The 72,089-nt window shown below is 42.1% G+C and overlaps 1 protein-coding gene across 2 annotated transcripts; it reads left to right on the top strand.

Annotated features, from left to right (window-relative positions):
* The first annotated feature begins 20,603 nt into the window (after window positions 1-20,603).
* LOC116944842 (von Willebrand factor C domain-containing protein 2-like) lies at window positions 20,604-55,120 on the top strand. 2 transcript variants are annotated; one of them, XM_032958657.2, is made up of 3 exons: window positions 20,604-21,973; window positions 24,954-25,088; window positions 52,029-55,120. In XM_032958657.2, the coding sequence occupies exons 1-3, from the start codon at window positions 21,572-21,574 to the stop codon at window positions 52,077-52,079; spliced, it is 588 nt and encodes a 195-aa protein (XP_032814548.1). In that variant the 5' UTR covers window positions 20,604-21,571; the 3' UTR covers window positions 52,080-55,120. The 2 variants fall into 2 exon arrangements, with proteins under 2 accessions (XP_032814548.1, XP_032814541.1); XM_032958650.2 differs by having other exon boundaries at window positions 20,625-21,973; window positions 24,954-25,083.
* The last annotated feature ends 16,969 nt before the right edge of the window (window positions 55,121-72,089 follow it).

The raw sequence follows: 72,089 nt of genomic DNA, 5'->3' as shown, positions 1-72,089 counted from the left end.
AAATAAAAATCAAATACCTTGAGTCACAGACAGAATCATAACTGCAAGTGGTACGATACCAAACCGTGATGGAATAAATGTCAACTTTAAAAGCCTTAACGCCCTGTGTGCGTAGAGAAAAGGTTACACCGGGAGGGCCGACCAGACGGGGAGGGTCGCCGCCTCCCCCCCCCCAGGATTGTATAACGCAGATGGCTTGAGGGGATGACATACACACACGGACGCACACAGACACACACAGGCCACGCCCCCCCCACTGCGAGGAACTCAGATTTTTTTTCGAATGTAACGGCTCAACCAGCATCTCGACAGACCAGTTCAACAAGGAACAGCGAGTTCAACAAGTTGTCAGCCCAGGGAGCTTCAGAAGAGTGCGGCGCGCGGCAGGCCCGGGGTGGCCCCGCGATCAACTGACAATGGCGAGGCTCGCCGAGTGGCAATGTATCAACTAGTGTGAGTTCAGAGCTGAAAGGCAAAGTATCGCTTAAAGACCTTTATTTTTACATCGAGTGCCGGCTCCCAGCTGCAGCGCGACCGACGCACCAAGAAGGAGCGCCTGCTGCCAGCGGCCAAGCGTGTGCCGACTTGGCTCACCCAGCAGCGGAAAGAGCCTGACCAGCCGCCCGTGAGCGAGAGTGTCAGCGCCAGCGAGAGCGCCGTGGGCTCGACCCACACTCACACCGACCAGCACCAGCTGGAAACCAAGACAAGGGGGAGGAACAGCGACCAGCGGATGGGCTGCGGGCGCTATCTGACGACGGATCATCGCGCACCGACGGCGAGCGTCGTGCCGGCTCTTCCAGCCAGCTGTGGATAGAAACTGGCCGCGCTGTGTGAAAGAGGGAGTGCCACGCTGTCCGTATGATACACACACCCTCACACCCCAACAAACACATTTATTTTTTATACAAGGGATGCCCAACCTCGGCGTTTGCTTAACGCCAGAAGATCAACAACACTCACACATTGACACATACAAGAAGACTCATGATACGTGCGTCAACTCTTAGCTGATAAGGAAGAACATTGCGGCCCATTGAGTTACGTGGATACGGTCACTTAGAAGTATTTGAGTCGTTCGTTTTTTAATAGCATAATCTTGCAGATGTATCCATGAATGAACATGACGAATCTATTGACGGATACTTGTGCTTTTGGGAAATAATAAAGTTGGTGTTAGTTAGACTTTGAACCCTTGTTATAGTAAGACTTGTTTACCACTTATTTAAGATTTTAGATTCCTATATGTTGAATGTATGCACCATCCTGCCAAAGTAAATTCCGTGTCTGTGTGAACTTTCATGGCAAATAAAACCCTTTCTGATTTGATTGCCTTGTCATATGAATATCGTCGCATAATAATTAATCGGCCTGCTGCCCTGTTAGCAACGTGACAAGAATTGCATTAAGGGTTGCATATGATCAATAATGAGTGCAGTACTGCGTGGGCAATTCAAGTATAATCATTCATAATAGGGTATTAAGGTTTTTGTTAGAATAGCATGCCTGTGTGTTTTAACGACTCTCTCTCTCACCAACTGAGCTCGCGTTACGCGGTGGAATGGGTCACATGTGCCGTTGTCAAAGTGAAACCACGCAGTCGTTGATGATACTGTGTTGATACTGTGTTGGAATTCCAAGCTGAGAGTTGCATCTTCTAGAGTTAAAGTTTAGTTAGAAAATAAAATTGATTAACGCAGAAGTGGTTGTGTAAATACACATACACTCAGTAAATGTTGAAGCAAGAATAATTGAATTATACCGATCGATGATACAAAGTTAAACAACGAAGCCGAGTTTAATCTGACATGCTCACAGCACCTGCATAACTGCATACAATTAATTGTCTCATCCCGAATGGATACGACACTCATCAGCGAGGCGGGGCCTAATTATCATAACGCTTTGAATTAGCATAATCACACACACTCGCATAAATTAATACGATTATCTCACATATTAATTTATGCACATAATTACATAAATTTACATAATTTAGGATAATTACGCTATTTTTTAGATTTCATTAAAATTAAATTATTTTCATCAAAATTTCATAACCTACATATACAATAATATCCGTATATATACAAGTTTAAAGAGGGTAGTTATAATCTGTAATTCTTTCCTGCTAAGGGAAACTGTGTACTAATATTAATGTCTACTGCTGCATCATATTATTTTACGAGGGCATAGCATGTCTGTTAAGTCAACTAAATACAACTAAAATAATGAAAGTTAGAGCTATGTGTAATGGAACTTCATTTTGTTCTACAATCTAAATTCAATATTGGCTATGAAGTGTGTCCACTCTTGAATTTTAGGAACAATTGAGTTAAAAAAGAACCATTTACAAGGTCAAACATAAGCCCACTTTTTCATTTATCCTTTTCCCAGAAAAGGTCTTCTATTGTGAAAATGATAAAATGGTATAAGATGGCCACTCTCAGATTGTAACCCCTCATACCATTTAAACTTTCCTTGAAAAAAACTGTCACTGTTTCACGAACTTTTTTTTTCCACAAAACCAGAACCATACTATACATCATTTATTCACATGACAGCGAGCTGTTCATAAAACCATAGCAGACACTATCACGTCTTATGCCTGCTTTATAAATTGAAGATAGCATTTTTTCCATCACACACTTTGTCTGAAACAAAGACAATACATGTCTTTTTTATTCACTGTCAATGGAACTTTAAGAATGTCAGATGGTTCAACAAGGTTTGCACGTGGCATTCAATCCACATTTAAACAAAACCTGTGACCTTAACAGTAAGAGCTTGTCCCTCGCTTGACTTTTATAACTGCCATGCAAAGTCAGTGCAAATGACTCACACGTAGCGTGTATACACTGTTTAATATGTCCTGTTCATACTTGAACAAATACAGATTTGTATAAATGCATGTGAAGCATGTATTTCGTCAACCCACATGTGTAATGTTACCTTGTTAAATATACAATATTTTATGTCTCGTTCCATATGGAGTCATAAAGACATTACCATAAATGCACCATTGGCCCATATTTTTTTTTACATCATAAACAGCTCTATTATCGCTTGTATGCAAATTATTTTTTAATGCCCGTGGGCTTATGTTAAACGCGTAGCTAGATGTGTAAAAATTAGTATGTAAGGACAGTTACATATGCACTCTTCACAAAGTGAGTGCTTAAACACCCAGTGCATATTCTAGGCGAATCGAGAGCACGCTGAGTTTATCATCCATTGAAATTCCCACTCACATTTGGCTCGATAACTACATCTCCTAAAAGGGATGGGTATTGACCAGCGAATTCTCTAGGAGCAATGGTAGCAACATAATACATGGAATATAGCTGCCCATCAGCAGTATATGGGGAGGCAGAGCTATATTACCCTAGAAAGTGTCTTTCCATTTCTCCAATATGATAAGTGAAGCATTAGTAATAGCCTCATATGAGATGCTGTAATGTTATCAGCAGGTGATTATTGATAATTTTCTGCATCAAGTAAAGGTCTCAGTTAAACAAGCACCGTACCTTAGCGTGCTTCTGGTTTTCCGTCGATGCATGCGGGAGGTGTATGGCCTTGCAAACGTGATTGTGCACACTCATTGTGTACGCGCCGCACGTTAATGGCTTGGGGAGCACCATACCTCGATCGCTTTGAGTTATTGTGTTGGCTATGTTACGTGGCACATATGCAGCATCTGCTCGGTTACTAATCTTTTGTTGGAGAAATGCTGTCAGTGCGGTCAAATAAACACAGATTTCCAAGCCATCTCTCGGTCTAACCCAATATATGAATTCAGATTTAGAAAATTGTATACTGAATCAATATTTCTACTTGTGTGGTGTTTAAACATAATTCTCATGGATAAATGTGCATGTAAACCAGCCTCTGCCACAAAATGTCACGTTGATGGAGCACATGCTTACAGACCATGTTTGCCTGTCCTTGTGAGACATTATATCTCAAACTTATCATTATGTTTTCAGAAAGGATGAAGAAGGATGAGGCTGACAGCCATAGTCACCACTTTCATTATGATTATGGTCTGCAGAAGGTGATAGCATGAATACATGTAAAACACATTCACTCATCTGCTGTATATGACAGTGCACAGACCATGCAATACGTTATCATATTGCCCTCTCTTCTTCTGTTGCATCCTTCTGCATATGTTACATCTGCAAATGTGAGCCATTCTGATTGTCTGTGATGTCTGTGACATCTCTTTCAATGTGTCAGAGAAAATCCCCTTTGCAAAATGTACAGCTGTAACGAAACACCAACTTGGAGCTGTTAGTGTGATTCTAGACTGTAAAGGCATACTATGAATTTGAACATCCGGCATGGCGGAAACTGCAGGGAAATAGGCATAGATATGACGAGGTGTATTTTAAATTATTTGTGTTGTGTATGTATGTATGGTGAACTCCTTTCGTGCCGTACGTAGCCAACCATGCTAATCAGAGGTGCGTTATAGGTTGGCAGGTAGTCCTGTATATTTTGAAAATATTTCTTTGCTAGTGGGTGAGACTCATTGCTCCTAAAGTCCCTGTGGAAAGAGGTCTTTAATGTACACCACAACAGCGCCGGTGGCGACATCAACACAATTCCTGGACATCTGAAGTGTGATTCTCACGTGCAAAGCAGTGCCACGCAGCCCCATAGAAAGGCTCATGGTCCAATTGTACAATGTTGAGCACTGGTGCAAGATACTCAACAAGGTAGGGGTCACTTTGACACAGTTGCAGCTAACATTTTTCTTCGATGAGTTGTGCAAGAACATCAAATGCTAGGGAGGAAATGGAGGTCCACGTGTTACTAAAATGGCATGTGATGATGCGTAGAATCGTCAATTAGTCAGTCCCGACACTCAAGAAACACTAATTTGATTCTATGTAAAGAACAAATTACATAAAATTAATACAAATAAAATGCTCATTATATACTAATGTTACATTTAGGATAACGGAGTCGACAAAGCTGAGACAAAAATTGTGAAATCTTACAAACGAGATGGTAAAATTATACAGATATGTTTTGATTTGTTTATCATATCGAAACTATAAATCATAACAATTCTCCAAATCACTGTGGGCATTGAATGGTTATAAGCGTATTATCAAATTACCCATGGTATATCACCATCAATGCTGGCTGTTTGCACTCTTTTGGCGTGTCTGTGTGTTTGTGTATAAGTAGCACTGTATTGAGTTCAACGAACCTGGTTTGATTCCATTCAAAGAACGCCATCGGCATTTGGTATCTTGGAGTTTAGATTGTGCTTCGCTAAAATTACGTTATCTTAAAATAAGGATATGGTATTGTCTGTGTACCTTTCTCTCTCCAGAAATGGTATGAAGTATCGCAGTGCGGTGCATCATTCCAAGTGAGAGAAAAGCCCAGAGAAGCTGCTATCATGGACTCTACATACTTCTGAGATTCCTTCAAGTGACCTCTTATTCACACTATGTGGTGGGACTTCTCCTCTGCTATTTGAAATGCACATCACATAACAGTGAGATATTTTGTTCATCAAGGAAGCTAAAACTTTAGCCAAATGAAGCCCAAAACCAAAGTTAATACGATGGCAAGTTTGTTATGCAGTTCTAGATTTGAAGCTTTCGTGACTGCAAGGATTCATACTCTTTGGTTTTTTTCGGTAAAGTCACGTAGGTAAAATAAAATTTTAAATAAAAAAACAACTACATTAAATCACGACGTTTCGGAGGCAACACAAGCTTCCGTCTTCAGGTGGAACAGTCACAGCAAGATAGCTGCACTTGATTTAATTTAGTTGTTTTCTTTTATTTTAAATTTTAATGTTATGCAGTCATTGGTAGCAGGGTGAACACAATCAACTCACTACACTTGAGAACCCACCTTAATCACGGGGATATCTGTGATTTTACGTGTGTGGGTGGTGTCAAGCACGGCAGGAGTTAGGACACCTCCTGATCCTGATATTGACTGAGCCACAGACAAAGTCAGTGCAGGCCTACCTGCAAGAATTTCGATCAAATAAGTACGTGGCTTTGCTAAAATATTGCTTTGAAAATAAAAATTGCGGCACATCTTTAAAGGAGATTTATATTTTTTGGAGAAAATGTATTGCCTTTTGGTGAGTTTAATTGTAATATTTAAAAAAAAAACGTTTCCAGTAATCTATTTTTGAATAGAAAGGCGCTTGCAGCATCGGACATAATGAGCATGCCTAGACCACTAAGTATTAAAATCAGATATTCAAACTCATAATAAAATGTCCATATTCTAACAGCAATTGTACTTGTTAAATTAAATATTTCTTTAATTTACAACCATCTGAATATGCAGTAATTAAATTGCATTGAGATTACTGTGCCACCTGAATTTATTTTATGTTTGTTTCCCTTTCCTGACCTCACTCAACCATGCTTGGATTGTAAAAAGTAAGATGTCTCAGATAAAATTGAGAGACTTTTGCTTGCCCTGTTAGATATAATACTTAGCCTGTGATGATTCATAACCTTATTACCTGTCGTGTCACATAAGGTATATGGCTCTTTGACAGGCCACATGCTTCATGCTTCAGTTGTGTTACCATTTTCTTTGCATATACAGTATAGGAGTGTAGAATATGAGCTAAAGGCTTAAAAAAACAATACCCCTTAAATATTGGGAGACTATTACGTATAGGCGCTTATTCACCTTAATGGTTGTGTGTATATTACCTTTTAAAATAACTCATTTATGATGGTGTATGCTTAGTATCCTCTGGGGTTAATGAGAATGGGAAGGTTGGGGGCAGGGAACAATAGTGTGAATGGTAGGAACGAAGAGGTATGAAATCACAGAACCAGGTTCACTTCGAGTGTGACAATCGAGAATATTCAAAAAGCCACATCCCATTTACTGAGATATGTTGTGAGTGTAACAGCCAAGCGCAATGTTTACTAGGAACATAGCAAATTGGTCATGTTATCTTCCACACACACTACGAATATTCAGATATAAAAGCCTGTTTTTTTATAAGATGTTGGTAAAATAGCCAAGTAATTTACAAATTGTAAACAAAATATCACACATTTCTCTGCTGCAGCAAGGTTTTTACATGGTGTAGCGTTTTGATTGGGGAATTCTTCCGGGATGGATGGTGGTGGGAATCAGGTTTTAGGTAGGCGTCTGTTCCTGTGCCTGATACCGTTGCAATAATTGAAGATTTGGTCCAACAAGGACTGAATGCTGATGTACCAGCCCTGGTGAGACACTGCCTCACCAATACATACTTCACTTGGAATGGAACATTCTACAAACAAACTGATGGCACCCCAATGGGTTCTCCCTTATCTCTGGTTATGGCCAACATTTTAATGGAAATTTTTTAGACGGACACCATCCAGGCATCCACTCTACGTCCGTCCATGTGGAAGAGATTCATGGATGACACGTTTGTCATCTGGCCACATGGCCGACCGGCTCTGAAACAATTCCTCAGCCACTTTAATTCCATATACCCAGCAATCAAATTCACCATGGAGGTAGAAAAAGAAAGGCATGCTACCTTTCTTGGATGTCCTAATCAAAAAGAGACCAGATGGCTCAATGAGCCACTCTGTCTACACGAAGGTAATACATAATGACGCCTACCTAAAATCTGATTCCCACCACCATCCATCGCAGAAGAATTCCCTCATCAAAACGCTATACCATAGAGCTCAATGTATCTCCGACCATGAACACCTGACCAGTGAACTCAAACACGTACACCAGGCTCTCGAAGCGAATGGATATTTTGACTACACAATCCGAAAAGCCTTCACCCCAACCGTGAGGAAAGAACCATCTGAGGATCCAATCAAAACCTTGCCATACATAACAGGGCTCACCAAAACGATTTCCAAAATCGTGAACAAACACAAGATCCAGGTTTGATTTAACACAGCACATAAAATTCGTGATCTGATCCCATCTGTGAAGGATGTGATCCCTGACATGCAATACCCCGGCATCTACAAAACTCATCTGTGTCTGTGGCAGTAGTCACATTGGGGAAACTAAGCGACATGTCTCGGACCGTGTTCGTGAACATAAGGCAGATCTGAAACACGGTATGTCCAATTCCTCGGCCGTGGTTGATCATTGTTTTAATGCTGTGGGCTCACACGAAATTATTTCTCTAAGACGAAGGTACTTTACAAACGCACTGGCTATCAACAAAGATTCGTTCATGAAGCCATACATATATAGACACAGACACAATTTCAACCGAGAAGATGGGTACAATCTGAGCAACCATTGGAAGGACGTTATTAACTAGTTTAAGTCATAACTGGCTGTGATGTTCCCATCCTACCACCTTGCGATGCTAGTTGTTATGTTTGGCTCTCTGATTTTTTACATTAACAGATTAAATTTCTCACTCACACGGCTACCTCGTGCGCCATCCTCGAGGCTGCTGCTTCACGATCTCCCATTAACAAGCTAATCTCTTACATTAACATAGCCACCTTGACACGCTTGCCGTGGAGGATGCTCGGCAATCTGTCATTAACATGCTTCAGATCTGCCTTGTGTTCGCGAACACGGTCCAAATACCTCTGCCGTGGCTGACCATTGTTATAATGCTGTGGGTTCGCATTATATTGTTTTTTTCCGAGACCAGGGTACTCTGCAAACCTTCGGACTACTATCAAAGGTTTGTTCATGAAGCCATCCAGATATATAAACATAAATACAGCTTCAACCGAGAAGATGGATACAAATTGAGCAATCATTGGAAGGGTGTTGTTAACCAGGTAAAACCTTAACTGTTTATGGTTGTTCCATCAAATCTGCCAGGTACTAGTCTATTTTTCCGAGTTAATTTCCCCCCGCATCCCCAGCGTTCCCCAGCGTTCCCAGTCTCCCACTTCCAGTCCCGCCCACTTCCTCCCCCCCCCCAGCTTCACGTCCTCTCTCCCCCCAGCGCTCACACAGCACCTCCCCCCCATCCCCCTACCCCACACCCCCCTCTCTCTCTCTCCCCCCTTGCTCCTCCCCCCCTTTCTTACCTATATAACCTCTTGAAACGGCAGCTCTCTCGCCCTCTGCATTGGCATTGTTGCTGCATTGGCATTGATGCTGCATTGGCATTGCTGCTACATTGGCATTGTTGCTGCATTTCATTATTGCTACATTGGCATTGCTGCTACATTGGCATTGCTGCTACATTGGCATTGTTGTTGCATTGTTATTGTTGCTACATTGGCATTGTTGCTGCATTGGCATTGTTGCTGCATTGGCATTGTTGCTACATTGGCATTGCTGCTACATTGGCATTGTTGCTGCATTGGCACTCGTGCACCGCCCATGCTCCTGGTGCTGTTGATACACTTGGGCTACGCCCATCCCCAAACCTTTATAAAACGGTTTGCCTTTAGAGGCTGACTCCTTTGCCTGAAGACGACCGCTTGTGTTGCGATCGAAACGTCGTGATTTGTTTTATTTTATTTATAACTACGTGACTTTACCGAAAGAACCAAAGAGTATGGATTCCTGCAGTCACGAAAGCTTCAAATCAAGATTTTTTATGTTTGCTTTCTATCTACGTTACTTTACTGAAAGAACCAAGAATATAAAAATGTTATGATGCTTCAGTGTTCATTCATTGTATTGATATTGCAAGTATTAACAGATACTGTATTTTGTGCTGTGTTTTTCCATCAGTTTTACCTCGTTCTATTCATTAAATACATTTGAGTCGGATGTTCACCCTGGCCCTGAAGGTTTATTGAATGCGAGGTTAACTACTCAGATAGTGGTCCATAGCGAGGCCGAGACAACAAATATTCATTTTGCTGTCGTATATATAACTTATTTCCTTCCATTTTAGTTAAATGTGTACATTCATTTCCATAGTCATTCCATTAACTCCACTCCATCCATGTTTCCATTTTTTACATTAAGCATTTTTCCATTAGGAATATAGCCTTCTTCCCTTCCTCCACTATCTTGGTCTCTCAGCACATCCTGTGAGTTAGGTTACCATGCTACATGGGGTGCATACTAATTTACTGTCATTTGATTAGTTTGTCATTAGTTTTTTAAAGTTTATTTTAATAGTTATTTACTGCCATTATTAAGTGGTTTCAATCTTCAGCTGCCACTTATCTAATGAGCACTAATGGGAACTATTCACTGTGGCCCCAGAAGACAAGTGATGGATGCAATGTGAGACGTGACATCATCGATTTATGCTCCGTTCAACTTTCCATTGTGTTTCAAAAACATGACGTTTCCAAACGTTAATAAATAGTTGATTGGTCCTTTTGATTTCTGTATGTTTTAAATGAGCTGGCACTGCTGAAAGGCTGGATATAAAATTCGGTTTCAGCCACCCATAGTTAACTGGGTTTTCAAGTGTTGTGAGTTTATGGTCTCAGTCTGGTCACAATGGAAATATAGATACATATATATTTTTTTAATCCACGACATGAAATTAGTGTCTATATATTTTTTGTGGCCCTTTTGACTTTAAAATGTTATGTTTTAAAAGAAAAAGCTGTACTAGGCACAAGTACTTTAATTTATTTATTTACAGTGTGCCATGCCCCAATGAGATTATTTTCGAATTTCATTGTACATAGTAATTGATATGCAGACTAGTTATATTATGAGGAGACAGTGCATATTCATGAATTAAAGAAAGTTTATACATTCAAAGTGCCATTCAATGATGACTGAAATATTTTATGCAATAACTTTTTTTAAAAGAAACAGGTTGGACTGCTTTCATGGTGTATCTGTAGCGTCTGAAATACATAGCACACAACGCCCTGGGTATACTTACCTGTAGTTGCGGGTACGAGCCTATAGGGGGTGCCCCCCTGAGCTAGAGAGAGACAGAGGGAGCCGGACCGTTGAGAGGCCGAGTTCCCCCCCCCCCGTCCCCAGGTGAGGGGTTGGGGGGTTCTTCCAGAGCCCCCTGGAAGGTTCCAGAAAGGGGGCGGCTACCGGGGGCAGAGAGTCCCCGGGAGGTGTATAAAAGACGGACCTCAGGACGGCTCGTGGCAGTGCTCTCAAGACGAAGACAGAAGGCCAGCTAGGCTAGGACCCTGGGACCCCGGACCCGACGTCCTTTTAAGGGCCGAGGCCGAGCACGGACCAGTGGTCGAGACCCGCACCTTGGCTAGGTCGGGTCAGTTAGCCTCCACTCGGGCACCCTTAGCCGGAGGATCCAAAGCCTGTAGCTCCAGTGATAGAGCACGTCAGCCCGGAGGCTATACCTCCCCAGCTAGTGGGAGTAAAGGGGGGCTATCTGTTAAGAGTTACAATAAACCGTGTTGTCTCTAAAGACAACGTCTCCAGTCTCTGTGGAACCCACTACATATCTATAATGAATGATACCATTGTGCCTCAAAAATATGGTTGTATTTACGTGCCTGTACTACCTGCTATGACACATGGTTCCAAAATGAAGACAAATATTATTCTCAAAGCACTCTCCATTTTATTACAAGTACAAGAACAAACTTAATTGTAAATATTGGCTATTCATAATAACGGTTTTTGGGTTAGATCGCGTTTATTTATAAATGTGTCGTAACCCTCCACCACCCGACACGGCCAATCAGCAAAAAAGTGTCACGTTGACAAAAGACAAATAATTCACTACTTTAGCCCACCGGTGTGTTGAAGAGTGAATCCACATTTACAGTTTGAGTACGACGTTTCGCTGGTAAGTACTTCCAGCATCATCGGGCAAGTACTTACCAGCGAAACGTCGTACTCAAACTGTAAATGTGGATTCACTCTTCAACACACCGGTGGGCTAAAGTAGTGAATTATTTGTCTTTTGTCAACGTGACACTTTTTTGCTGATTGGCCGTGTCGGGTGGTGGAGGGTTACGACACATTTATAAATAAACGCGATCTAACCCAAAAACCGTTATTATGAATAATATTGGTCGCGAAAGCCTACGTGTTAAACTAAATATTGGCTGTCATCTATTTATGTGTGGTATGTTGAATTCATTAATGTGCCCTTTATTGTTGTGGGTATAATACTACCACATGGCCTAATATAAAGTTAGACTTTATATGTTATAATGTTCCAAGTACAATAAACTCTTTAATTGAACATGTCTTTTGCACACTTCAGTGCTCAATTCATACTGCTGATAATTAACGTGAGAGATGATAAAAGTCACCTGAAAGTACGAAGTATACTTCATATTACATTTAATGTTTTCTTGAGACAGGGAAATGTGACCACCCGAGAGGCTGCCCCACACTGGAAGTTATTGGAATGTCACATGCTGTTATGCCACAGTACAATCCATGTCCTAAAATTAAACTCTATTTATTCCTTCTAACCCCATTAATGGGTGTTACTGGACATGAATTCCAGAGGGGTGACTGCGGCTGTCATGGCACTTCCATTCATATACCACAGCTTTTTTTTTAACTCATGCCTCAACTACACCACACTCCACCATAAAAAAATCCGGATTATACAATACTATGGGATTTATAAATTGTGAATAGTTCGTAATGTAACAGGATTACTAAATAAACAGGGGATATGGATGCAGATAGGGCGTTGGGTTTTGCAAGGCATGAAGAAGTTATGCTAGGGTGCAGACCTGTCCTTTAAATTCATCGATTGTTCCATGAAATCCATAAAACGCTCAGGCAAATTTAGGAAATTGAAGATAACCCACTTTTTTAAATCAGAGTTATGCATAAATAAAATTGTAAATTTTAGAGCTAGTTAATTTTATTTTACATACCCATTTTTGATACATTATTCTTCATTTGTATTCTCTGCCAAAATGTATGCATATTTACATATATATTTGTATGTGTGTCAATGCTGATTTACAGAAAACAATCATGTAACTTACTACCATGTCAATATGCTTATTTTTTGTATTTTGATATTCTCATAAATAACATGCGTATCATATAGAATTTTGTATTTACATAATGTGACCTTTGAGCTAGAACACTCAGCAAGGATGTGGAAAACAACAAAATAAATATGTTGGCAGCAGTAATAAGAACCCATCAACTGTTGAGTGATATAATTGAAAGCATTTGCAGAGAGAGCTCTGTGACGTGCGGACCTTTGATCACTCATACAATGGGCTCTTAATGTTGCTGGCCCTCTGGAGATGCCTGAAGAGCCACATCGCCATTAATCAAATCTGACCAAACAATCTCCCTCCCTTGGACCACAGTGCATATAGATCGTCACTCCAGCTTGTCTCATTTGTGCAACCGTGACCCTCGGTCTCTTCAAAAAGAATCGACCTGTGTGTTTTTTGGTTGAAGTGCAGGTGCCTGTATTTCACATCTTAATTGAGGTGGTGTACAAATAACATTTTGGAAAAACTCGTCATAAAGTATAATTCATCTTGTTAGACGTGTGACATTACATATTTCAATATTTGCCATAGGATAATAAATAAAACAAACACATTCAGCATAAAATGCCCCAGGAAATTGCTGCTGGCAATTCACGTTTTGCCGTACATGCTGGAGTTTCTATAATAATTTACATTTGTCACTTTATTGTACAATTATTCATAAACTGTCATTCATGTCAACTACTTAGATGCCACCGTGGCGAGATATTAACTACCTCACTTGCTATACTGGAGGTCGTGGATTTTATCTCAATCCTGACGTCTGTATATTTTGAATTTGCACGTTCTCCCCATAGTGGCGTGGATTTTTCCCCAGGTCCTCCGGTTTTCCCTCTACATTTAGAAACATGCGTTTAGAATATTTAGCTGCTATAAATGTCCACATGATAAGCCACTTCGTTGAGCTATCATTTGTAGCCTGGTCGCTTCTGAAAAAGAGCTACATAGCGTAGTGGGCCTTACCTTGTCAGAAAACATAAGTTAATTTTTGCTTATGGTTATTGTGTTATTCTTCACACGATAACTAAGCAGCATTAGATGTAGAATTTTGATTTAAAGCTTTCGTGACTGCAGGGTTTCATATTCTTGGTTCTTTCAGTAAAGTCACGTAGAAGGGAAACAATAAAATATTAAAAATATAAAACAATAAAATTCTCACGACGTTTCGACTGCAACACAAGCAATCATCATCAGGTGTGAAAACCACAACAAGAAAAATTTGAAAAAAGTGGCGGTTGTTTTTAACGTTAGCACCACGGAGAGCGATTTGACAGTTTGTTCAGATGGACGAGTCCATCTATGTTCGGAAAAGAGGAAGGGGGAGACGAAAAAATAATGGATGCGGTCTGAAAGACACCTTAAGCGTGATCAATCAATTAAGACCCGAAATGGTTTATCAAATCCTTCCAATGGTTGCGAAGCCAGAATCCATCTTCTCGGTTGAAATTGTCTCTGTGTTTGTATATGTGGATAGCCTCATGAACGAATCTCTCATTAGATGTGTGCAAGTGTGTGTGAGACTCGGCCTCAACTGAGAAGAATGTGCACTTTGTCACCATCACCACTTGGGAGACAAAGGCAGCCGAGCATGATGCTGGCCACCCAACCCATCATGTGCCGTGCTGGGCCTTCATTGGTGCTCGCTAACAAAACTTTCTCCAACAGACTGTTCAGGCTATGCGGGGGATTTTTCTGTTTTTCTTTATGAGTGTGAACTTGCGTTTGATATTCACATGCTGTCCTTGTATTTTGCGCTAAATACATGTATGTATTACATACAGTACGCATGCATACAGACTATATTTTATATATCATTTCTATATACATGTGCAACCCTTTGTCAGTCCACTCCTCGATTGTGGGGGTTATTTAACCATCCTTCACAACGATGAACAGTGTGGGTTGGTGAGCGTGGGGAGGAAAGACGTGGGAACCAAAGGGTGAAGTGTAGCGATTTGTGTCGCTGCACTGCCCAATGCTGCACACTATGTAGCCCTTCAGGCTATGACAACCTTTTTGTGAATGTTGGTCACTCTTCCATTACCGTGCAGGTTCAACCATTTTTAACTAATAATAACAACAACAATATTTTAAAGTCCTTCGTAAATACACTGCTGGATGAAGGTCCTGGCCATGTCATGTCGGCTGTGGGAGATGTTTGACCATACTTCACCACCCTAGTCTGTGCTGGCTCCTGTCCAGGTCCGGTTCAGATATTACTTGCCATTTATCTTAAAATAATTCATATAGCGCCTTATCCATGTGCTGTACACAGAATTAACAATAGCACATATGAATGTAATGATGGAGATGAGGTGAATTAATTATATGAGAGGAAGCAATGGGCAAATCTGTGACGATGCGTGAATTCGGTGAAAGCGAAATTGATGACAGTAAATGATTATGATTAATGGATTGAATGAGTGGAGAATGAGTGAAAGCCATATAATGAGAATATGAAGAGGGAAAAGTAACGATGGCGGTTATGAGGGGGAGATTAAGGGGTCTTGGGGTGAGCTAGAGAAAATAAGTGAGCTTTGAGTGCCGAGTGGAAACTGGTGGAGGGAAGGTTTGTTCCAGTGAAGTGGGCAAGAAGAAATAAGAGCAAACGCATGGATTGAGCACAAGGAGGATGAGGGACAGAGAGAGAGACAGCAAATATTGAGAACGTAGAAATTGAGAAGGCACGTCGAAAGATACGAGCGTGGCAAGATGTGGTGGGGCAAGCCCGTGAAGGGATATGTAGACCAGGGTGAGGAATTTGAACAGGCAACCGTAATATACAGGTAGCCAGTGCAGTTGCACAAGGAGGGTCGAGTTATGGGAACTGTAGGTAAGGTTGAATATGATCTGAGCAGAGATGTTTTGGGTTTATTGAAGGGGGGCAAAAGAGTAAATGGGCAGACCGAGCGTAAGAGAGTGGCAGTAGTCCAGACGAGTATAAATAAGGGAATTGATGGGGGGTTTGCAGCAGAGGTGGAAATAAGTGGTCGGATTTTGCGAATGTTGAACAAATGAAACCGGCAAGCACATGGTAATGGCAGAAATGTGATCGGTGAGGGAGAGGGAAGAGTCAAAGATAACACCAAGGTTGCAGGCTGAGGAAATAGGGTAGATTGAAAAAGGAGGGAAATAAATGGTGGGACAGGGAGGAGGGGAACGGGTGGCAGGGGAAAATATTATTTGAGTTTTGGAAGGTTTGGTGGACAGAAAGTGACGTGACATCCAAGATTGGATAGAAAGCAGGCAGGGTGAGATGCAGGAGGCGAGGTCAGGGAAAATTAATGAAAGGAGAATAAACTTTGGCTGTCATCTACGAAGAAATTATGGGAAAAGTTCAACGAAGAAAGGAAGAGATGCAAGCAGTGCGATATATAAATACACAAATAGGGGACAAAGAATAGACCCTTGGGGAACACCAACAATGAAGGGTGCTCGGGGGGAAGGTAGCATGATTGAATGAGACCGCAGAGGTATGCAGAGAGAGGTAGGACTTCAGCCAGGAAAGTGGTGTGCCAGACATAGCGAGAGAATAGAGAGGAGAGAAAAGAGTAGGATGGTCAACCGTGTCAAAAGCTGGGGACAGGTAGAGGAGTATAAAAATATATATATAAGAGAGCCCAGCATGAGCAGAGTTAGCCAGGTGATTCTGAACAGAAATAAGTGTTGTTTGGTTGAATGAGAGGGACAAAAACCGGATTGAATTTGGGGGTAGAGAGAGTGGGAAGATACGTAGTGGTTGAGGCGAGAATATATGAAGTGTTCTAAGAGTTTGGAGAAATAGAGGAGAAGGGAAATGGAATGGTAGTTGGCAGGAGAAGAGGTATCAAGAGAAGATGTTTTAAGTAGCAGTTCAATAATCGCCGACTTATACTGTAGATTGTGGTCAAGATACCAAAGGAGAGGGAGGAATTGAATAGGAACACTAGGTAGGGGAGAATTAAAGGAAAGATTCAGGGTAAAATGGAAGCAGGGATGGGATCGAGGGGAGAGGAAGTGGGATGGGCCTTCGAGATCATAAAAGAGAGTTCAGTCATAGAAGTTGCAGGGAAAATGGTGAAAGCACGGTCATTATGGATTTGACTTAGGGGGAGAGGCTGCAGAGATGAGCTAGGGGAAGAGGAGGATGGAAGGGTCGAACGAACAGAGTCAATTTTGGTGGGGAAGTAATAGGCGTCGTCGAGAGCTGAAGGCGTAGGGGACAGGCAACAATGGGTTGGGGCAGGAGGCTAGAGGAGGGTGTTGAGAGTAAAGAAGAGATAATATATGCATTGTCCTTGAAACTGATTGGTACACACCAAGGGACGGCTTTATTTTGATTCTCGACCATAATTGGTGCTCAACCAGATGACGCCAGAAGGCGTACATCTCAAATACAATGCACTATCAAAGTAATGAGGGCTCCGAGTGAGCATCTACATCATTAGACCTCCTTTGCCAGTACTAAAATGTAATAATAGGGTTTTTCCCCTTTTTTCTGGCTACAAAACTGAAACCTTTTTACGAGGATTCATGTCTGCATTAACCACAATACCTGCAGTCAAAATGCAAACAAACATACTATGATAATATATGCATTGTCCTTGAAACTGATTGGTCCACACCAAGAGACGACTTTCTTTTGAGCCTCGACCCAATTGGTGCTCGATCAGATGACGCCAGAGGGCGTCACGCAGCTCAAAGACAATGCACTATCAAAGTAATGAGGGCTCCGGGTTGAGCATCTACATCATTAGACCTCCTTTGCCAGTACTAAAATGTAATAATAGGGTTTTTACCCTTTTTTTCTGGCAACAAAACTGAAATCTTTTTACGAGGATTCATGTCTCCATTAACCACAATACCTGCAGTCAAAATTAAAACAAAAAACATACTATGATAATATATGCATTGTCCTTGAAAGTGATTGGTCCACACCAGGGGATGGCTTTCTTTTGAGCCTCGACCCAATTGGTGCTCGACCAGATGACACCAGAAGGCGTACAACTCAAAGATAATGCAAAGTAATGAGGGCTCGGGGTGAGCATCTACATCATTAGACCTCCTTTGTCAGTACCAAAATGCATATATTATCATAGTATGTTTTTGTTTGCATTTTGACTGCAGGTATTGTGGCTAATGCAGACATGAATCCTCGCAAAAAGATTTCAGTTTTGTTGCCAGAAAAAGGGGAAAAACCCTATTATTACATTTTGGTACTGGCATAGGAGGTCTAATGATGTAGATACTCACCCCGAGCCCTCATTACTTTGAAAGTGCAATGTCTTTGAGATGTATGCCTTCTGGCGTCATCTGGTCGAGCACCAATTGTGTCGAGGCTCAAAAGAAAGCTGTCCCTTGGTGTGGACCAATCAGTTTCAAGGACAATGCATATATTATCATTGTATGTTTTTTGCATTTTTACTGCAGGTATTGTGGTTAATGCAGACATGAATCCTTCTAAAAAGGTTTCATTTTTGTTGCCAGAAAAAAAGGGGAAAAACCCTATTATTGCATTTTGGTACTGGCAACAGAGGTCTAATGATGTATATTACATATAGTTTCATGGCTTCTACAAAATTAAGTATTTCGATACATTTGATCCTTGCACAACATTTTTAAATACTCTATTTTCTTGTGTATAAAGACATACACAAGAATTAAAAACGATATGAATGTTATAAATCATATTACTCTTCCATTTTATAACGATTCAAATAAATAATTATATAACTGTGTTAAAACGTGTAAATTGATTTTGATGAGTAAATATTAGTATTCAGTTAGTTATATGAGTTACATGCTGTCACATACTATTTGAAATGTTGATGATTGACTGTTCGAACATATTCAGTGAGAAGGTGACTGCGATGCTATGGTGATATCATGTACCTCCTAGAAAGGAGACATTTCAAGAAGAGCCTTTGTAAAATCACTGCATGTATTTCACATAACAGCTCAACAAAAAAGGTCAGATGCAATGCCAAAATAACCAAAAATTACACACACTGTAATTCAATGTGGATTTTGTTATATTATTTTAAGGAGAAACGATGTTGGCATGACTGAGCATATTACAAACGTGGCAAAGGCATTGTAAAAATGTTTATTGATAAGTTATAGAAACATATGTCGAGGTTTGCCGTTCGATATGCTTAAACGTGTAATTGACTTGCAGTTACATATTAAATCAATACATAATTTTAATTCGGGTTGAGGCTGCTCAGGTTTAAAAAACACACAAGCTTGCTTACAATTTAAGTTGTATATATCACTTTCATTGACACCGTTGCTTTGGGCGCGAGTTAAACAGAAACATAATAACAGCCTACGATTTAAATTATGATTTAAAGCTTTCGTGACTGCAGTGATTCTTATTCTTGGTTCTTTCGGTGAAGTCACTTTGAAGGGAAACAATAAAATAATAAAATATATAAAACAATAAAATTCTCACGACGTTTCGACTGCAGCACAAGCAGTCATCATCAGGTTTTCACACCTGATGTTGCAGTCGAAACGTCGTGAGAATTTCGTTGTTTTATATATATTTTATTATTTTATTGTTTCCCTTCAACGTGACTCTACCGAAAGAACCAAGAATTTGAGCCTACGATTTGTAAGAGTTTTATTTGAAGACCAAACTAAAATACTACAGTGAGACAACTGAACATGATTTAATGAGTGCATGGTACAGAGAGAGCACAGATCGCAAACAAATATCACACGCACACGTTTTTTTTATTTTCCAGAATGCTGTTGTTGTGCAAGCTAGAAAACTTGTTATTATTTTTTGCGATTTGAGGAAATGCTTGAAAGGCAGGCATTCCGTTTCAACGGTGTGTGAGCAGCTTGCTCAGCGCTCTGTCTCCCGTCTCCCGTCTCCAAGAAGCTCCTGTAGTTAAAAGCCAAATGGCAAGTGCAATGATTTACCACCGGACATTCATCATATATCTGTCGCTTCCCCATGCGTTACAAAATTGCAGCCATAAAGGAGGCACTGTTTATGTGCAGATGTATAGCAATCAAACACTGTACACTGTTAGGCATTCTGGATAATGCATGCGAACAATTTATCCAATCATTTAAGCCAATCTTGGTAAAAATAGTGTTGGATATTACTAGTGTTTGAACTACCGCCATATACGCTGTAGGGCACACTGGCTGCTTGTAGTGCCCATCTGTGATTACGATTTTTTGTTTTTGTAAATGTTGACCTCTGGTGAAGTACATGGAAAATTAATTAGATTAGAAAATAAATGACATTTTCAATAACAGTTGAGATTATTTCATGTAGAATTTTGTTTTAAATCAAGTGAATTATATAGCTGAAGCGAAATGGACTGGACATTTTTAACCAATATTTAAGGATCTTGACCACGGCTGCAGAGAGTGCAGCATTTGAACGCCCACATTATAAAAGTCACGTAACATTCATGTGCTGAAATCAAATTCAATGTTTCCTCCCACCTCCAACAGTACAATTATGAAACACAGCCACCATTATACACTGCAGATGTACTGTACACGTATTGCTCAATTTACGTATTTTATACTCCATTTTTGCTCCCTTTGTAGCTGTTGTTTTATCATCTCTCTGCTAATGGCCTTTCCCAGTGTGCGTTTGAACGCATGCACATTAATGCTCCGCTTATGCCCCCGTCCTCTGCCATTCCCAAACACACGCACGTCAGAGGTGCTCATGGTGTGTGGGTTTGCGGGATTGCTCTCACATCGTGCTGAAGTTGGATTGAATACTAAACAGGATACTCCCGCCTTCAGCTCCGAGTAGGTATGTCTTCCCAGTAATGGATCTTGAAAAATTTGAATGAGCCTGACAACTGTCTATATTGCTACGCGTGTAATGTGTGAGCGCATGCAAAGCCGTAACCAGCCATGCAAACAGTGAGCCAAACAGCCCGAAAGGTTGATACATCAGCCTCCACAATACTATAAGACCACAGACTCTGCCAGCCTGAGTGCAAGTCAATTTTGATGAGGCTGGTAAGCTGGCAATTGATACACAGAGTTGACTACATGCACTCAGTCATGTTAAGCTAGCCAGCGATATGACTGTCTGGTTAGTCTCTATTCATACAACAAGCAGGCAGGGCAGTTGAGCTAGCCAGCTACTCATCCATCTGGTCACCTCGCTATTTGTACAGATATTCCATAAATCCGCTCGGCCAGCAAGTGAGCCAAAGAGTTAGCCATCAATCCGTCGTCCCATCCATACGTCGATTCAGACTGCCAGCTCACCATATAATTCATCCAGCTTGTGGATGAGCAAGAAGAGAACTGTCTATCCACCATTTAATCCATTCTTCCATGCGTACTTTCATCCAGTTTACCAGCCATCCCACAACCTGGCCCCAAAGATCCCGTCCATCCATCGTTTAATTCGTAAATTATTTCATCCAATCTTTCATCCAGCCTACCAGCCAGTCGGGTCAGTCTATATTCATGCATCCATCCAGCAGGCGAGCCAGTGAGCCGCGTGTGTGCGCGCGTGCGTTGGTGTGTGTGGCGTGTACGTTGTGAGTGTGGTGGATGGTTGGTGGTGGTTGGTGGTGGTTGGAGGAGGCGGGGGGAGAAGGCGTTGGGTTTGCCACGGTGCTGCGGGGAGGAGCCCCCGCGAGTGAGCACTCGGGCTCCATGTAGCAGCGAGGACGAGGAGGCGCGCTGTCTGCCGATCAAGGCACACGGGAGCCATGGCCCCCGCGCGCCGCCTGCGTGCGCTCTGGTGGCCGCTGCTCGCACTGGCCCTTCGCTCGCCCCCCGCGGAGTCTCACCCGGCCGCCGCGTCCCTACCGGGCGCCGACTCCACGCTGTCGGCGCCACCGGACTACGTGCTCGAGGACTACCGCGGCAAGGGCTGCCTGGACGAGACGGGCTACGTGTACAAGCTGGGCGAGGAGTTCTCGCCGGGACACTCGTCGTGCCCGTGCCGCTGCACGGTGGACGGCCCCGTGTGCCCCAAGCCCGAGTGCCCGCGCATCTCGGCGTCGCGCTGCGCCCGCGTGGAGCACAACGGCTGCTGCCCCGAGTGCAAGGAGGAGCACAGCGAGTGCGAGTATCGGGGAGCCACCTACGGACTCCTGCAGGAGTTCAAGGTGCGTTTCGCTTGCCCTGCTCTACTAGCCTCGTCGTGATGGTGGTGGTAGTAGTTTGGTGGTGGTTAGCGTAGTGGTTCGCTACACTAACCACCACCAATAGCACGGTCAGCTACACTAACCACGGGTAGTGTATATCGGTTAGCGCGCTGCGCTACGAACCCGGCTCCCGAGTTCGATTCCCGGTCACGGCCACCAAAACCAGTGGCGATTATCTGAACCAGTCCCTCTAGGTCGACTCAGACTCAAATGAGTACCTGGTGACGTGTGTAAACATGGCAACTGGGGAGACAAAGGCGGCCGGGAGTGGCGTTGGCCACTCACCCCATCATGCGTCGTGTCGGCCTTCATATGTGCTCGCTAACAGAACTTGCCCCAACAGTCTATAGATGCTACACGGGGGATCTTTGTCTTTAGTGGTGGTGTTGTTTATTATGTAGCTTAACGCAGATTCGTTATTGGCGTTGCTATGAGTTTAAATAATGCAGAGCGAAGTCCTGCGCTAGGATTCTAACTTAGCTAAGTTAGGGTGGTGTAATATTCTGGCTCTAGGTAGTATGGCGATACAACTACAGTACTGTAACACGTATTTAGAACGGGATTTGGTTAAAGGGGATATAGGGCATTGCACTCGGAACTCTACTGATTTTGGGATTCAAACTCAGGATGTTTCCAGGGTTAAACTTAGAGTATGAAACTATGGGACAGATAACTTAGGCTCAAACGCCGGAATTCGGCCGTTAATGAGAATGGATTAAAAACTCCATTGCGAGCTAATTGAAAAACCTGTCAAGCCGGTATGTACAGAAACGGAGGTTCGATCCCCAACACTCATGTGCTCATGATAGCGAGGTGATTGTTCTAACAACTTTCCGTTTGATGATGCATTGTGACATTCTTACAGACCCGATTTAAATACCGTCTGCTATAGATTAACTATTGCCAGCCGTTGTCAAAAACCAGCTTCCCATAAGTGAAGTAGATTGTAAAGTAGATTGTAAGAGATACAGTACTCTAACGATATCTGCATAGCTTCCGTCTTCAAGGTAGTACGTCAATCTCAGTGGACGATCACCTCGTGATATTAAGGCGATCGAGCAACTACATTTTTCAATACGCATTGTCACGCCGCGCACGTGAGGAAGGAGCACCGCGGGTAGGAGAAAGCTTGAATGCAACGATGATGACACGTTCTGTGTTAGTTAAGCAATCAGGAGTAGAGAGCAAATGATATTACTATTCTAAAACAGGTGGTAGCGGTTTGGAATTTGTTGGTGTTCTCTCAGTAAAATGAATACTTTTATTGTTTGGTGTTTTTTTACGGGCTAGCGTACGATCAAACGGCCCTGCGCCCCCCCCCCCAAAGGTCGACTCAACCTCAAATGTGTACCTGGTGCAGATGTGCAATAAACATCATCACTGGGAAGACAAAGATGGCCGGGCGTGGTTCTTACCACCCACCTCCTCTTGTGCCGTGCCAGCTTTCATCGGTGCTCGCTAACTGCACTTACCCCAACAATCAGTGTAGACTGCACATTAATTCAACATGCGACCAGTGACACTTTTCATTTGACACATCTGCCAAGGGTGACCGCTTTTCCAACAACAACGAAAACTCCACTTCAGTGAGAGCACTCGATATGTGTGTGTGTGTACATCTAAACGCCGCTACTCGCGGTGGGTAGCGGCCACTGTCAACTCACAGAAGGAGAAATTGGATACGCTCACGACGCTGCTTACAGGGACGGGGATTCAACATACAAAACGTGCGGGAAATCAATAACTATGTTTTTTTTTCTTTAAACCAAGCGCCGTGGGTCAATCGGCGTAGAACGGCGCCGCCTGTCACTGCTTCAGCACCATGGACAGCGCTGTGTTAAGGGGGGGGGCGGTGGCGGAGGGCGGTCTGCCTGACATCATACCAGCTCCTCCCGTCTTTGTCACTGCGTAGATAGATGGCCATTGTTGAAAACAAAATGTAACTAAGGCAGTCTGCAGGCGCATTACGTGAATGTATATCTAGCTTGCTGGATTTCTCAGATGCTGAACAATTATGTTTTAAACGGGTTTAGGAAATGCCAATTGTTTGGTTTGTTAAACTGTGAATGCTGCTGGATGTAAGTTACAGTATTGGCGTTACTGACAATGGTTGCATAATTCTTGTTGTGAGGATGAACGTTAAAGATTTCAACATGCAGCAAAAAAATTCCTGTTAATAGATTAAATTTTTCAGATTGAATTAATACATTTTATCAAGAACCCTGTGCCTTTATGTTGCTAAATATAGCATCATATATCAAACAATCCTGATTTGCCAAAACACATACTGTAAATGTGCACTTACATTGTGTCAGCAATTACGGGTAAAGTACAAGCAAGCTCTATACAATTATTTGCACGTAAAGCTATTTCATGTATCTGCTGGTGAAACATGTAAATGTTTTGTTGAGCTCTGGCTGCTTCTTATTTCCTTTGACATCCTGGCGTGTCATGAATTAAAAAAAAGATGAATAGCATTTTATTCCGCAATTACCATTGAACATTCTTGTTGAAGTCAATGAACATTCTATATGTAAAATGATAGCACACGGTCAATTAAATAATGTAAACTTTTAATACATCTAGCACACCACGTAATCAGCAATGTTGTATGAATGTATTGCATTTTGATGGTGAAATACAGCATAGGCCATGCCAAAGCTTCCAAGGAACATATTGAGCTTCTCTGCATGTGATATACACAGCCTGTCATTTGCAGCGTAATTTATTTGCTCTTGAAATTAAATGAAACATGAATATTTTATAAAGCACTGTGGTATTTAATCAATGTTTAAAAAAATTAAAACATTGCCACAAAGTTGGGTGTCACAACATGCACCGGATGATATGTTTATTGTACGTATGCGAGCTGTGTAATCCAAGTCTTCATGGTGGCGTTTGCGTTGACTGTGTGGTTGCATGCGGACTGTGACTGGTGCAGCCTTCCCCATGCGAGCGTTGCCGCTGTGAAGCGAACGGAGAGGTGTCCTGCGTCGTGGCTGACTGCGCAGTCCCAGAGTGCGTGAACCCAGTTTACGAGCCAGAGCAGTGCTGCCCGGTCTGCAAGCATGGTACGGTACGATACGCCATGCCACACTTACACAATATTTCATAATATCGAAGCTAATTCACGCCACATCATGCAGGGTCCGTGCAAGACCTGGTAAAACAAAGTCATGTCACAGTGTTCTCAACATTCCTAATACATCACATTTAGTCACAGAGTGTTCTGCTAATTGAGAAATCATAGTTATTAAATTGCCCAGCACTACTTTTTTTTCTCCATCTCTGGCTGCATATTTGTGCATTCACATGTTTTGCGTTTTAAATGTTGCGTTCGTACCTATTGACTATAACTTTCATTTACCAAATACATATGTTAGCACAACATTGCTAACATACATTTGACTTGTTATGCAAACTGAACAGACATTTAAAAGGGGAAAAAACGTGGTAATGTTAAATAATTTGAAGTGTTGAAACCTTCACATTTAATTAAACAGCTGAAAGATGTATGCACAACCCAGAAGATTCATAGTGACACAAAAGCACTTCAGATTAATCTTGACATGCTGTAGGAATTTAATGATCACGCTGTGGTGAGGTTGTGTGCATAGGCACCGTTATATTTCAATAACCAAGATACTTATTTGATTATGATTTAATTTCGTACGAACATCATTAGACCTCCTTTGCCAGTACCAACATATAATAGGGTTTGTCTCCTTTTTATTCTGGCAACAAAACTTAAAATTTTTACGAGGATTCATGTCTGCATTAACCACAATATCTGTAGTCAAAATGCAAACAAAAAACATACTATGATAATATGATGCATTGTCCTTGAAACTGATTGGTCCACACCAAGGGACAGCTTTCTTTTGAGCCTCGGACAATTGGTGCTCGACCAGATGACGCCAAAAGGCGTACAGCTCAAAGACAATGCAATTTCAAAGTAATGTGGGCTCGGGGTGAGCATCTACATCTACATTAAAGGGGAAAACCCCTATTATTTTTTGGCACTGGCAAAGGAGGTCTAATGATGTAAATGCTCACCCCGAGCCCTCATTACTTTGATAGTGCATTGCCTTTGAGCTGTACGCCTTTTGGCGTCATCTGGTCGAGCATCAATTGGGTCGAGGCTCAAAAGAAAGCCGTCCCTTGGTGTGGACCAATCAGTTTCAAGGACAATGCATATATTATCATAGTATTTTTTTTTGCATTTTGACTGCAGGTATTGTTGTTAATGCAGACATGAATCCTCGTAAAAAGGTTTCAGTTTTGTTGCCAGAAAAAGGGAAAAAACCCTATTATAATATTCGTACGAACACTTCAGCCTTTAAAGTTAATTGAAATGTCTTAATGACAAGCATTGCAATGTTAGTATATTCAATTAAATATATTTACAATTAGTTATTTAAAGGCGTTGAGCAATACATCTTAACCCTTCCTGGCTCACAGCTAGGTTTCAGCGAAGTTGAGAGCTAATTTAGCAAATGTCTGCCATATTGATGTGAAGGTAAATTGTGTGGAGATATACAGCACTATGAGCAGCCGAGGCTATTGATTAGCTCACTAGAAAAAAAGAACGCTCATATTAAACAGGTTCTTTTTCCTTTGTTGTTTACATTCAACCATACTACTGTAAGCGTAGTTAACATACACAAATGTAGCAGTAGTTAGGCCTAATTGCATCCTGACTTTATATAATAATTAATGCAAAGTCATGAATTTAAAATATGGTATCCTCTTCTTAGTCAGTGATTTTTCACATCGACTACTCCTGCACCTACCCTGTTGTTATCATATCTGGTGACATCAGAGGTCCAAATGGCTGAGCCACCATGCTTCAGGCTGCTCTGCCATTGGATGAGAGATACGCGACCGTAAGATATGTGGACATATATTTGACCATGTTGACCAGTGCTGGTTGGAGAAGATACCCACCGAAGATGTGAAGCACACTCCTCAATTTCAGATGACTCCCGTCAACTTGGGAGCTAGCCAGGAACACACGGTTAACATCGCAAGTAACGGTGCAGGATGAGGTCCTGTTTACCAAATAGATAGGCAGCCCGAACACCGTTGAAGATTTATGTTGGAGTATACCTGGTACAGTTATTGAAGGCAGACTGAGATAATCATGATGAAACTGAACCGAATAATAAAAAAGCAACATGCCGATGTACCTAAGGAAGAATATTCTTAATCAGTATATAATTTTACCTGCTATGACATGTGGAGGAAATACATGGGCATTGATAAATAACATGGAACAAAAGCAAAAAAGAAGCATGAGGATTGGTACCTGCTTGGAATTACATCGTGGCAGAGAAAGAGGGACATGTGAGTTAGAGAAAATGCACACGTTAGAGACAGTTTTATACTGTTAAGAAAAGTAAGTAGGCTTGGGCAGGACACATCGCTAGAATGATGATGGTTGGTGGTCGAGAATAACGATGGAGTGCATCTCAAAGGAAATAACGTACTCAAGTGGACGACCACTTTAGAGATGCAGAGATGAAATCAGCGTGAGTGCAGGTGCTAGACATGTTGCTGCATCACAAGGCTATTAGAGATGGTGATGGCTTGGGTTGCCTTTCAACCAGCAATGGATAGATGATGATGATGAAGATTAACTTACAGCCCTTTGTCCATCCACTGCTGGATGAAGGCTTCCCCACGTCGGGTTGGGCACATAGCAATTTAGCCATACTTCACCGTGTTAGTTAGATTGGTAAACTGGGACCCAGTACTGTTTAAATATCAATCATCACCGATGGAAACTATTGGCTGGGAATTTAATTCAGGTCGCTAAGTTTATAGCACTGTCCACAAACCACTGTGCAACCGATCCTTCCTGAGTTGATGTATAACATTTAATTCAGTGTATAAATACAGAACATATACGCTATTTATGTAGCACCAACAACTTACTATTATTAGTTTTAGTTTCAATATAACAGGGCAAGAAGAATGTTGTTCCATATCTAAGTAAAAAAAATATGTAATTGAAGGGAATTTCAACAAGGTAGATCATTTTATTAGATTTACGGTTGTATTGGTACGTAATTTTTTATTGCTTTTGCGAGAAAACATTTTGTAACTTGGGCAGATTAAAGGCTTCTCTTAAGGCTGCATATTGAGTTTTTTACTTTTGGTAAATACCTTCAAGCATCTGTTATTGCATAGCACCTCTATACCGACTGCATTCCACACATTTACATTGTGAATGTGAAACTCATATAATTACCTTGTCCATGGTTACATTGTAATACCCCACGCTGTATGTAACCTTCATAACAGTGGCTAGTCAAGGGTACCATTTCAATAAAAAAAATCCATCTCAGTGTGTGAGCATCTCTGCACATAAATAGTTTTGTTTTAAATCTAACAAATTATTGACTTGTATTATTTGTTTTCAAATATATACACCAAGTATTTGCTCATTTAACCTAACACTTAATTTACATGGACTAACATGTTATAGGATGGCACGAAGAAATCTGAATTTCAAATTTTATAGTGTTGAAAGAACATGAGGCAGTGTCGTTAAGTTATTTCTCTCGTATCGGAGTAAATGGTTTAGGTTGTCCACAATAAAATTAAATCATTGTGTTCCCTCAGTATTGTTCTCTTGCCATTGTAGTGTTTTATGATGACTTGCAGGAGCAACCTAGAACCAATGTCAACCTTACATTAAAGTAGAAAACCTCACCTCCCCTCCCAGAAAACGTAATCATAGTGAGCGATGTTATAGGCACTGTCAATGAGAGGAGTTTTAAGGACACAGTAAAGCTCTGACTGTTACATTCGGACATTGAACTATTAATTAATGTAGTTGTATTGTGTCCCATATATATGTTTTACAACTATATTTAGGTCTTTTTAATCAATGCTAGGAAAATTGTTCGCTCTCAGAATGCCGTGGAGCTGATGGTTGTGTCAAAAACAATACTTTTCTTTTTTTTACGTAGCGAGACATATTTGTGAAGGATATGTATTGTCTGCTTAATCAACTATAACTTGAATTCTCCACAATGATCTAATTCCTATTCTTAGTTTTTTCGGTAAAGTCACGTTGAAGAGAAACAACAAAATAATAATATATATAAAACAATAAAAAATTATCACGACGTTTCGACCATAACTGGTCTTCAACGTGACTTTACCGAAAAAAACTAAGAATATGAATTACTGCAGTCACGAAAGCTTTAAATCAAAATTTATATAATTACTAGTTTTGTTATGATTGTAAATAAGCATTCTTTCCAAAGCAGTTCAAAATAAATACATTGATATAATGCAATTAAAATAATATGATATATTTGCATTGACGTTTAAGCTGACAGAAGTAGCTTTAAAGCTATTATTCGTTAATATACCTTTAAACCAAGTTAAATAAAAGTTATATTCATAGTAAATCAACTCTAGATACATACACGTGCTTAAAACAGACCAACGTGATCGCACCACACACAACATCACACCACATACAGAATATAGAATGCACAAAACACCGCAAACACAGCACAGAATGCATTCAAAAAATACTATTCAACTATTTTTTTTATTTTGCCAGGTAAGGCCCAATGAGTTATATATATTTTTCAGAAGCGACATGGCCGCAAATGATAGACCGATGAAGTGGCTTATCATGTGGAAATATATCACAGCCAAATATTCTAAACGCATGTTTCTAAATGTGGAGGAAAAAATCGGAGGACTCGGAGAAAATTTCACGCGACCACGGGAAGAAGATGCAAACTCCAGATATACAGGCATTCAAGGTCGTGATCGAACCAACAAACTATTTTATACCAGGAGAGGGAGTCAACATCTCGCCACTGTGACGCCCCCAGAATTCACTCACAGAAAAACCGAACAGACTATACAGAGAAGCAGAATATATAGTGCAAATCACACTGGATAAATACACAATGAAAGGCACTGATGTATGTCCTCCATCTCCCAAACCCCATTCTCTGCACAGACATGATTAATGCAGCAAGGCTAACATTAATGTTTCCTGCTGAATTCCTCCTGGGCCAATTTAGTTAATCGAGACCCCTACATGAGCCCGGTGGGTCTCTAAACCCCTATCAGTTTACAACAGCAACAACAATTGTCTCTGAGATGGGTGTGAAGTGCGTGTGTTTACCAAAGGTTAAACAAACAGCATCGAGCTCTGATTATCAAAATTAAGAAGACAAGTGAGAGCAGGTTGGAGTGCTTGTGGAACATTGAACATGGATAATGAAAAGTAACACTAGTGTTTCCGAAGGAAGAGCGTTTTCAGTCAGTGCACATTGTCTGCTATGACGTGGATTGGAAATGGAAACTGGCAAGAATAATGGAAGAGAAGTTGAACAGTGTGCAAAGGAGCATGGGAAGAAAGGATGACCACCATGGTAACGGAGCGATGAGGTCAGCCCATGTGCATGATTCAGTTGTATCGTTGCATCATGAGACTGATAAATGATTGCGACTTGGGGAGATCTTCATCCAGCAGTATACAAAAAGCATGACTAATGGTGATAGTTCTTGGCTAAATTATATTCACTTTTACCTCAATATGTAGCCCAATGTTTGAATGTTACAATATATGATGTCCTGTAAGAGTATTTTGCAATGATGAGCATTGTGGCTTCAAATGTTATATTGCCAAACTTAACGGTCTACAGTTTAGGGGGTGAATATGGGCCATACTAATTATTATTTCAATAATAATAATTCACGAATTGGCTTTGATATAACACTTAGGCTACCTGGGGCCAACTCCTAAACAATTTTAAGCCTCTGCCTTGCATATGCATTGTTAGGGGCTACTATGATTTCACACCTCTGTAAAGTTTAATGGATTCTGTGACCTTGGGGATTTAACTCCCAGAAATTTGGCTGACTGAGCATTCACCTTCATTGAATTGTTATGTGAAATGTTATCTCTTTTGACCTCATTATATATCTGCCAATGCACCATGCCTAAATAAATGCACAAAAATCGGAATTTTTATATATTTAATGACTGCAACCTTCTCAACAAAAAACATAGCCATCTGCTTCAGGCGTGTATTTTGACAAATTGAGTCAGTCTTGAAAAAGCGTTCATACCACTGTGCATTGTATTTAGTTGTCCTCTACATTTTCAATACTATGGGTTTAACTGAAAAAAAATAACCAAAAGACACATTTCCCATTGGGCATATAGAAGTGTGCATTAACACATGTCTCCAATCTGTACATCAGAAGAATAACTCATCATAACGTAGTAATATTGCAGGCTGGAAAACCGTGAGTTTCAAACAAGACGCAGAAATGTGTAAAAAAAACACAGCCATTGTGAATATGCAATAACCATCAGCATGTGATGTGCATTGTGGTCCTCTTGTCTTAGACAACAATAACAATAACTTTGCTGCTGCTATGGGTTGGGCACATTTGCTCAACTTTATTTTAATGGTGATCTCAGACACGTACGTATGTTTGTATGTATGTTGATTTTTTTTTGGCACTGTACGTAGCCAACCAATGCGAATCGGACTACAATGCACTTTCGGAAATGCTGTGTGCACTTTACACATTTGTGTGTCTTGTTTAAAACTAATAGCACATTTTGTTGCCTGTGCACAGCAACGTTTCTTGTGCTACAATTTAAACTGAGGTACGTGACACAGGCACTGCCACATAAGCTCATCTGGTGACACGTGCTGCCAAAATTAATTTCTTTGTAACGTGCCTGCCCAACTGCAGAAAAGGAGTAAATATGAGACAATGCAAGTACGAAACACGCTTTAGACGGATGTGAGCCATGATAAAGGTTTTTTGTTTGTTAGCTCACGTAAATATGAATGTGTCGTTAAACCCGCCACCACCCGACACAGCCAATTAGTAAGGTTTGTCACGTAAACAAAACGTACCAATTAGTTAGTATTTCAGCAAACCGGTGTGTTAGAGGGTAAACCCACAACATTTACAATTCGAGTACGACGTTTCGCTGGTGATCACAACAACCAGCTTCATCAGGTGACAGCCAGAATTGTGAAGAAATCTTCCTGTTTTGGTCTTAAATAGGGGAATACAGGTGATGTCATCCCTGTGGGTCTATCAGATGCGAAGGCCAGAGGAGGGGGGGGGTCATGTCGTCATGTAAATTACAGTGGATCAAATTAATCTGAGAATATGCCATACCTATTATTGGTTGGCATGGCAAATGTTAATTTTTCAGCAACAATAGCGAAAAACATCGATCATGAGGCACTCACATGTCGCAGCATTTTTTTCCCAACAACAACAAAATTCAACACGGCCCGTCATTCACACTGCCGTAAAATGGGTGAACGTGTTTGGTGTTTTTTGTTTTTTTTTTATGCTTTTGCACCACTGCCAACGCTGATCACAAAAATAAGTAGTTTTTTTGTAGTTCACTACGCATATACAAACATATGTCTTTAAATGTGATCTTGCACTCGATTCTTTGACAGTAAAATCAATGTAGGTTAGCCAAGGTGAAGTGTGTCTTTTTGTTACTGATTTGTATGGCCCAACACTCTTTAGCACCAATCCTGTGTCAATGTCTTTAAAACCACTTCACCTTATTTATATATAATATCTACGGTCAAGCCTTTCACATGTTTGTGCTAATTAACTTCTCGTGGCAACTTCGTGAAGGTTTTTTTTCTACGTAACATGATACAATATAAGTACTAATAATATGCAGCACATTATCAGTCGACTGCTGAATAATGATCATTTACATTTGTAAGGCGCATTTTATCCAGAGATCCTAATGCGCCCTCTCCATGCCTTTCTGTCATGGGGATTGTTTGACCATACTTCACCACGCTGGTAAGTTCGGGGTTGGTGACGGGACTGGGAGGGAAAGTTCCGGTTCAGATATCATCAGCCATGGATGGGAATTGAATTCGGGTTGCCAGGTTCAAAGTGCAATGGGCTTCATCCGATGTGAAATTATTTAGTGAAATATTGTGCGCACACAAGTCATGGAGGTGTGAGAAGGAATAATTTATTTTGCTACGTCTATCAGTTTTTTATGTTATAGTGTGAGCTATTACTATACCAAAGGTCAAGCAAAAAACAATCTTAATATGTACTGGGTATATACAAGAAATGGAATTTAAACACAAAGTAATGCAGCCCATGAGCTGAGTGCGTGCACCAAATAGAGGAGTCCTTGGATACCTTTGAGTTGAGCAATGTGCTCATTCAAGCGTGAGAAAGCAGATTGTTTAGTTTGCAGTGATGCAAGGTGTCGTGGCTTTTAGCAGTCAAAACAAACATTTAACTGCTTCCTATTGCCAAATGTGCCATTTTCCAGATCATATCCCACAGACATGCTGGTAGATTCATATATTTGGCATTTCCATGCTACAGCATCCAAAATGTTTTGCACAACTCTCTCTCTCTGGCAATTAGATACAAAACATACAGTTACAGATAGTGGCATCTCGTCACTGTAAGTGCTGTGGATGCTAAGAGAACTCAGAATATGATTTGAACTGGCTGATAATAACTACTGTCTCATAGCACTGCTTGGAAATATGTTATGTGTCAGTGTCAAGATTATATTTTCTGAAAGGTGTCATTGATCATTCACATCACTCTAAAAGGGCATTACATATTTATTCAGTTATAAGAAGTGACCTGGCCACAAGTGATAACCCAATGAAGTGGCTTGTCATGTGGAAATCTATAGCAGTCAAATACTCGAAACGTATGTTTCTAAATGTGGAAGGAAAACACAGAGGACCTGGAAAAAATTTCCACACGACCACGGGGAGAGACATGCAAACTCCAAATATACAGACGTTCGGGTCAGGATCGAACCCACCACCTCCTGTATACCAGACGAGGTAGTTCACATCTCGTCACCATGGTGCCCCATGTTACTTCATGTTATGGTCGATGGACAATCGATAGCAACAAGGAGGGGGGTATTTTGGATCTTCAGAAGTTTATTCTGCCACTCCTAGGAGCCTTGGTGAGTTAATTTAGCTTCTCTGCTGGAGCTTTTGGCATTTACAGTGAATCTTTAAAATGCAAGACGTGGTCTTGTCTGACTTACGCAACTTGCGGTGACCCACAGTTCTTAATTACACAGGTTGTGAAGCTTTTGCTTTGTTCGCTTACGCTAATTACTATTAACAGTGCCGTGGTATTGTCCCAGTGCTCACGTCTTAGCGCGTGGATGCTCTGGCTTTGTGCTTGACACGTAGTGAGGTGACGTCTGATTTGTACGGTTGGCTACATGTGGTGCAAAAGAAGTTTGGTTCGCAACAGCAAGTGGACATTACTGAATGTGTTGTGTTAGACATGGATGAATCTTAAGTGGATGCACAAGTTACACGTAGACACCACTTCCTATCTGCCTCATTTAAAGCATTGTTCGCACTCTTATACCGTGCCTCTTTTAAATAAACTATGTAATTATTAATGAACTTCTATGATGAAATAATTTCCATGTCGGACACCATCACCTTTAATGTCACAAAGCCATGTAAAAACAGCTAAGTTCGAGATTTTATGAGCAGTAATGTCCCATTCCCCTTGTGAACCAATAATTATAAACCTGAAGGCCTTCTCAAGACATACAAAATGAGCTGTATGACTACACCTGGCATATACCGAGCTGATGGACTTTCCTGTCTCATAAATACCTTGTTTAGGTTATTTTTTTATTATTATTCACAAACGTAAGTAATGTGTCGTATACATTCTTTGGGTCTTTCGGTAAAGCCACGTAGATAGGAAAAATAACAAAATCAAAATCACGACGTTTCGATCGCAACACAAGCAATCGTCTTCAGGTGAAAAAGAGGGAAATCTGCTGAGGCAGGCTGTTTATAAAGGTTTAGAGTTGGGCAGGGCAGCTAATGTTGATGTAGGAGCGAGTAGGAGAGAGAAATTTACTTGTTAATGTAAATGTAAATTCAGCGAGGGTCAAGCTCGGCTAGGGCCCGGACGATGCAGTGACAACATTAACATTAGCATTAGCTGCCCCTCCCATCTCTAAGCTTTGATAAACAGCCTGCCTCAGCAGATTTCGCTCTTTTTCACCTGAAGACGATTGCTTGTGTTGCGATCAAAACGTCGTGATTTTGATTTTTTTTTCTATCTACGTGGCTTTACCGAAAGACCCAAAGAATATGAATTCCTGCAGTCACGAAAGCTTTCAGTCAATATTTAATGTGTCATATACATTGAAACTTAGTAAATGCTGACATTTTAGACATTTCTATTACATAGTTCAGACAAGTTTTATTTACCTTTCTCGTTAACATCGATATTATATTTAGTATCGTGCATTTATTTTTCTAGCTTTACATTTTAAATTATGTTTGGCTAATGCAGTAATGAATATAATCTCAAAATCTGCTTTGCAGTGCGAGCCTTGTGGCTGGTATGTACAGTCCTCTTGTCAAATAACCCCGGCATCATGCAGGTCTTGGGGCTTTATTTTAACATACATCACCATGCTGGTAAGGGCTTCTTCGTGATGTTGAGGACCATAGAAGTGCAGTACACTGATGATGGATTGTGTTGTACTTTGCTCTGCAGCCCACAACACCTATGGTATCTGTTTTATTTATGGGGATCGCCAATACAATACTATCCAGGCTGCGGCCTGCTTGCCTTTCAACATATAATGAGATTGAGCACGTTCGTGGGGATTTTGACATCGGTATTTGACACTATATATGGCTTTCTATAAGCACACGTTAAAACCGTAAAATACAGTAACACACTTATTTTGTATAAATGTTACGTTTCTGAAAACCATACGGAATGAACCAATACCATAGTGCAGTCGATGGTGCAGGTTTTGTCTTTACTGTATATTCCCATATCAAACTGATTCATTTTGAGGAAAATAGTGCGACTTTATACAGCATAACTCCAATAACAAGAAAATAACTTGTATTCAGCATGGTGGCCCCTTTGAAGCTCACAGCATTGAGAAGGAAGTTAGTGCTGCACTGAAGTCGGCTAAAGGTTACATGGCTGATTGACAGAAGCCAAGGTTCTCGGCCTTCTGAGTTAGCAGTCGCCCGAGTTTGCAGTCGTGCAGACAACCCAGCAAGTTAGCAGTCACCCACGAGAAAAGGGCCCAGCCAAGGATCTGCTTGTTGATCATAAGCTAATTATTTTTACAATTTTTTTTTACTTTCTACAAGTCACAAAATACTTTTCACGCATTTTCATATGCCTGGTCTCAATATGTATCCTCACAGTATATTTACTACACTACCTCACTGTTTGAGGATTATGGGCCAGGCACAGCCTACAGTAGCACTCAAATTCGTAATTGACAACTCCTAGTTTAATACGTAGGCTTTTGCAACCAGTATCATCAATAATGCAGGGTTTTTCGGGGGTTAGATAGCGCAAATACTGTATGCAGTATTTGTAAAGAAAAGGTTACTGAATAGTAACTATATTGCACTGACTTCAAATGAAGTGCATGAACTTTAATGTCAAAACCAGCAAAGGTGGTTTATATGACAGTGTAATATCATACTGTTTGGTTCTTTCGGTAAAGTCACGTAGGTAGAAAAATAATAGATCACTACGTTTCGATCGCAACACAAGCAATTGTCATCAGGTGGGACAACCACAGCAAGAAAAAAACTGCTGAAGTAGGCGAGAGATCTGCTGCGGCACGAGGTTACATAGTAGGCCTCGGCAGTAGGGGGGAGAGAGAAGGGGGGGAGGAGGCAGGGCAGAAAGTGGACCCCGCAGCAGCACCCGGGCCACTGGAGTAGAGATCGGAGAGAGACGCACAGAGAGAGAGAAAGACACACAGAGAGTCCGAAATAACAGCTGACATAGGCAGGTAGGATGGAAACATCACAGTCAGTTAAGACTTACCTGGTTAATAACGCCCCTCCAATGATTGCTCAGTTTGTACCCATCTTCTTAGTTGAAGTTGTGTCTGTGTTTATATATCTGGATGGCTTCATGAACAAATCTCTGATAATAGCCGGTGGGTTTGCAGAGTACCTTCATCTTCGAAAAGTCAATTTCGTGTGAGCGCACTGCATTAAAGTAATGATTAGCAACGGCAGAGGTATTGGTCCTACCGTGTTTCAGATCTGCCTTGTGTTGACGAATGCGGTCCGAGACATGTCGTTTCATTTCCCCAATGTAACTGCTGCCGCAGCCACAACTCAGTTTGTAGACACCAGGGTATTGCATATCAGGAATCACATCCTTCATAGATGGGATCAAATCACGGAGTTTGTGTACTGTGTTGAAACGAACCTGGATCTTATGTTTGTTTAAGATTTTGGAAATATTTTTGGTAACCCCTGCTATGTATGGCAAAGTGATGGTATTGGTTGGATCCTCAGATGGCTGTCTCCCCATGGCTGGGGAAACAGCTTTGCTGATTGTACAGTCAGAATATCCATTCATCCTGAGGGCTTGGTGTATGTGCTCCAGCTCACTGGCTAGGTGATGCTGGTCGGAGATGCAACGGCCCTATGGTGTAGTGTTTTGATGAGGGAATTATTCTGGACTGGATGGTGGTGGGAGTCAGGCTTTAGATAGGCATCCGTGTGGGTGACTTTCCTGTAGACCGAATGTCCCAACGAGCCATCAGGTCTCTTCTCGATCAAAACATCCAGGAATGGTAGCTTGCCATCCTTTTCCACTTCCATGGTGAATTTGATAGTCGGGTGTATGGAATTGATGTGGTTGAGAAATGGGTTTAGTGCTGGCCGGCTATGTGGCCAGATGACGAACGTGTCATCTTCGTATCCCTTCCACATAGAAGGATGTAGGGTGGATGTCTGGATGGCATCTGTCTCAAATTTATCCATGAAAACATTCGCTACCACTGGCGATAAGGGAGAACCCATTGGGATACCCTCATTTTGTTTGTAGAATGTACCATTCCAGGTGAAGTAAGTGTTGGTAAGGCAGTGTCTTACCAAAGTTGGTACATCTGGATTCAGTCCCTGTTGGACCAAGTCTTCAATGATTGCAATGGTGTCAGGGACAGGTACCTTAGTGAACAGGGAGACTACATCGAAACTGACAAGTAAATCATCTGGAGACAGTGAAATATCCTTGATTAGAGAAACCAAGTGAGCTGAGTTAAGTACAGCTGAGGTGGTCTTGCCCGTGAAAGGGAGTAGGGTCTCAGACAGAAATCAGGCCAGTTTGTAGGTGGGTGAGTTAATGCTGGAGACGATAGGATGGAGCGGGGTAACTTATATGTGGATCTTTGGAAGGCCATAAAATCTGGGTGGTCTAACAACCAAAGGTTTTAGAGAGCGCTGCTTGTTCGAATCGATAGAGAAGTCGAATTAGTGATGATATTTTTGTTTTTTGTAGCTAAGCGGTTGTTGGGATTTCTGTTGATTTTGGTATAACTGCCATCATTGAGAAGGTCCTGAATTTTGTTGTTGTAAGTGGTTTATCCATGATGACAATGGCATTGCCCTTGTCGGCTGAGAGGATGACTATGTCATCTCTGTTTTTTAATTGAGAGAGTTCAAAACGCTCATCCTTGCTGATGTTGCTAATGGGTTTTTTCACGTTTTTGAGGATAGCAGCGATTTCAGATCTAGCAACGTCTGCCAGGATGTGTCCCAAGCCTTTGAGGGCTACGTCGACCTGGGCAATTACATCATCCACTGGGATATGTTTAGGGGTGACTGCAAAATTCAACCCTTAAGCTAGTACCGATTTTATGCTGTCGGAAATTGGGATGCTACTATGATTGATGACAATCTTGTTAACATGTTACTATGATTGATGACAATCTTGTTAACATCTAACTTTTTAGCGTGTGGCTCTGGCTTCTTTTTTGACAGGAGGTAGAATTTAGCAATCTAGTTAACTTTACATTTGGTTGACATTGAAGTAGCTGAAGAGACTGTCATGTTATCTACATGGTCCCAATAAGATGTGGACATTTTATCTGTTAATTCTAAGTGTGATTGTAAAATAATCTTATCTAAATTATCAAGTTCAAATCGGAGCAATCTTATTCTCTCTGAGATTAGAGCTAGGCTGGCCCTAAACAAGATCCGTTTAGAGTTGGAAGAAGTGACAGCAGCAGATGTGAGTGTAAAGGCGATTGGTATTACCTTGGTGTCGCGGCATCTCTTCAGAAAGGTGAGAGACTCGATCAGGTGAGCCTTCTTGTCTCAGTCTTTTAAAAGATCTAATAGTTGTGTGGAAACCCTCCCTGTCGAGGCAGTTCAATCTTGATTTGAAGCTTTCGTGACTGCAGGAATCCATACTCTTGGATTCTTTCGGTAAGGTAGAAAAATTATAGATTACGATATTTCGATCACAACACAAGCAATCGTTTGCTTGTGTTGCGATCGACACGTCGTGATCGATTATTTTTCAACCTACATGACTTTACCGAAAGAACCAAAGGGTATGGATTCCTGCAGTCACGAACGCTTCAAATCAAGAGTGCAATATCATATTGTAGACCCAACTGAGCATAGAAAAATCACAATGTGCACATAATCTGTTCTGTTACCGAACGATTATAGGAAATGTTCTGGACCTAGTCCTGTCTATTTCACTGTTTACAGGCAAATAAAAATGTGATACATACATTCGCTTTTTACCAGCAGGTTTTAATAAAGATCAAAGCAAATAATAATTAAAGCTGTTGATACAGATATTTACATTTATGATATTTTCCATCAGCTCTGTTTGTTCAAAGCCATTTGGTCCAAGACATATTTCTTTGAAGGCAGAGTCCTGATTGTGCACAACCTAGCGTGGCTCCCAATTTTTTAAATGGTAAGATACTCCGAGATCCTAGACAATTCCATAGAGATCTCACAGATAACATTACTTTTCTCACTCCTTGCCAGCAACTATAGTTGTTGCCTTTTATTTGGGTATTCGCTATTACAAAGTTACGAGGTAATTGAGAACTTTCTCAGTTTACATTAAAAGTGCATGACAGGAGAAGGCTTCCAACATGAACAATGCAATCACTCAAGAAGGGGATGGGTTCTCCAACAAAGAACACCGCTACACAGAATGTTGAAAGTGAAAGGATACTTGTCAATAAAAAAATACAATTTCCTCCCCAAGCTTGCGCACTGCTGGGAGTGTTTGGCAGAAGAAGAAAACACTTTCAGAAGTGTAATTGGATAAAGGGAAAAATAATAATAACAAAACAGGCCCTCCTGCATGAATGACCATTACCGTGCACCTCGCTGCTTTACTATACAGTTGTGAATCAACCCGATCAATAGCGGGAAGTAGGAGCCATCGGCAGTATTACATGTGGTGAAAATTAGTTCCCAATCTTTATTTATCATGTTTTGGAAAGAACAGTGGTTTGGTCTTGCAGTTCAAAACCAGAAACAAGTCCAATCAATGTATCTGCACTGGCATGGAGGCCACCTATGCAATACAGTGCAACCATATCACAAGGGTTCTTTGATAGATCTTTCAAGGTACAACAAAACGTGTTCACACCTTCCCACTCGACCGACCTCCTGGTGTGATGAAAATAGCACTACAAGACGCCTCTGCAGTGGGAAATGTCGGCCAGATGTATGAAGAGTGATGAGGCCCCAGCAAAATCCCAGCAAAGCCAGTATGTGGTATGGAAGCCATACCACGAAGGTTTATTTAAACCAAAATCAACCATGCATGCTGTCCTGTACATATACATAAAAATCAGAGCCACATTCATTCATGGCTAAATGTGAGCCGTAATGTACAATGTGAACGCCTTCATTACCTCCTGATAGCTCAAGACTACATCTTGAGGTATGGTTTCTTTTACATACTTTATATATCCAGACTGCTTTGTAAAATGAAAAGGAACATTCATTCACTTTGCAATTTGAAAGCTACAGGAGGCTCAATATTGTGCTGCAGAATGATCAGAGTAGTTAAGCTTGTGGCTGAAATTAGACACATTTTAGTTTTATGAATTTCAGAGATGAAACATGTTTACACGAATATCACTACAGCGCACGGCAAGTGAAGAAAGGCAGTGAACGACATTTAAAAGCTCTTTTAAATGGCATATTTGATTATATTTATATTTCATTTTAATAGCTAAAAAAATTCCAGTCACTGTTTTTCAGTTCCTGCGTGAGGTTGCATTGCTCACATTGTGGTTGTAGATATTGTTTACCAGCATGACAGGAAAGACACATAATTAAATTTTGCGTTGTAATTTGCTAAAAATAGCGTCTCTAATGCTGATGCCACTAGAAATCTAATTTGTATGAATCTGTAAAAGTGGCCTCAAAGCCAGTTTACTGAAACTGAGTTTTGAGCCATTGATCGTGAAGGAGCAGTTGTGTTGTGCCATAGCTAAATTAATCTAATATGATCTAATTTTATATAATGGTAGTTACAAGGCTCTGAGTTTAATGTAGAGGCTATTTGCATGAATGCAAGCTTCATTGAGTCTCAAAGTTGCTCTTTCAGAAGAGTTCTGCACAGCAAATGTTTCACCAATCCCACAAATGATTGCTAGGCATGTGCGAAAAATCTGGTGCTATTGTACATGAGAATAATAAAACATAATTTGCATAAAATATACAGTATTAGAATAAGGCCTATTTCATACAATAATTACACACACATACTTGGTGATAGTGCATGCCGATAATTTGACTATTCTTAAATGTGTTAGTACATTTATCTAAAATGTTGTAGAATTTCTAAATGTATTCCTTGACTCCATTGTATTACTTGAACGTTGTGTTAATAAAATATAAGGTAATTCTGTTTAAAGACTATAATACCTCTGCTCTTATTTAGGTGAAAAATCAAGCTAATTTATCACTGCAATATCGCTTTATTACTCTACTGTGTATTTAAGGTTCATTATAGAGTTTTACAGTCTCAGCAAACAATATTAGTTATACATTGTACTGTTTGTTGTCATGTTTTTAGCTTTACATTTTGTGTTTACTAATTTGCATATTTATTTGATTTGAATTGATAACATTATGATTGAGCAACATAATCAATACAAATGTAGATGACAGAATACGTTTTAATCTATAAATTTATCATAGAAAATATAGTTATGAGTGTAACCCATCTGAGTAGTCAACCATGCTATATCAGAAGTCACGCAGTCTGCTTGTCAAAATATAATTCCTGCAGTCTTACATGTATTTGGTTAGTTTAACACGTAGGCTTTCGAGACCAATATTATTCATAATAAACGTTTTTGGATTAGATCGCGTTTTTTTATAAATGTGTCGTAACCCTCCACAACCCGGCACGGCCAATCAGCAAAAAAGTGTCACGTTGACAAAAGCCAAATAGTTTACTTCTTTAGCCCACCGGTGTGTTGAAGAGTGAATCCACAACATTTACAATTTTTGAGTACGACGTTTCGCTGGTAATTACATCCAGCATCATCGGGCAATTTGCCAGAATGGTGAAGCCCTCACTTGCTCCCGGTCTTAAATAGAGCAGCAGGGTGACGTCATCATTTAACTCATGTATTTGGTTATTTAAATCCACGCCTATGTTTTCACAATGGTTTTACACTCATCGCATTATTCTTCATGTCATTGTAATGGGAACCTATTATCAGTCAATGTGCTTTTCTTGCGTGAATATGCCATGCTGTACAATGCACACAATTGACATTTAATTAAAGACTACTATTATTACATTGATAATTTTTCACAGATTTACATGACTCTGGTTTATGTGCATTCATGAGCTCCCGATATCTTGAAATGTACACCTAGATCATAACTGCAACTTAATGCTAAGATATTACGCTTGGAAGCTGAAATGTTTAACCCCATCTTTAAAACAGAAGTATATGTCTGAAACAATCTGACATGGTAGGTTAAGCAAGAAAAGGCTTGTGTGCTTCTTAAAATAAATTGTTTAAATATCTATGTTTTGGTCTTTTTACCCTTTTATCTGGCAACAAAGCTGACACCTTTTTTAGAAGGAATCATGTTTGCATGGACCACAATACCTGCGGTCGGAATGCAAACAAAAAACATAACTCTGATAATGTATTCACTGTCCTTGAAATTGATTGGTCCACAACCGAGACAGCTTTCCTTAGAGCCTAGTCTCACATGGTGTTGGACCAGATGACGCCAAAAGGTGCATAACTCAAAGACAATGCACCATCAGAGTATGAGAGCTCAGGGTAAGCATTTACACCATTGGAACCTCCTTTTCCAGTAGCAAAATATGATAATTGTTTTTTTTACCCTTTTATCTAGCAACAAAACTGACACCTGTTGTGTGCATATAGCCATATATTGTAACTGTATGAATCGGCTTAACACGTAGGTTATTATGTATGAATCGGTTTTATTTGTGGGGGTATTAAGGTACAGTGGTTAGTGGTACTGTATCTGAATCTGGCCTGGACCTTCCATAGATCAACTAAACAAAATATTGAATACCTGTTGTACCGTATTGCATGAACATCAATGGCCAGGATATAAAGATGATATTCATGATGTTGGCTGAACTATGTCCTCCTCTGTCTCGCCAGCCTTAATAGGTGCTCTCTGATAGCATTTAGCCCAGCATTATTTTTAAATGGATGTATTTTTCTATATAAGGGATGTTGGACAAAACTGAATCTATGGCAATCAATTAATATTCCTCTGGGTTCAGGGTAGGTGGTCTCTTTTTGAACCTCAATGCTGCAATGCGCTGCTGGAACATTATCAATCACAATGATATCTTCTGGCAAATCTATGTCTTTTGGTACACACAGAGGGTATGCACTTGTGCAACCATAAATGTATAAATACACAATCATCTTGGTAGTTATAGCTTTAAAGTACTAATTAGCATTATTTTTTCCGAAAAATCCCTTTCTGAATTTAATAGTAATCCTCTGTTGCACATCACATCTTTATTTCTCATTTATACTAAAGGATAAGTTCAAGTGTAAATTCCTACCCACACGTGCTCCATCTGCACTAAAGTAAAATATCAGTCTTTCCACAAAGGCCACATTTCCCCCAGTCTTGCTTAAAGGGCATTAGAGAGATTACATAAAGACATGCCCTTTATTCAGACCACTTTTCCAAGTACCATACATTGCATAAATCACAGGTAAAGTATTTCCTTTCTAAAGTAGGCTTGGTGAACTTTACCAAGATTGTAGCACTTAAAGCGCTGGACTTCTGCTGTACATACATACACATGTTTATGAAACGGATTTCGGGCGAGGTAAGCATAGCTCAACTTCATGGTTTATTCGCAGATAATGTGCAAACACATAGAGACCATACTTATAGAGGCTTCACTCCAGAATAAGCCAAAGATCTCTCTCGGGCCCCTTATACTTCATGTACCCCCTTTCCAGCAGGTTATCCTCTCTTCCTCCTTTCCCCTTTTCCAGCGGTTATCAGCCGTACATTGTTAATGTTGCACACTCGAAATGAAGTTGTGTAAACCCTCTGGCTATTGGGGCTTCTCTTCAGGGACAAACAGCATCACTTCATCTTCCTCCAGCTGTCCCAAATGAGCACAACTTCGAACCATTGTGGCTTGAGCTGGTGGTAGCACCACATTCTGATTGCCTGTCTTGACTGCCCCACCATCACTGTCCCGGTTGACAGAAGACAACAGGTGTTTGTGGACGTTTATGTCTCTCGGAATGATGGAGAAAGCCGCACCCACAACCCCCACTTTAATGGGGTCCGCAATTGGCTCTCCTCCTTCCACCAGCCTATTGATGACCTCCTCGATGACATTGAAACCAATAATGGGATCTTCTGCAACCCTAGGGTCACTGGATACCAGCATTGGAATGAGAAAGCACTAACTGGTCCCCATATTGCTGTTCAATCTGAATGGCACCTCTATCCAGCCTGTGAATGGTATTTATGTTTGGTTAACTGCCATTCCAGTAATTGTACCAGTCCCCAAGAGCTCTTCAACTGGTCTCACTCTTGAGTTAGGTAGATGCTAATTTCGCCATTCTTCATTTATAACACTAGCTTGAGCTCCTGTGTCCCAAAGGGCAGAGGTTGATACGTGGTACAGTAAACACTTCACCATGCATTTTTTCCCCAATTAACTTTAACAGTCTGTTGTTGCAATAAGACTTGATAAAGCTAACTTTGCCAATATTTGGGTTCCTCCACTCTGGTGTCTTTTAACATTATGTTTCCTTCTGGAATGTGTTGATTGCTCTGCAGAGTACCTTGTCCTCTTGCCAGTGTTGTTTTTGGCAGGTATTCGAGCAGTACTGTACTGCGGGACAACCCTGGCACTTCTGCAATCTTACAACATCATTCTCTTCACATAAACAGTACTGGCACCCTTGGGACCCTGGCGTGTAGATTACTGCTGGTCCTCCTGCAGCAACCCTTGCCAATTTCCCTGCTGCTAACGAGAGGCTCGACATCCATGGGCCAGGTGTCCCGGCTGGCCACATTTGAAACAACGGTTACATGTACCACCTGTTCCAGCCTCTTGGCACATCCTACAGCCTCTTGGTCGCATTGCTCTGTCTTGGGCTGGTTGCTTCCATTGTCCTCGCTTTATGTCTGGGGTGACATCATCCTGTCACCTCCTCCTGATCTCTGAAACTTCAGCCCTTAACTCGCTTTCCATTTTTTCAATCCCATCTCGAAATGGCCTTTCAGTTGCTGATGTATTGTTGCATTTTCTGTTTTGGTCCTAGCATTTCCGTGTTTGGAGGTTGTATTGGTAATGTAACCACCTTAAATGGTCCCATGTGAGTCCTGCTGACAGCCTTCCCTATTACCCTTCAAATCAGCTTGCAGTTCATTCATCCTAGTAATTTTGGGAGCCAATTTCTGTTTGAGCATGTTTTGTCTCTCAAGTTCCAAGTTGGCTGCTTCATTTACTTTTTCAATCAGCATCTCATCAGTGACAGTGATGTCATCCAGATGGGGCTTTATTTAGAATTTTATAGGGTCACTGAGCAATCCTGTGCCAATCGATCTCAGGAATATCCTGCATACCAAATCTGTATTGTACTGATCATCAGCTCCTTTTTCTTTAAATGCAAATAATAGTCTGTCTTTTAATTCGATAGCTTGGAACAAAATGGTTTGTGCAGTTTTTCTTGGCTCCTGAGAGATGTTCATCAACTTCTGATAGAGATCAGATGTGCTTTCTTCTCTATAGTGTCCCTTCAAAATGGTTTTTAACTTGGTAATAGTCAAATCAGTTTTGTCCCTCAAAAATTTAGACCAGGACTGATTGCTCTGACTACTGCCTCAATGATGTCAGACTTAGCATAGCCCGTACAGGTTCTTCTGTCGATCTCGTGCATCAGATTGGTGTAAGTTAACTTGTCTTTCTGCCCTCTTTCACCAATCTGCCCGCAGATCCTGAATTATCTCCATATTGTGACTTCCGGCACATTTCCTAGTCTGGCCATTCATACGGGATCCAGTGCTGCTGTGGTTTTTGTTCCACCTTCACTTGAGGTTTCCTTTTCCTCAAGGGTTTTTTCTGGATTTTTCTTGTGACTCTTGTATTTCACAATCCATATCTTTAGATAGTTATGATGGTGGCAGTGTTTGACCTGTTCCCTTACTGTCTTTGTCTTTCTGCTGTATTATTTCAATGAAAGACAGCAGGTTTTGAACATATGTACAAGCCTCATCATTTTCTTCTTGGTCTTCAATTTCATCGAGTACTCTTTCTGCCATACGAATCAAAGCCCGTCTGCTTTTATCTTCTCCAGTCTCATCATAATGGAAATACTTCAAATATCTGCATGTTTCCATAAGCTGGGCTCTCTGCAGCTGATTCAAAGCAGTACTGGCCTTGTCCTGCAGCTGTTCCAGTGCCATGATGTGAAGACCGTTAAGATCCTTGCACGACTGTCTTTACATGTGCTACCTGTACAATTGCTTGGTCCGTCTCGTTGGAAGAGTTGATTCCTGTCAGTGAACTCTGGGAAACTCTCCTGCCAGGCTCTCCAAAATATGTTGCACACTCCAAATGAAGGACGTGGGCAGGTCCTCCAAATCGAAGGCAAACACATTTATTGCAGTAAATCTGTAAAATGCACGTGTGTCACACAGCAATCCTCAACCGAGTCATCATTAACCACGTGACTGGTGTACAAGTCCGGATCATCAATAACCCTGCCAGCCACCCACATACCAAACTCAGTTATTGCATGCTGGTGTACACACGTGCATTGATGTACTGCACAGCACATAATGACTTTCACAAAGCCACACTTTACTCCCTTGCTGCACGAGGAAATCATTAAAAGACTGGTCCATTCCTAATGTGCCACATGAATTATTAAAATCTTCCCGCCTCTTCCCTTTGCACCAATCTGATTTGAATGCTCCAATGCCGTTCAATCAAGTCGGTTGTCAGTGGCTCTGCTGCTTTTTAAACTTGGCTTGCCTGTGAAGTCGTTTAAGACTTCTGGCAAACTACCCCACACACATAGAGTGTAATCATGGTGTGCATTCATCAAAAGCAGAAGGCAAACCGGCAGTCTCAGCGGTGCCACCTGAGGGCACTGAGCTTTTGACCCACTCGGCCACTTTCTGCCTGGAGTTTTATTCACGAGGAACGTTTCACGTTCATAGTAAAGTTTTTTTTGGGTTAGATTGCGTAAATATAAATGTGCCGTTAAACCCACCACCACCCGACACAGCCAATTAGTAAGGTGTGTCACGTCAACAGTCGTTACTAGTGTAGTGACGTGTACGGAGTCACTGTAGTGTAGCGCCAGTACTGAGAGAAGAGTGGTACTGTACTGTATATGTGGAGCCTCTCTCTAGCACTGGAAGGGCTCCCTAGGGGTCATAGTTCTGGTAACAGTGAGAGAGAGGTCGAGTGAGGACATGATAGCGCAGGTGAACCCGAGAGGGCACGTGACCAGACGAGGTGGCAAGGGGGGCCCCAAAAGGGGGTGAGAGGGACACGTGAGGTGGCACCAGAGTCCCCGAGAAGGATCTGGAAAGGGGCGTGGCCACGCCGCGGCCCGTAAAGGCCGAGTTCCAAGAGCTATCTCGGCTGTCTCTGGGAATGGAATCCGCCGGCTATGCCTTCGGTCTTCGCGCACGACTTCGTGGACCGGGCAGCGTGTTAGCTGACCTCGTCCGATTTTTTTGTTACCCTGTTGTGTTAGCCAATACACGTGTTGCCTTCAAGATCGAGTGTGCGCCTCTGTGGAACCCACTACACTAGTACAACACGGGTGTGTTGGAGAGCAAAGCCACAATATTTACAATCTGAGTATGACGTTTCACCAGTAATTGCAACTAGCTTCATCAAGAAATCTCCCTGTTTCGTTCCTTAAATAGAGGGATATATGTGATGACGTCACTTGTGAAACTAAAAAATATTTGTTTCACGTTGCATTGCTGCATGCAACATTTTTGAACTACAGTAACTCTAAAAGAAGAACTCTGCATGTGAGACAGCTGCAGCCTTGCTTGAGTGTTTTTTTCTTCTGTACCATGTTAATCAGCTGGTCGGCAGATAACCTGAGATATAGAGTGAGCAAGCATTTTCAGTACAATATACTCAACTGGAGATCAAAATGAACTTTCCTACATGTTAGGTAATTTATATTTCTACCCAGAAATGTTCTCGTTAACTAATACTGAGCAATCCCCCTATCCCTGGTCTTCCCTTAGTATGCTGGTTATTTTTCCCTCCCCTACCCCCCTACCATATCAAATCTTCACTCTTCCCCCTACGTTGGGTCCCCACTTGTTTGGGGCAACGGGCCCTATTTCACCCCTGCTATGAATGTTCTCGAGACACTGATCGGAAATTTCCACGTGTTTTTTTGTCCCTTTCCTATTGAACATTGACGGGTTGTACCAGGCCCGCGTTTTATTATCGAAATAAAAAACACATTATATATGAAAAATATATAACACTGAGCAAGATTTTGAACAACATCTCTTGATTGCTTTCAATGTACCCCCAGTCTTGTTCAGACATGCCATATACAAGTAGGCTGTCTGTCTTTGCCCAGATATTCAGAACCTCTACTCAATGACTGTATCACTTCAATAGCATGTTATAATTTGTTACACTCACCATAGAAATATGCTTGATGGACATCACCTTCCATTTAAAGCTCACTCACCTCCGATTAGCATCCTTTTATTCACGTAAAGTATTGTACCACTGCCAAACTTTCAATTTCACAATCACCTCTGAATGAATAAAAAAATTCAAACTCGTCAACAACACCGCTTTATAAGAAAATATATATATAATCGGCAATGTTTCAGGAAATGGCCCTTCTTTGTAGCACCTTTCAATGAACGGCTCAACAGAACGTATAATGCCACTGCTGTCGAACACCTTTGGTCATTTCATCCAGGGTTCAGAACATCACGATGTTAAAACATGGCTCCCTTTCCTCTATTCATCTTCCCCAAACGCCTCACCCTTTTAAATCATCCCCCTTTCCACCTCATTATTTCCTCCACCCCCTCAATTACAAATAATTCAATGAGCACTACTTTAATTTAAGATGTACAGCTTATGGGCTACATTTGCCCGTACCCAATTCCCCTGCCCTTGGACAACCGTGATTCGTCCTCGACACCCCAATGAGAGGCACCACATTAACCACAACACTGGCAGGCAAGCAATGTAAGCAGCATAAAAGAACTCGTAGAGGCACACGCAATTAAAATAGCCCGCTGATAACTCTTCAAGCAGTGGCAGCCCTTTTGGTAAGCAAAGGCAAGCATTGTGGATAAAATTCCCTAATTTTATCTATTTAACAAAAAAATGCTATCTTGCCAAGTAAGGGCCACTGAGCTAGATAGCTCTTTTTCAGAAGCGATCTGACCACAAATTATAGCTCAACGGAGCGGCTTGTCACGTGGAAATGTAAAGCAGCCAAATACTCTAAACGCATGTTTCTAAATGTGGAGGAAAGAACCGGAGGGCCTGGAGAAAAATCGGCACGACCACGGGGATAACACAAACTCCAAATATACAGCAGGTGTAAGGGTCGGGATCAACCCCATGCCCTGCATACTAGGCGAGGTAATTAACATCTCCCCATCTTATTTTTTGGCTTGGTCAATCTCAAGGCCTGATGCATATTGCAGACTGCTTATAAGGACTTCGTGAGTCCACAGTTCCTATTTGGGCATGCCTGATGTAATTCACTCGCTTGTGCGATAGCCCCCGATGGGCATACCTACTGCTTCCAATTGAAGCTTCAGAGGGAGCGTTATGCTCACCACCATAGATGCTTTGGAATGTAAAAAAATAAACGTACGCTCAAAATTGTAATAAATATTGCACTGTGCATTCGAGGCCGTTTTGTTTGCAAAAATATACGTCAACAATAGCATTTGAGAACTGATCTATGTACTGTTTACATCACAACACCTTGCACAAAAAAGTACATGATCTGCAGTAACTAAATTTACGTCCTTATTTGATTTATTGTTTTTCTCACATGTTACACAATGCGCACACCATTTGCTGATATTCCACACATGAGAAGAAACCCAGGATATATACATATTTTTTTCAGATCATGTTGTATAAAATAAACGACTTTAAATACGATACTATGTTAAATTAAATTTCAAATTAACAGCATTTCTGCCTTTTTGTTTATAAAGGGATAAAAAAAGCCCTGAATTTTCAGTGCTCAAGTGTTTTCATGACAATCTTCTTTAAAAAAAACAATCAATGGGCTTTGGCAGCTTTTACTGATTTTTAAATACTGCATAATGAATGGTCAATAAACCCTTTCGGAAAGCAAAGGCCAACATTAGATGTGTGAAAATAATTAGGATTTTAATCACTTATGTAAAATTCAGATAATGGCTGCCTAACTATGGCAGATATTGAATTGTTGTCAGTAAATATGACATATCCATAATGTTTTGTTGTGAATAAATGTGCACATGCTGTGTGCATACATTCACCACCTTCATTTCATGACAATAGTCTTCCGATCAAGATTATGTTCAAGTTTTGTGAACATTCCTTTTCAACAGAACATTGTAGACAAATTGTTTTCGGAGGCAATTGTGCTAACACTATACCACTTACCCACTGGTATTTCTTGCCTTTCCATAGTATTAACATTTGCCATATTTAATATAAAACACTGAAAATATCGTACACTATAAGTAAATACGATTCATTTGAAAGAAAAAAAAACTATAGACAGAACATTTGCCACATGCTTGGAAATAAACGGCAGTTCTTAGCCATGCAGAGAGGGTTGTGCGTTTTTTTCATCTCATTTCATTCAGACAACTATCATCTGTAAAAGTAGTCCCAAGCCTACCCTCCACCTCCTGTATTTGAGAAAACTCCTTCCTACTGGCGATACAACAGCCCAACGTTCCACCACAGCTTTCATTTTCGACTGGATTGTCATACACATGTGGTTGTTTGTGCTGACATGTATGTGCGTATGTGTGCTTGTTTGCACATTAAATGTAATAATAATACATAAGCACGCATCGTTGTGTGGAAGCACCCACCCGTGTGTTCCCATCTGTAGTTTTTGTGTTCATGCCTACACATATCCAGCTACACATACACGCATATGCCTTATGCACACTTGCTTGCATAGACCAGCTATGTGGTCGATCATAACAGGGTCTAGGAATTTCTCATATGACGCGGGGCTATCTGTCGTCACACAGATGCACTGATTTTTCCCAAATACATCTGCTTGAGAGAGCCATAGCAGGGCTTTAAACTCTGCTGATCATCCCTAATTACTTTGCTATATTGCAGAACCATTATAAAGCACTCATATTACTCTGGTGCTGGAACATTTCAATCAAACAAACCTGTAAGATTAGTGAAGGCGACATCTTTAGTGGGGCTGCTGTGCACGAATGCACCGTGGTTGAAATTTCAAGGTAGCGTGGCTTATTCCCACAACCCCGCGAGATTCATATATCATTCATGGGCACTTGTGTGCGTTTGACAGCTTTTGTTTGGAAATGCGCACACAACCTAACCGCGCTTCGTGTTCGCCTGTGCTGCTCCCATCATTACGTCCGCCCGTCCCTTTCCAAAAATGCAGGCGCGAACTGCTACGCGGACACGCGCGTCATCCCTGCCGGACACGAAGTGAGGATCGACACGTGCACGGTGTGCTCGTGCCCACTGCCCGGCAACAGCGGCTATGCGGACCGGCAGGCCGTGTGCATCAAGCAAGACTGCCAAGGCAGCTAGCCCTGCCGAGCGGCGCCGTCGCAGAAAACCTGACGCGGCCCGCAAGCAGCATCCAGCACCTCCCAAGGGGGCAGTCGAGTGTCCATCAGACCTGGAATGGCAGTGTAAAGAATGTATGTAAAAAAGACTATGATAATACTAATAGTATCCTATGTTAAAAAAGTCTAAAAAAATCGAGCATTTCAAAGAATATTTATATGAAATGTTGTTAATTGCTATCCCAGTAATAAAATAAAACACTTCAAATTATACATGTGATTAGTAGCTAACTGTTAATAAGTTACGCAAAATAAATGATATTATTTTTCGTCGTACTTTGTATATATGTAGGGTTGGACAATTATTTATAATTAAGGGTATGCCACAGTTTTGCATTGTAGTTCATCCAAGGGGCAGTGCCCATGAGTGGTGGATGGAATACAACAATTGCTGAGACCGTTTGATGGTGGGGTTATGGCAAGAGAAATATGGCAGGAGAGATGTGGGTAGCTGCGCGAGGGTGGATAGCCAATCAGGCCAACCGTTTTCTCTATTACATCGTTGCCTCATCACTTTTGAAATGTGCCTGCATTAATTTGTCATAACAGTGCAGCAATCCAGACCTGTCCGTTATAATCAAAACAGTGAATGTAATCTGCATCATTCGTCTAACCTTTACACAGTATGAGTACTCTGCTTTTCCAGTTTCCTTGACTGGTGAGGAAATTAATAACCTGTGGCGACTTAGCTGGCGTGGAATTTTAGTTTCGTATTTGGTTTGCAACGCATTCCACTCATGTGCAAAAGTGTGTGCATGCAGTCTGTGCTCGGGTTAAAAAGGCTAAAGATTCGATAATGTTAGTAAAACCCATTTAAAATTACCTAATTTAAATACATATAGTTGATTGGCATAGCACATTTTAAACGGTCAATGTATCCGAAAAGTCTTTATATCCCATTTCTCAATCTGTACTATTATTCTTGGCTCTCCACCAATGTCCGAATATGGACCACATAATATGCATGGCTTTTGGACATAATTTAAACTGTGGCTTTAGAACTCCCTTGTTTTTACTTGTGTTTAATTTCAGATAAAAAGGTCAGCAATGTGACTTACCATATTAGACAATAAATATGTAATTTATATATGTAACTTCCAATGCATAGCTGAAAAAAAACAGTTCTCTTCAAACATTCATGTATAGTATATCTATGAAAACTCCTCTTATTTACGACTATTTTAACCGCGACTCCTATTATCCATGGGAGCTGTAGGGTCTGCATCAGCTCCTATTATCCGTATCCCAAACCTTACAAGTATCCACCATCATCCGCAATTTGTCCCATCAGTCAATGTGGAATGGTAAAATAACTCCAATAACTTGAGACCAATGCAAAATGTATTGTATAAAAAACATGCTGCGGGTGGCACACACTTTAATCAACTGCCACATACAGGCGACATGCATAGACATCTGGATCTGGCTTCAGGCCTGGCAAATCTAGGGGTATCTGCAGATTATCCATGGATAATATCCCGGCCCTAATTCCCAGCCTTGGTTGCCGGAATGAATCGTAAAATTATCCTCACATGTTTTGCAGATTATTGGAATTGAATGGCAAATTATTTCAATTACCTGCGATTTTACTCACATTTTTTTCCTGTGGATGAGTGGGGTAAAAGTTGCACCCGATCTTGGAGAGAGAGTGGATGGTTAGTTGGGCATTGTTTGCATATTGTTTTGCTATAAAATCAATTGCATTGTACTTCTACAGTCCAACATCAATGCGTTTCGCCTTCTCCGACGCGAAATGACCAGTGTAGTAAAGTTTGGTCAAATAACACACAGGAAGGATGCTCTCATCCAGCAGTAGATTGAAAATGGGCTGTGTATGTACATACACATATACACCATATATAAGCTACATTTGTCTCTGTCTTACAATTGTCTGCTTGGAATTACACAAAATATTAAGTGGAGCACTTTAATGAATTTAGAGCATATGTATGTCTAATATTACAAACCAGCTATATACAGTATAATGTTATTATAGTACAGCTGTCGTATGTTTGAATACTATTTTAATAACTTTTGTTGAAGCACAAATGGATGCATTCAAACAATAAAGTTAATCCTTGACTGACCCTAAATGGTTAAAGTTGGCCAACCTACTTCTGCTTTCTGTAAAAAAGAGTTCATTCATTTTCTAAAAGCTTACAATCCTAGGTAACTGGATGATTATTTTCAGGAAACAGAAGAGCGGGACTGATATATCTAATTTGGGTGCATTAGGATCTACAGGAAAATGTTCTGATAGTTAACCGTTCAAAAGAAGATGAGTAAAAGACACAGCAATTATTATAATCTATAGGGATTCATGAAAATAAATTATTAACATCTTCACTAAACAATACAATTTGGATTTATGTAGCCTCTAAATACAACCACATTTCAAGACACCCAGAAATTGGACAAACCACTTAAGTATTTACATTTACCAACAATTGTACAATCCGAACTCATGGATTTTAAAGTAATTACCTTATATTATGGGAAAATTATGTCAATAGAACACGAAGTAATGTGAAAGTTCCAATAAGGCAAGGTATTTGTGTTAGATTCAGCTATTTATGTGCCCAGCAATAGCTAGGTGACCTCATTTGGCCGATGTCACGATTGTGCACGCACTGATTGTCACTTATATTGGTGTGTGACAGCAACGGTTGTTGTTGAACGAATATAATTCCGTTTTGCAGTCTGGTAATTGTGTTTGTGTGTTAACGTTCATTACAAATAATGACAAAGAAATATGCTGCCGGTTCTGAAAAATAAGTGGCTGTAATAGTTGTTTCTTGCTCTTTATACAGTATTTTTATTATCTGTAACTCTGTAAACACAACCAGTTCCATCGTTCCAGTTGTAAATTTAAAAACAATATAAAATATTTGATGTCTGCAAACTGTTCATGTGTCGCGTAAATGTGTTCTTGGCTTCAGAAACTGTATGCTAAACTCAATTTCTGAAAATATCTTCTTACATTTTGTTACCATTTTTTTTTTATTGCCCAAGTGTAATTTACATGTAAACTACTCAAACCAGGTAAAGCCCGCTGAGCTGTTTGCTCTTTGTTCAGGAGCGATCTCCTGCATACAAGGCGTGGGAGAAAACATCTCGTCACAGCGGCATGGTGAACTGAATTTCACAATATGATCATTGGTTTTTCCCCTTTTTTCTGGCAACAAAACAGAATCATGTCTGCATTGATTCCTTGTAAAATATTTCAGTTTGGTGTTTGAACATCTTAACACCTGTTTTGTTGCCAGAAAAAAAGGGGAAAACCCTATTATCATATATTGGTACTGGCAAAGGAGGTCCCATGATTAATTTCACAAGTTTACATAACCTCACTATTTATTGCTCAAAATAAAAAAATATATATACGACGCAGCTTTTAGAAAACATTACATAGAGCGTATTATAATCATTATCAATAAATAACAAATTACCTGTAGAAAGGTTTCAATTTCTGTGTTGGTGTCAATACATACAATTTCCTTACACAAATATGTTTTTTTATCTCATTCCACCCAAAGTTGTTTATCAGCAATAAACAACCCATATTTAGAAATCCTGGACGGGGCAATTTAGTATTTGTCATATCCCCCTCACATGCCCATAACTAAAGAAACATAATGTATGCCATTACTAATGTCAAGTGGGTCGTCTCAAAGTGGGTGGAATTATTAAAGTCAATGCAGATACATTTGCAGCACATAACACAACGTGAAAGAAGTACATATATCAGTCCCACTCTTTCCTGATTAACCATATCTTTAACACATTTAATTTTCGTCATTGTTTTGATACAACAATTGGGTAAGTATTTATTTATTATCAGTAGGTCGGGGTTTCCCTCACTTTGTGCAGGTTCAGTTTATGCAGATTTGTGTATATGCGACTAAACGATTTATATCCAAAATTTGCTATATGCAGTTTGAACTTACTCAAATGTAGCTATATGGTTGGACGTGGGACAACATCATGTGTGTACTGTGTGCTATGCCACTACATGTAAACTGTGTGTGTGTGCACTACTCGGCAGGCAGCTGTTTCATGCGGTTTCATTTTGTGCACCTTTTTTTGGAACGCATCTACCACAAAAAGCGAGGAAAACCTGCAATTAAAAGTACCTTCCATTGATAGGGTATTCAAGATTGAATTAGAATTAGTCTTTTTTTTCAAATACAGTATACAAGGAAGACATTTACAAAGATATCAAATAAAGTTAAGTGAAAATGAGAATGAAAAAGTAGAATAACTTGGTGTGTACAGAATTATTTTTATATGTATGCGAACAAATTAATGTGTTAAAAAGCTGCCCAAATTAAGAATGTGCTATTGTCACATGCGTACCTCCCATTTTATGAGAAAAACATTTTCTGTACAATTAACTAAAATGTCTATACTAATTCATGGAAAAATGACATTAAAGATTGCTTTTGCCAAGCTAAAAACACGCTGTTACACCTTGAGTTTAAAACATAACTGAACTAGTATCCAATGTTTACAGCTTGTGACTTCTTTTCAACCTCATTGTGGTTAGGGCAGTGTGGTCTGCATTGTACAAACAGTATAGTATAAGTGTGTAGATGCAATTCGCGATAGGTGATGACCAAAAAATATCTCATTATATGCACGGGGAATGTGTCAAGTGTTGTACGTTTCATCTGTGTTTCGTAACAATATTTTACTGCTCAGACCAGCAAAGGACAACACTCATCTCTATTGGTAGCCCCAATTCAGTGTTGGAAAATTCACATTTCTATGGTAAGGGCCAGTCTCTTTCAAGGACGACCACTATTGGCTTTCTCCAAAATGGTACTTACTTTTTTTGACCCCGAAGGGATGATGGGATGGATCAACTCCTGAGCAGAATTTCAAACGCATTGCTTTTGAGAGATGAGCACTCTAACTGCTGTTTGGAATTCAGATATATAACAGATGCAATAAAACACTAAATTAAATGAAGTGTTTTCTGCGTATGCATATCCGACCATCATATAGCTGCCCTGACCAATTAACTGCCCACATCCAGTATTTGTGTATTCTCTATAGACGTGAACACATAATCTCATGTGTTCACTTATTAAGCACAACAACGCATTTCAAATGCGAGGGCCGTGAGCACTTTAATATTATTCATACTATAATATTGTTACATGTGTAGTGACTAACTCGGAGATGATAAGACTTGGATGCACTTCTTTATTAACAGGCACCATTGGGGTTAACATTCTTAATAATTAGTCCGTCTATTGTTGGCAACACTACTCAGCCAAGACAGTTGGTAGGCTGCCTGACTAGCGGCGCCCCGAGATGTGAAAGACGGAAACGACGTCGAGAAGAATGGTGAAGACGACAAGAAGAATGATGAAGACGACGAGAATAATGGTGCCGAAGGACTTCAGCAGCATGACGGGGATCCTATTCCACACAACAGCCCCGAGGTTGCCTACAGGGGCCCCTCTTATACTATCACCGTGGCCTCGCTCTGGCCCCGGCCACGCCCCCTTTCTAGAACCGACTAGCAGGTTCATGGTGTGCCCCTTCTGTGACCTTTCCCCTTTGATCCCCCTCTCGTGAATGTCCTGGCCTGTTGACGTCAGGACTATTGTACGCCGTAGATCCCATTTCCTGCCAGCAGCCAGTGCTATGCCGCTACACGTAAACATTTCGACTTTTGTTCCATGCAACTATTGTAACACACTATCCTTGACGATTGAATACCACAGAACACGGTATATTTTGTGCATACGTATTTAGATCTATGATTGTATTAAATGTGCACAAAGTCATATTATGTAAATGCAAATAAAATTACTTAAAATGTTCAAATAGGTCATGATAGTTTAGTTTTTTCACATTGCCCAACATTGTTTTGTATTAAATAAGCAATAATGGAAAGTTATGCAAATGTGGAACAGGTGGAAACTTTGCAACTTTATTGAAACATAAAGGAAGTCAGCCTATTTCCTAATACAGTATCCGTTTCTATATGCTATATTATGCAGTACTTAACAGTTATTAAGCTACTCTGGTAGTCAGTAGGCACGCAATAGAGGGATACTCTAACCACACGATTCCCACCAAGGAAATTGACTGAATTTACCTTTTTTTTAGAGTCACGAAAGCTACAATTTCATCAGGAACAGGTTTGTTTAGTAAACCACTGAAATGCCTTTTCATTCCATTCCATTTATGAGATTGTTCATTGGAAATATCTCTGATTTTGGTTTCTCATTTAAACAATTAAAACGACAACCGACATTTGCCACTAAGTGTATGTATGCATGTTGAATTTCTATCGCCACCGTACGTAGCCAACCGTGCGAATCGGAGGTGCGTCATCACCGCTCTTGTTCCAGGCTATATGCATTTTAATGCCAGGTGAAGTGTCAAACGCCCGCTGGCAGGAGGTCACAGGACAGACCCAGGTGGCATGGGTTGACTGATTGAGATGACTGGCAGATGCACTACCTGTGCCAACTTGATGTGCTTTTGCCGCCCAGCGATCCGCTCATTGTTGTGAGCGACGCTCCTATGCCCCCCCCCACCCCCCGTTGTTGCTGGAGGGCACCTGCCCCCAACTGCCCAGTAGCGTCCTTCACGAGCCTCATCCACAGAGGCCGATACTAACACCGCTGGTACCAGTCATTGGCAAGTCCACTAGCTCGATATTGTCTCGTTAAATTACCAATAAATCACGATATAAATATCTAAGCTTGTGGGGTTAAATCTTTCACTTGGATACACTTTTAAATCACATAGTAGAGTACTACCTTAAAAACACTGTATAGTGTATCTATGACAGTCTTCATTTTAGTTATCAGTAATCAGGCACAATTCTGAATTCTAGAATCTTTGCAGAGAGTCCACAGAACCCATACAAGTGGCCAAATGTAGTTTACCCAATATATTAGTACATACTGTAATGGATACCAACATCTACAAAATCTGGCCACACAGTATCATTGGATGAACTCATGTCACAGGGTGATATGTAAAATCTACCTTATGACCAAATTAAATGGAATCTCAGAAGCAGAGCAGGTTCCAGCCTGGATAGTGCTTGAATGGGTTACCACTATGCAGCAGAGGGCAGAGCAGCAAAAATCATTATTTTACTCTACTTCTATGTTTACACATTTTTTCACACATTACTCGTACTGACCAGCGTGGTGAGGTATGGCCAAATAACGCTCACAGCTCGTCGGGCATTGGAGGCCCTCATCCCGCAGTGAATTGAAAACAATGCTGTAGATGTACATATAAAATCTATTATTGATTTCTCCAAAATGATTTGTAAGTTTCATTTAGTGAAGGGAGAGTTTCATTAGCACAATAATTCTCTGAATAGGAAATATCAGACATTTAACGAAACGGCAATATACAATGCACAATATATACATTGTTAAATTCACTATCAGCATTCGGCAGAAGTTATGCATCCAATAGGGAGTAGTTTCTAAGTACAGAATTTTTAGGTGTGACATTAGACTCGACGAGTTGGCCTGTGAACGCATTTGCCACACTAAAGCTATACTGCTGTAGCACGTAATTGAGTCTATGCTTTTATTACCATAAATCAACAGGTAAACCTACCTTCTGTGGGCCCTACCTCCTTCCTCTTTATTGCCCTATCCTCTCACTCATTAGCCCCCACCGCTTCATGATCAGGGCCCACCCCTTACTTTTTAAGCCCCACATATTTTTCTTTATACCCTGCCCCCTTACTCCTTAGGCCCAACCTCTTTACACTTCAGAACCCTTTCCTGTTACCTTAAACCACAACTAATACCGTCATCTAGGTGAAATGGACGTCGTTAATTCGAATCCATATGCGATCAATAGAGCTGAATGTGGACAATAAAATCCATATTAGTGCCAGATATCTATTGGACGAGGTAATTCCGTGTATGAACTAAACAGTGAAGGACTCTTAAGACCTAAATATGACTTCTTGGCCATGAAACTAAGGAAAACTACATTGACGCCATCGCCTTACTGGGGACAAGCTGAGGACAGCACGCGGACTTGCAACATAAATGGTTACACTTTTTTTGCTGCCATAACCCACCCTAAACATGGCCTTGCCACCTTCATCAGACAAAGACGAAAGGACGATGCTCTGAAGTCCACCACTACAAGTGTCGGCACATTGACACAGTAACTGTTAAAGTTGGTCATGTGATGGCCATCAATGTATGTAAGTCCCCGAATAACGAATAACCATCACCACCTCGCCAGCAACCACTACATATGATGAGGTGCATCATAAAATGATGGAACTCAAGAGAAAACCAGAAACAAAATAACTCTTGAGAGAGTTAATCATAACTGGTAACCAAGATTGCTGGAGTCCCTAAACTCTGGAAGAAAAAAACGTAGGGAAGACGTCATTTTCAGACTTGGACTGCATTCACTCCAGCTGTAAAGCCTGGCAACTCCATACATATTTTAAAACATCGTAATGCAGCGGTCTATACAGTCGGTGGGCTTTGTACCTAAGCATGGAAGAATATATTGAACTGTTGTACAGAAGTGTTAACCATTTTGAGCTACATCAGCATCTACATATGTATGTTGAACTTATTTCACACTGTATGTAGCCAATCGCGCTAATCCGAGGTGTGGGGATATATGCTAAGAAATGAAGGATATTTTTCAGTTAAATTTCGATTTAAAGCTTTCGTGACTGCAAGGATTCATCTTCTTTGGTTCTTTCGGTAAAGTCACGTAGAATGAGAATAAAATAATAAATTAATAAAATTAAATAACACAATAAAATTCTCACGACGTTTTGGCCACAACACAAGTGGCCTTCATCAGGTGAAGGGACGAGTGGGTGGCAAACATTGATCCTGATCAGCATGTGAAATTAATGGTGTAAAAAAAAACAACACTGCACAACATATCTGTAAAATAACAAATGCAATGCATGTTAAAGTAGTTGCTTCATAGTATGTTCGTGAAAAATTAAATTAACTGAAAAATCTTCTTTGGTTCTTTCGGTAAAGTCTCTGAGACAGTCTCGTCCCTTCACCTGATGAAGGCCACTTGTGTTGTGGCCGAAACGTCGTGAAAATTTTATTGTGTTATTTTATTAATTTATTATTTTATTCTCATTCTACATGACTTTACCGAAAGAACCAAAGAAGATTTTTCAGTTAATTTAATTTTTCACGTACATACTATGAAGCAACTACTTTAACATGCATTGCATTTGTTATTTTACAGATATGTTGTGCAGTGTTGTTTTTTTTTACACCATCATTAATTTCACATGCTGATCAGGATCAATGTTTGCCACCCACTGATCAGATCCAACAACATGTGGATTAAATTTTGATTTAAAGCTTTCGTGACTGCAGTGATTCATATTCTTGGTTCTTTCGGTAAAGTCACGTTGAAGGGAAACAATAAAATAATAAAATATATATAAAACAATAAAATTCTTCAACGACGTTTCGACTGTAACACAAACAGTAGGGGCGGTTATCTGAACCGAACCGTCTTGGAATGGGTCCTTGTCGCCGGTCCCTCATACGGGCCTGGCACAGGTCCCCCAGGAAGCCCGGGGGTGACCCGCAGCTGATGATGACTGTTTGTGTTACAGTCGAAACGTCGTTGAGATTTTTATTGTTTTAGATATATTTTATTATTTTATTGTTTCCCTTCAACGTGACTTTACCGAAAGAACCAAGAATATGAACATGTGGATTGAATCCGTAGGCCTCATAATTAGATTCTGGTCTTAATCAGAACTGAAGTGGTTTGATCCCGTAAGACCCAAACTCTGTCCCCCTTGCAGATACATTTTACAGTTTATAAAACAACAATACAGCACCAAGACATTTAGTCAATAACACTGTGAGCCCAATTCATATTCTGTCAAATGTTTTTTTCAACCAATTTCTCATGAAAACATACCAATGTCTCTCTCACAAATAATATGACAAATTTCCAAGGTGATGTTTTAGCTGTTTTGTCAAGGTGTTAATTTGTCACTAAATCTTGACTATTCATTGAAATAACACCTTATTAAATACTGCAGATGAGCGTGTAAAATTGTTGATCGCCTTGTTGCTATGATGTTTCACTCTTGTAGTGTACTATTTCGGCCTTCACAGCCTTAGGGGATAACTACATACAGTGAGGGAAAAAAGTATTTGATCCCCTGCTGATTTTGTACGTTTGCCCACTGACAAAGAAATGATCAGTCTATAATTTTAATGGTAGGTTTATTTGAACAGTGAGAGATAGAATAACAACAACAAAATCCAAAAAAACGCATGTCGAAAATGTTATAAATTGATTTGCATTTTAATGAGGGAACAAGTATTTGACCCCTCTGGAAAACATGACTTAGTACTTGGTGGCAAAACCCTTGTTGGCAATCACAGAGGTCAGACGTTTCTTGTAGTTGGCCACCAGGTTTGCACACATCTCAGGAGGGATTTTGTCCCACTCCTCTTTGCAGGTCTTCTCCAAGTCATTAAGGTTTCGAGGCTGACGTTTGGCAACTCGAACCTTCAGCTCCCTCCACAGATTTTCTATGGGATTAAGGTCTGGAGACTGGCTAGGCCACTCCAGGACCACAATGTGCTTCTTCTTGAGCCACTCCTTTGTTGCCTTGGTCGTGTGTTTTGGGTCATTGTTATGCTGGAATACCCATCCACGACCCATTTTCAATACCCTGGCTGAGGGAAGGAGGTTCTCACCCAAGATTTGACGGTACATGGCCCCGTCCATCGTCCCTTTGATGCGGTGAAGTTGTCCTGTCCCCTTAGCAGAAAAACACCCCCAAAGCATAATGTTTCCACCTCCATGTTTGACGGTGGGGATGGTGTTCTTGGGGTCATAGGCAGCATTCCTACTCCTCCAAACACGGCGAGTTGAGTTGATGCCAAAGAGCTGCATGTTGGTCTCATCTGACCACAATATGTTCACCCAGTTGTCCTCTGAATCATTCAGATGTTCATTGGCAAACCTCAGACGGGCATGTATGTGCTTTCTTGAGCAGGGGGACCTTGCGGGCACTGCAGGATTTCAGTCCTTCACGGTGTAGTGTGTTACCAATTGTTTTCTTGGTGACTATGGTCCGAGCTGCCATGAGATCATTGGCAAGCCCCTCTCGTGTAGTTCTGGGCTATTCCTCACCGTTCTCATGATCATTGCAACTCCACGAGGTGAGATCTTGCATGGAGCCCCATGCCAAGGGAGATTGACAGTTCTTTTGTGTTTCTTCCATTTGCGAATAATCACACCAACTGTTGTCACCTTCTCACCAAGCTGCATGGCAATGGTCTTGTAGCCCGTTCCAGCCTTGTGTAGGTCTACAATCTTGTCCCTGACATCCTTGGATAGCTCTTTGGTCTTGGCCATGGTGGAGAGTTTGGAATCTGATTGATTGATTGCTTCTGTGGACAGGTGTCTTTAATACAGGTAACAAGCTGATATTAGGAGCACTCCCTTTAAGAGTGTGATCCTAATCTCAGCTCGTTACCTGTATAAAAGACACCTGGGAGCCAGACATCTTTCTGATTGAGAGGGGTCAAATACTTATTTCCCTCATTAAAATGCAAATAAATTTATAACATTTTTGACATGCGTTTTTCTGGATTTTTTTGTGGTTATTCTGTCTCTCACTGTTCAAATAAACCTATCATTAAAATTATAGATCATTTATTTGTCAGTGGACAAACGTACAAAATCAGCAGGGGATCAAGTACTTTTTTCCCCTCACTGTACTGGGTCGGGACAGCCAACATGCTGCCAGACCCACAGCTTGAAGAAGGTGAAGATCACGACAGCATGACGAGTTCCACTCCAGATTGCAGCAGCCCCAACTGCGAGTTGGAGCTCGCCTTATTTCCTGCTAAGCGTGGCCAAGCTCTGACTTCGGCCCCGCACCCCTCTGGATCCCCCAGAGGGCTCCGAGCCTCGCCCACATGTTCAACTGGTAGAACGGGCTGTTACCCCTAACTCCATTGGCTAACAATCTCCCCGCAGCACGCGCTACAGTGACTCATTCAATGTCACTACATCATCCCCCCCCCCCCCCCCCCCCCCCCCCCGTGATAAAAAAAACAGCCGTCCTGGCTGACGATGAACACCGCAATATCCACGCAACATTCGTAATGCATGGCAACAATCCAGCCCCCAAAATAACAACAATCTAATGACAAGTAGGGGCGGTTATCTGAACCGAACCGTCTTGGAATGAGTCCTTGTCGCCAGTCCCTCATACGGGCCTGGCACAGGTCCCCCAGGGAGCCCGGGGGTGACCCACAGCTGGCCCAATGGGCACGGTCCCCCCGGGACGAAGATGGAGGAGAGGAAGAAACGGGTGGCAGTCATACTAACCACCCTGGTCCGCCTGTGGGCGGCACCGCCGGCGGTTCCATGGGCGACAAGCCCTGGGATCCTACGGATGGAGGAACAGAATCTCGCAGAGGCGCAACCTCCGTAAATGTATGTCTGTTCCCATCGAACACATCACACACCCGGTCATCAGATGGTGGAGATGAAATTCCCTCATAAGGTGGAAAATATGGTTTCAGTCAGGATGGGTGCACATACCAACGCCTGCGACCAACTTGGATCCAGACACACTGCAGCCTCCTAACCTCAATTACCTCCACCAGGCCCTGCAATGGCCTATGTAAGTTCGGAGATGTGCCGACAGGCACCTGGGGGCAATGCAGCCATGCCCTCTCCCCAGGTTTCCATGAATTCCCTGATTCCTTAAGCCCATTTATTCATTTCCAGCCTGCCGTTTGGCCGAATTTCCCCGGGATGCCTCCCATGCTTCCATCAACCGCTTTAGGGTGAGGCTCATCAGTCCCAGCACAGCGACTCTTTTTGCTTGGCTCAACATTTAACTGGGGGGGGGTCGCATTCTCTCCCATACATAAAAACACAGGGAGAATCCGGTAGAGGCATGAGGGGCTATCCAATGGCCATAAGAACTCCCGGAATGTGTCGATCCCAATCGGACTGTGCCTCATTGACTTGTTGGCACAACAAGGACATAAGTGTCCTATATAAATGCTCTACCATCCCGTCAGTCTGGGGATGTTAAGGCGAGGTTAAAATTTTCTTCATACCCAACAAATCACATACCTCTTGCAACAATTTTCAAGAAAAATTTAAGCCCTGGTCCGTAAGGAGACGTTCCGGGGCCCCCTTATCCAATACATAACCATGCAGGAACGCGTCCGTAATGGACACCGCCGACTGATCCGGTAGGGGCCATGCCACCGGCCACTGTGACAGGTACTCTACCCCTACCAGCAATTATTTATTTCTCCTCGGAGTGGTAGGAAATGGCCCGAGGATGTCGAGGGCAATGAGCTCATTTACACAGGATACCCCAATGGACTGCAGCAGCAGTGGTCAGGTCAGTATCCTTGGGGACTTCCGGCGGGCTCATTCTACACATCCCTTGAGCACGTTGTGAACGTCCTCGGTCATCCCAGGCCAAAAGAAGTCCTGCTTCAACGTAGACAACGTTTTTTGCACCCCTAGGTGCATTAATTGCACATGAGTAGCTCTCGTTACTCTACCCTGCAGAGCAGTTGGCACCACGAAACAGTACCGCTGTATCTCCGTATCCCAGCGCATAAGTAGAGCATCTCGGAGGACCACGGGGGACATACCCCCTGGACCCTTCCTATCGCTTGGTGCATCAACACGGCACCATAACTTTAGTAAGGAGACGTCCTCCGCTTGGAGGCGCCTCCGTTCCTCGTGTGCAAGACCAATAGTATTATCACGCGCCACTTCCGGTATGGGTGGCAGAGCATCCACCGATGCTACCACGGTGCCCGGCTCCCCCGCATCCACCTGCTTACAATGGCCGGTGCCCAACAAACATGCGCACTGGATCCTCGGTGATAACCGTGACAGAGCGTCCACGTTGCAGTGGTCCAACCCTTTCCTATAGGTGACTTCGAATGAATAATCTTGCAAGATTTCCAACCATCGTGAGAGTTGCATGGACGGCTGGTTAACGTGTAGCGTGTATTGCAAAGCCGCGTGATCTGTGCGTACTATGAAGTGCCTACCATAGAGGTACGGGCAGTACTGTTGTACAAAGCGCATGATAGCCAGCAACTCGTAGCGTGTAACACAATAGCGCTCCTCTGCGGGGGACAGCACCCAGCTACCGTAAGCAACCATGCTCTCCACCCCGTTCTCCATCTGTGACAACACAGCGCTAATCCCAGTATCACTGGCATCTGTATCCAACGTAAATGGCAGGGAGAAATCGGGGTACCAAAGGGGGGGTACATTCACGAGGCAGTCGTGCAGCCCAACAAATGCAGCCTCTTCCTCTGTCCCCCACCGAAACCTCTGGCCCTTTGCCGTGAGAGCGTGGATCAGATTCGCGATTGTCGCAAACCCGGGCACGAAGCGGCGATAATACGACGCGAACCCACAAAAACTACGGACCTCACCCACCGACGTAGGGGTCAGCCACTTACGCATGCACGCAGTTTTGTCAGGGTCCATGGCGATCCCGGACTCGCTAACAATGTGCCTCAGGTATTGAACTGATTTTTGCAAGAGGTAACATTTCTGTGGCTTGAATTTCAAATTAACCACCCACATTTTTACAAATACTGCACGCAATTGCTGCAGATGTTCCTGAAATATGCAGCCAAAGACAATCACATCATCCAAATAGATCAGACATGACTCCCAGTGGAGCCCCGACAGCACCAACTCCATAAGTCGCTGGAACGTGGCCAGAGCTAAGTGAAGCCCCATCGGAAGCACATTAAATTGAAACAGCCCTTGCGGTGTCCAGAACGCGGTTTTGTATTTTGAACTTTCATCCAGAGGCAACTGCCAAAACCCTAACAATAGATCCAGGGTGGAGAAAAACTGCGCCCCCAACAGGGAATCCAACAAATCGTCCATCTGTGGGAGTAGATAACCATCCACCACAGAGACTTTATTTAATTTTCGAAAGTCCACACAGAACCGCAAACTCCCATCCTTTTTTTTTTACCAGGACAATGAGAACACCCCACGGACTGGTTGACGGGGAGATTATATCGGCAGCCAACATTTCGTCGACCGCCTGACGAATGTAGTCCTTTTCCTTCAGGTTGAAACGAAATGAGTTCTGCCAAATGGGAGCGGTACCACTTGTATAAATATGGTGACACATCAGGGATGTGCAGCCCACATCGAATTTACCCTTACTAAATACATTGAAGAATTCCTGAAGCAATGCCGGCAACTCGCCCCTCTGCTCCCACGACAAATCCGGATTACCCATGCACAACGGATCCATCCACGAGTCATTCAACACCACTTCCCGTTCAACCGCGGTTATGACCCGAGTGGTTACATCATCCGTTTCTTCACAACATGCAGCCATTGCATGGGCCAACACCATACCCACCTGTATGACCGCAGTATCTAGCCCAGCATTCAATACTTGCAGGAAGGGCTTCTGATCCCCCTCACTATCGTCTGAGCCCCTATCAAAGTGAGCCCATGAACTGCTCTATTTGAAGGGGTTAAAAGAACCCCACCCCCAGTGATATTCTGGTCGAGCCACTTCCACAGCCTCAAGGGTACAAACATATGTGCACCCGGGGGAACCCTAACAGTTTCACGCACCAAGTCCCAAACCACAGTGTTAACCATACACCACCCATAGGGGACTCCAAAAACCTCAACCGATGCTCCGATAGTAACTCCACACAACCCTGGTCAATTCAAATCCAGAGAAACATCCTCCTCAAAAAATCCATCCCCAATAAACAAGGCACTGCCAATGAACTTGAAACCAACACCGGGCCTGTCCTTTCAATATCGCCAATCCATATTGATGCCTCAATTTGGCCCACAATGCCTACACTCCCGCCATTGGTGGCAGCACACGGACTATCTATAGGACTAAGGCAATCCACCGTCGACGGCAGAGTCCTAAAAACAAACTTGGAAACCATGGTGGCGAATGCCCCCATATCTATGAGCATCCCCACCTCAACACCCTGCACAAATCCACATACCGTGGATGATCCTGCTCCCGCTGCTATGACACGGTGTGCCAATTCGGTCCATTGCCCAGACCTCCGCGGCCAACCATCACGCACCGAAGCACCATATTCGTACCCCTTATCACTATGAGGGGCGATGGCGTGTGCACCCGACACTGATTGCAATGGGGATGCATGAGGTGGCTCTGTCGGCTGGATGTGTGATGTATTGTGACCTGCCTTTGGACCCAGAGGAGTGGAGGCCGGCAGGGCGGAGGATGGCGAAGCTGGGAAAAACTGCCCCAAACCAGCATGGCAGCCCCTGGAGATGTGGCCCAGTAGGCCACACCTGAAGCAGCTAACGGGGCCCCGCCATGGTGGAGGCAAGGTCCCCCCCCCACCCCCCCCCACCCCCCCCCCCCCGCTGGTCCCGTCGTCCTCCTCTTACTCTCCCCCGTGGGCTCAAACCACCCGATGTGCAGACCCAAGGAGACCCTCGGTGCTCCTGGTCGTCCCCTTCTCCCGGAAATCCAGCCCCGGCGGCCACCCAGGCACGTCATTGCAGGTTACATTGGGCCTGGATGCATCGGGCTACCTGGATCGAGGACAAGTTGTCCTCCTCTGTGGTCGGCAAAAAAAGTTAATTTCCTGAGCCAGTGCCAACAGTTTCCCGCTCCATCATTGGGTATGCATCCTGGGCCAGCAACAGAAGTGTACTACGGAAGTCGAGGGGCGTCTCGGTCTTCCCTCGACTCCACTTCATGAATTTCCACTGCGCGTTGGACGGCGGGTCAAAAATTACCGCCAACTAGGCGTACGCTTGATGCAGCATCGTTCTGTCGACACCACATACAGCTCGAAGGCCCTGCCGCCCAGCAAAGCTCCACTGTATGTGGTGTCGACATACTGCAGACAGCCAGGGACCACTTCCTGTTCCTACTGTACCTCGACCCTTCTACGTCCTAGGAGGATGGCAACCCCAGTGCACTTATTAGCATTGCTCCCGGACCAGAAGCAGTGTCTGTCCCAGAACTCAAATAGCTTTGCCCGGCTGTGGAAGTATGGCAGGTTGCATTCCTGCAGGAAACAAAGTTTGGAGATAATGCACCATTGCTCTATGCTTAGTGACACCCCAAATTCCCCTCACATTAACCTATGCTATGGAGAGCTCCATGATCAGGGATGTCTAGTCCGGCTCAGGGACGTCCTCCAACAATGAGTAACAGTTCTTGTCAACCAAGTCCAGGTGGTATTCAGCGCTCATGGGTTTCAGGGAAAGCCCCCTCCCTTGGCTCGTCTTGGTTGTTATTTCCTCTTCAGATGTAACCAAGTCTGTTGAAGAGTCTGACGGCTGAGGTGTCTTCCCAGGGGCAGATCGTGGTGAAGCACTCGGCGCTGTCTGCTTCCTCTTTGCTGTCCTCTCGAAAGACCCCCTCTTATCACTTTTCTTCCGTTTCACCCCTTCACCCTCTGTCGCCTTCACCTCCTCCGCCCAGTTAGCCACCGTTGGCTTAAGGGCCACCTCCTCCAACCCACTGGCTTCAGGCCTATCTTCCCGTCAGCTCGCGAATGCTACCCCATCTACAGATGGCGTTTCCTGCTCCTCCCTCTCGGCCAGCCACTTTTCCACCCATATCATCTGTTGCCCCGCTACGCAGCGCGTGCTGCAACCCAGCCTCGACCGTCTTCCTGCTCCCTCCATCGGTATTCTGGTTCTTATGTGCCCGGACCATGCTTGCGTATGATTCGGGGCAGTTCCAGTACAGGTGATCCTTACTCCCACAAAGGTTACACTGTGCTGGGATTTGGCACTCATCTACTACGTGGTCCAGTGATTTACAGCGATAGCACACTCGTGCTTCATACGCCACCGCCAGATGGCCTCGTCCACCACACCTCCTGCAAAGCTTGGGTTGGCCCTCGTAAACGACGTAGCCCCTGCTGCCCCCAATGTTAAGGGCACTTGGGATGTGCTGCAGGGCACCATCTGTAGCTCAGTCTCACCCGCCACACTCTGGCCCCCGTCCAAATGCCCAGCGAGTCCTGGGCACGCTTGCAACTCGACAACAGCAAGCAGTGCCGTCGCAACCACACCTCCACATCGTGGTCTGATAGTGACTCGTTATAGAGAAAAACCATTACCATATTCGTGTCGAGGTCCGACAACAGCTGCAGTTTGAGCAGCGACAGAGGCCTCTCGCCTGCCTTCTCTTCAAACCTTGTCATGAAGCGCTGTAAACAGTTGCTCGTCCTGAAGCTGACGTCGAAGGCCCTGCCGCCCAGCAAAGCTATTAAACAAAAAAGGTCCATAGGCTCTACTTGCAGCATCCCCACAACTACTGTCCGCACAAAGATCGAGTGGTCCATGGTTACTTCGTCTGGTACATCTTCCTTAAAGGCCACCCGAACACAGTTGTGTCACCTAGTATGAACCGGTGTGAAGCTCACCCCCGGTCCATTGCGCCAACGCCCTGCACGTTCCTGGCGCCGCTCTGCCTCTACAGGTCCTGCATATACCTTGGTAGTCTTGTTCTGTATTCTTAGCTCTTTCGGTAAAGTCACGTTGAAGGGAAACAATAAAATAATAAAATATATATAAAACAATAAAAATTCTCACGACGTTTCGACCATAACACAAACGGTCGTCATCAGGTGTTATGGTCGAAACGTCGTGAGAATTTTTATTGTTTTATATATATTTTATTATTTTATTGTTTCCCTTCAACGTGACTTTACCGAAAGAGCTAAGAATATGAATTACTGCAGTCACGAAAGCTTTAAATCAAAATCAGTCTTGTTCTGGTTGCCTTGTGCCCGCTGGCCAGCAGAGCCTTCAGCTTCCAGAGTATTCTCGCCCAGATTATCGGGAGTCGCCTCCCTCTGTGCCGGGACCTCCGCCCTCCTTGTCCGCTGCCTCCAGGTGTCCTCCGCTGCCTGCCACCTCCCAGTCGAGGTCGACGCCTGCACCGCATCGCTCTCCTTCCCGGACTCCCGTCCTCAAGATGGTCGAGTCACGTCGGTTCCCACCTCTGCAGCTGTCGATATGGCCTGGTCATCTTGGCTCGTCACGGCAGCTCAGCAGGTCTCCATCGCCTACTCGGAATTTGCAAGGTGACCACAGGCCTGGCAGCCAGGGTCCCTCGCAGGCACGCAGGCAGGCACGCAAACAGGCATGGCTGGCAAGACGAGGAATGGAATCTCCTCTCCCACACCGTCTGCACCTGCTCAGGACAAAGAGAAAAAAAGTCACGCCGACGATGACGGCACGACGAGTTCTACTCCAGATCGCAGCAGCCCCGACTGTGAGTAGGAAACCACCTTATATCCTGCCCCTCGGCCCCGCTCCGTGCCTTGCACGCAGGTCCAACTGGTAAAACGGGCTGTTACCCCTAATTCCATTGTCTACCAATCTCCCCGCGGCACGCGCTATAGTGACTTATTCAATGTCACTACACTATGATACAGTGAATATGCATTATTTTTGTGCAACCACAGATTTCAATGAAACAAGGAAATACGACACAAGTATCGTCGTAATCTTTGGAAATGCAACTAAAATCGGCTCCCAGCAGGATGCTTGCACAGCTTCAGTGAATCCAGAGTTCACGATGGTCACATCAACATGTTGGCATCTTCTCCTCAAAGTAATTCATGCAGCTTCACATTGCAAGCCTCTGAATCAATTCCATTCGCTTTGGAATCCACTGGATATGATTCATGTAGTACAATTGCACAAAATCCACCACATGCTGTCATACGGGGTGTGGGGGATCCAGCTGAGAACAACAGTGCAATTTAACAACAGTGCAAACAAACGTAAATTCTCCTGTTTGATTTGTACTAGGTGCCTCGGTGAATGTATATGCT

This window comes from Petromyzon marinus, chromosome 2 (genome assembly GCF_048934315.1).
Source record: "Petromyzon marinus isolate PM22_M1 ecotype Great Lakes invasive population chromosome 2, UKy_Petmar_22M1.pri1.0, whole genome shotgun sequence".
Taxonomy (NCBI): domain Eukaryota; kingdom Metazoa; phylum Chordata; class Hyperoartia; order Petromyzontiformes; family Petromyzontidae; genus Petromyzon; species Petromyzon marinus.
The sequence above is the reverse complement of the archived record's forward strand: the minus strand, read 5'-3'. Positions and strand labels throughout refer to the sequence as shown.

What these genes read in the sequence shown, in the direction of transcription:
- LOC116944842 (XM_032958650.2), top strand. Translation starts at nt 21,572, where the DNA reads ATGGCCCCCGCGCGCCGCCTGCGTGCGCTCTGGTGGCCGCTGCTCGCA. An exon ending in GACTCCTGCAGGAGTTCAAG is followed by an intron (nt 21,974 to 24,953) that starts GTGCGTTTCGCT and finishes TGACTGGTGCAG; the next exon opens with CCTTCCCCATGCGAGCGTTG. An exon ending in CTGCCCGGTCTGCAAGCATG is followed by an intron (nt 25,084 to 52,028) that starts GTACGGTACGAT and finishes CCAAAAATGCAG; the next exon opens with GCGCGAACTGCTACGCGGAC.